This window comes from Rutidosis leptorrhynchoides, chromosome 10 (assembly GCF_046630445.1).
Source record: "Rutidosis leptorrhynchoides isolate AG116_Rl617_1_P2 chromosome 10, CSIRO_AGI_Rlap_v1, whole genome shotgun sequence".
In the NCBI taxonomy this organism is placed as follows: domain Eukaryota; kingdom Viridiplantae; phylum Streptophyta; class Magnoliopsida; order Asterales; family Asteraceae; genus Rutidosis; species Rutidosis leptorrhynchoides.
The window spans coordinates 344,043,579-344,115,667 of record NC_092342.1 but is presented as its reverse complement, the minus strand read 5'-3'; the positions used below and the strand labels follow the sequence as shown (position 1 = coordinate 344,115,667).

General features: G+C 31.8%; 3 protein-coding genes and 1 long non-coding RNA gene across 12 annotated transcripts; 2 read left to right on the top strand and 2 right to left on the bottom strand.

The window, feature by feature from the left end:
• The first annotated feature begins 31,943 nt into the window (after positions 1 to 31,943).
• On the top strand, positions 31,944 to 35,025 carry LOC139871442 (cytochrome P450 734A1-like). Its single transcript, XM_071859156.1, has 5 exons — positions 31,944 to 32,211; positions 33,035 to 33,258; positions 33,353 to 33,594; positions 33,879 to 34,269; positions 34,567 to 35,025. Exons 1-5 carry the CDS (start codon positions 31,944 to 31,946, stop codon positions 35,023 to 35,025), a joined length of 1,584 nt encoding a protein of 527 aa, XP_071715257.1.
• A 3,124-nt stretch (positions 35,026 to 38,149) lies between these two features.
• On the top strand, positions 38,150 to 41,166 carry LOC139872401 (uncharacterized). Of its 7 annotated transcripts, none has more exons than XR_011767026.1 (5): positions 38,150 to 38,436; positions 39,088 to 39,988; positions 40,112 to 40,202; positions 40,518 to 40,822; positions 40,920 to 41,166. It is a non-coding gene; the product is annotated as an uncharacterized lncRNA (long non-coding RNA). The 7 variants fall into 7 exon arrangements; XR_011767028.1 differs by having other exon boundaries at positions 39,088 to 39,566; positions 39,665 to 40,202; positions 40,920 to 41,165; XR_011767027.1 differs by having other exon boundaries at positions 39,088 to 39,792; positions 40,920 to 41,165.
• Positions 41,167 to 44,600: 3,434 nt separating this feature from the next.
• Positions 44,601 to 48,747, bottom strand: LOC139872586 (protein arginine N-methyltransferase PRMT10-like). 3 transcript variants are annotated; one of them, XM_071860497.1, is made up of 8 exons: positions 48,444 to 48,747; positions 47,555 to 47,747; positions 47,103 to 47,208; positions 46,797 to 46,986; positions 46,527 to 46,712; positions 45,520 to 45,603; positions 45,227 to 45,438; positions 44,601 to 44,738 (listed from the first exon to the last, which is right to left on the bottom strand). In XM_071860497.1, exons 1-7 carry the CDS (start codon positions 48,654 to 48,656, stop codon positions 45,262 to 45,264), a joined length of 1,149 nt encoding a protein of 382 aa, XP_071716598.1. In that variant the 5' UTR covers positions 48,657 to 48,747; the 3' UTR covers positions 44,601 to 44,738; positions 45,227 to 45,261. The 3 variants fall into 3 exon arrangements, with proteins under 3 accessions (XP_071716598.1, XP_071716599.1, XP_071716597.1); XM_071860498.1 differs by lacking the exon at positions 44,601 to 44,738 and adding an exon at positions 44,863 to 44,948; XM_071860496.1 differs by lacking the exon at positions 44,601 to 44,738 and having other exon boundaries at positions 45,024 to 45,438.
• A 4,219-nt stretch (positions 48,748 to 52,966) lies between these two features.
• Positions 52,967 to 57,367, bottom strand: LOC139871752 (uncharacterized). The gene is made up of 8 exons (XM_071859484.1): positions 57,129 to 57,367; positions 56,688 to 56,848; positions 56,508 to 56,560; positions 55,450 to 55,561; positions 54,464 to 54,504; positions 54,073 to 54,360; positions 53,901 to 53,978; positions 52,967 to 53,316 (listed from the first exon to the last, which is right to left on the bottom strand). Exons 1-8 carry the CDS (start codon positions 57,297 to 57,299, stop codon positions 53,177 to 53,179), a joined length of 1,044 nt encoding a protein of 347 aa, XP_071715585.1. The 5' UTR covers positions 57,300 to 57,367; the 3' UTR covers positions 52,967 to 53,176.
• Between the last annotated feature and the right edge of the window lie 14,722 nt (positions 57,368 to 72,089).

Here is a 72,089-nt window from a genome sequence, read left to right as displayed (position 1 = left end):
AATGTTAAGCAATCGTTTTTCAAGTAAACACGGTCGAAGTTCAGACTCACTAATGCATCCTAACGAACTCGATAAGACACACTAATGCAAATTTCTGGTTCTCTAAGACCAACGCTCGGATACCAACTGAAATGTCCCGTTCATTTCGATTATAAACGTTCCATATTAATTGATTTCGTTGCGAGGTTTTAACCTCTATATGAGACGTTTTTCAAAGACTGCATTCAATTTTAAAACAAACCATAATCTTTATTTTATCGATAAAGGTTTAAAAATATTACGACGATTATCAAATAATGATAATCTAAAATATAGCATTTTCACACGACTATTACATAATGGTTTACAATAATATTACACATCAACTTAAGTCTTCGAATGCGGTTTTTAAACAATATTATACAAGCATGCTGACTCCAACTCTTGTCCATACATTAGCATGCAATAGCGGAAGCTCTTAATAATCACCTGAGAATAAACATGCTTAAAACGTCAACAAAAATGTTGGTGAGTTATAGGTTTAACCTATATATTTATCAAATTGTAACAATAGACCACAACATTTCATTTTTTTCCATAAATATACATCTCATATCAGGCATTTCACAAACTGCATAGAGATAAAATTCATTCATATGTTGAACACCTGGTAACTGACCTTAACAAGATGCATATAGAATATCCCCATCATTTCGGGACTCTCATCGGATATGATAAATCGAAGTACTAAAGCATCCGTAACTCGGATGAGGCTTGTTGGGCCAAATAGATCTATCTTTAGGATTCGCGTCAATTAGGGGCCATTTCCCTAATTCTTAGGCTACCAAGCTAAAAAGGGGCATATTCGGTTCGATAATCCAACATAGAAAGTATTTTCGATTACTTGTATCTATTTTGTAAAATATTTATAAAACTGCATGTATTCTCATCCCAAAAATAATAGATTTTTAAAAGTGGGACTATAACTCACTTTCACAGATTTTTCCTTCGTTGGAAAAGACTTGGCCACTGGTCGATTCACGAACCTATAACAAATATGTACATATATATCAAAGTATGATTGAAATATATTCGCAACATTTTTTATTACATTTTTATGATTTAAGTTTGTTAAGTTAACAGTCCTCGTTAGTAACCTACAACTAGTTGTCCACAGTTAGATGTACAGAAATAAATCAATATATATTATCTCGAATCAATCCACGACCCAATGTATACAAATCTCAGGCTAGATCACAACTTAAAGTATATATATTATTTTGGAATCAACCTCAACCCTGTATAGCTAACTCAATCATTACTGCACATAGAGTGTCTATGGTTGTTCCGAAATATATATATATATATATATATATATATATATATATATATATATATATATATATATATATATATATATATATATATATATATATATATATGGGTTGATATGATATGTCAAAACATTGTATACGTGTCTATGGTATCCCAAGATTACATAATATGTATAATATAAATTAGTTAGGATATGTTTAGTCTAGATTTGTTACAAAATTTTCGTAGCTAAAACTAGCAAATTTATCCAATTTTATTTTACCCGTCATTTCTTCGTTTCAAATCCGTTTTGAGTGATTCAAGTTGCTATGGTTTCATAATGAACTGAAATTTATGAAGCTAAACAGAAAAAGTATAAGTTTATAGTCGGAAATACAGGTTACAAGTCATTCTTTAAAGAGGTAGTCATTTCCGTCGAAAGAACGACATCTTGATGACCATTTTGAAAAACGTACTTCCACTTTGAGTTTAACCATGATTTTTGGATATAGTTTTATGTTCATAAGAAAAATCATTTTCCCAGAAGAACAACTTTTAAATCAAAGTTTATCATAGTTTTTAATTATCAAACCCAAAACAGCCCGCGGTGTTACTACAACGGCGTATGTCCGGATATACGGTGTTTTTTCGTGTTTCCAGTTTTAAATCATTAAGTTAGCATATCATATAGATATAGAACATGTGTTTAGTTGATTTTAAAAGTTAATTTAGAAGGATTAACTTTGTTTGCGAACAAGTTTAGAATTAACTAAACTATGTTCTAGTGATTACAAGTTTAAATCTTCGAATATGATAGTTATATATATATATATATATATATATATATATATATATATATATATATATATATATATATATATATATATATATATATATATATATATATATATATATATATATATATATATGAATCGAATGATGTTATGAACATCATTACTACCTCAAGTGTAGTAGGTAAACCTACTGGAAATGATGAAAAATAAACTTGAGCTTCAAAGGATCTTCGATGGCTTGGAAGTTCTTGAAGTAGAATCATGACACGAAAACAAGTTCAAGTAAGATTACTACTTGAATTAAGATAGTTATGTTTATAGAAATTGAACCAAAGCTTGAATATGATTCTTACCTTTGATTTAAAATGAAAACCTACTGAGATTAACAAAAGTTTCTTGATCTTGGATGATTACTTGGAATGGATTTGAAAGCTTGGAAGTAATCTAGCAAGTTTGAAAGATTTATTGAAGTGTTCTTCAATGGTTGTTTTTATGATGATTAAAGCTTGTAATTGAAGATAAAAGATGGTGAAAATTCTTGGAGATGATCAAGTATGATGTTAGGAGTATTTTGAGAGAGAATTTGGAGTGTAAGTATGAGAAAATGGAATGGAAAAATGAGGTGAAATCATAAAAACGTTTTTACTAATTATAAAGAAAGAAAAGATTCTTAAGTTTGTTTTCTTGCTAAATAATTCATGTTAGTTGACAAATGGTTGGTTCCACATGTTCCTTAATCATTTAAGGCTACTAAGGAGCAGATTTTTATGTGTATATACCAATAGTGTGTACATCTAGGAGCTGGGTATTGTACGAGTACGAATACGGTTGCATATGAGTAGAATTATTGATGAAAATGAATGAGGATGTAATTGTAAGCATTTTTGTTAAGTAGAAGTACTTTGATATGTGTCTTGAAGTCTTTCAAAAGTGTACTAATACATCTAAATACACTACATGTATATACATTTTAACTGAGTCGTTAAGTCATCGTTAGTCGTTACATGTAAGTGTTGTTTTGAAACCTTAAGTTAACGATCTTGTTAAATGTAATTAATTCATTGTTATTATACTTAAATGAGATGTTAAATCGTTATGTTAACATGATAACATGGTGTATGAATATATCTTAACATCATATATATATATATATATTTTAAAATACTATTACAACGATAATCGTTACATATATATATTGTTTCGAAATCCTTAAGTTAGTAGTCTCATCTTACTTGTATAGTTCATTGTTAATATACTCAATGATATACTTAATTATCATTTTATCATGTTAAATATAGTATATCATTATCTTCATACAATACATATGTATTTAGTAAGACGTTGTTATAACGATAATCGTTATATATATCGTTTCGAGCTTCATAATTCAATATTCTCATTTTTTTTATGTATATCACACATTGTTAATATACTTAGTGAGATACTTACTTATCATAATCTCATGTTAACCATATATATGTCCATATATATATCATCATGTCGTTTTTACAAGTTTTAACGTTCGTGACTCGCCGGTCAACTTGGGTGGTCAATTGTCTACATGAAACTCATTTCAAATAATCAAGTCTTAACAAGTTTGATTGCTTAACATGTTGGAAACATTTAATCATGCAAATATAGTTTTCATTTAATATATAATCGTGGAATAATCATGAAAAAGTTCGGGTCACTACATCTGTGTGGTGTAACATTGTTGATACAGGAAGGTACATTGACTCGCTTGGGCTCTCCTTCAGAAGTTCCTTTTCCAAAGTAATAGGAGATGGTGCTGCTACTTCGTTTTGGGAAGACGTTTAGGTCGGCAACATGTCACTGAAGAACAGATTCACTAGGCTGGCCCATCTTGAGGTGGACATAAAGGCAACGGTAAAAGACAGACTCTCATGGGACGGTTTTAAATGTGAAGGTATATGGTGTTGGTCGCGGACACCAGTGGGACGGGCTAGGGAGAACTGGACGAGCTGTTGGATCTCTTAAAATCAGTGGTTATGCACCCTCAGGCTACGGATACGTGGAGTTGGTCGGGATGTAGTAACGGTAAATTCACCACTAAAACTCTCACTGATGTGATCAATGGGAAGACTTTCAATGCAGGTCAAAGTGTACAAGAAACACTTCAAAATAAATGGGTTCCAAAAAAGGTGGAGGTTTTCGTTTGGCGAGCTTTGAGGAGGCGGTTTCCGGTGTTGTTGGAATTAGATAAGCGTGGGATTGATCTCCACTCGGTAAGATGCCCGCTATGTGATGATAGCATTGAATCGGTGGACCATGCGATTTGTTCTTGTCGAAAAGTGCTCGAGGTATGGCAAAAAGTGTTCGAATGGTGGGGATTTGTAGGAACAACGAGTGCAAATTTGGATGAGCTTCTTAAAGGTAACGTGTGGCAAATAAATTCGGAGGTGGGGAAAAATATTTGGCAAGCGGTAATATGGACGTGTGCGTATCTCATTTGGAGAAATCGAAACCAAAAGGTGTTTAAAAATACGAGTTGGAACGTTCCGGTAGCTTTGAGTGAGATACAAGTGAAGAGCTTCGAATGGATATCGAAGAGGTGCAAAATAAAATTCATCGATTGGCCTAGTTGGTTGCATAGTCCGCATAATTTTTTAGTATGATGTAAAAAATAATCTCTGTTAGGTTGCTATCTAGGCAGCCAACAAAGTGTCTATCCTCGTGTATTTTTGTATGTGTGAAATATTGTTTGAGGATATGCTCCTAGTGAGCTGCTGTGCATTGTAATTTTTCTGTTTAATAACTTGCTGCCTTTCAATTTATTTTTTTTTTTTTTTTTTTTTTTTTTTAAGTTTTGTAACCTTCATTATGGTTTTCAGTTGATGCTTTTGTATGTATGTTTGTCTTGAAATAACATAATAAATTGTGAGTTGCGTATTTTTTATTAAACTCTCTTTTTGACGTAGCTTATTTTGCCGTTTAATAGAATTAGTTATTCTGTTGATTTGCTTTTAGCTTATAATACATATATACATATTACATATATAAATATAAATATAAATATAAATATAAATATAAATATAAATACGGAGTAAATATAAATATAATGAATACATACGTACAGATGCGTCCCGTCGATTTCAATTTTTCATATGAGTCATGTTCAATTAATAAAAAATATGACTTTTGTATAGAATAGTTTTAAATATATGTAAGAATAAGTTCACTAAATACAAAAAAAATTAGGCTATGTAACAGCATCAATCATAACAATATTTTTCTCAAGTACTACATATTGTTGAATTATAAGTCTCTTTGAATTATGGACATGTGCAATTGCACGTGTTGTATGCGCTCAAATCTGTCCATGTATAGGGAGTAATATTTATTATATATATAAATTTATAATTAAATTAAAATGTTTCTATTTCTATCTTAAATGGAACTCGGTAAAAATGAAAACAGAGGGCTCTAACACTTTTAACTAACCAAAAAAGAGATGGTGGGCAGCTTTCCTTTACAAACAAAGTGCCAAAACGATGTGTCCTCCTTCCAACTGTTTAACAGCTTTACTCTTACACTATTCTATTTTTTATTATATTTATTATCAGACCAATAGTGTCACTTGTTGTGCAGTGAATTGGCAAATTCAAATCAGTAAAATAATACGGTACTTCGTATGTTTTTTTTTTTTTTTGTTTTTTTTTTTTGCGAAAAACAAAAATAAATATAAATTCAAACTATAGTAATGATTAATTATACGCAATTATAATTATATAGTAATTCTTACGTAATCTCTTTGTCGCTAATTACTTGTTCACTATTCTATTTTGAAAGATTTCAAATTATATATACAATTCTATAATAGATAAGAAAGATAAGATAAAATATCTTTATACTCTTACTTTATACATGTACGGCAAAAAAAAATAGATAAAAAGTAATGAGTATTAATTAGAGCATAGGATAATTAAACTAACGCATTGTAACAACCAAATTAATTAAAAACTACAAACTAATAATAATAATAATAATAATCTAATGAGTCAATCTTACAAACATCGAAGCGAATAAAAAAAAGGCGAAACGAAAATCACCTAATGAATAGCCAACCACTCGTGCTCTTATACCAGGACGAAAGCTCCATCGTAGAAACGTCAAAGAACAAATTCAAGGCGAGAAGTTGTGATGTGGTCCAGCGGTTGGTGGTATGCCCCCTTTAGGGGAGGTCAGGAGTTCGACCCCCGTTGACTACATATTTAAAACACAATTTCATCTCTGCCATGAAGTATCCGCCCATGACACATTTCCCATATCGGTTTGGGGGGTAAAGGGGAGGGGGGTTTTACTTAGCCGTGCCCTTGGATCGGTTTCAAGGTTTCCTCCCAGACAGCGATGGGGCGGGGTTATTATCGCTGCATCGGCATAGTCGAAACGGGAGATGATCGCAACGGGTGATTTAGTCCCCCTCGGGTGATCCCAATCGCTATTAAAAAAAAGGCGAAAATACGTAAACTTTCAATAAAACAACTCAACCCATACATTGTCTGATAAAAAACACAGGTAATGGACCTTTGCAAGAGACCACCTACAACCATCCAACCGACCTAACGACTTCTCAAACTACTCGTTGATATTCAATGTCTTCGACCAAGAACCTCCAAATCACTTAAATCTAAAGTAACTCGTAGAATTAGAAACCTACAATTCTACCAAAGCCCATAAACATCCATCCTCCGATGGAACTGTATAAAAATCGTCATTAACATATCAACTATCATCTGAAAATCAAAGAACACCCCCTATCAAAAAATAATTTGAATTGATAAAAAAAAGTATTATAACTATAATTACAATTACAGGATAAAAATTGGATTAGCTAATATTCCAAAATAGTATATCAAATCACACAAGTACATATAAAAGTGTACATTCCGCCACAGATATAAAGAGAATCTTCCCTCAACCATTCACGTTATTTTTAACTATTACTCCCTAGTTATATGGAGCATTTATATATTTATTACTCGTATTTATTATTTATTATAATTATATATTTTATATTTATTTATTATAAGAGAAATTACGGAGTAATTATTTTTCTTATAATTTACAAATAAAAATAAATGTTCATCCTTATAAGCAAAAGACTTAGGGTGTGTTTAGGTGACGAGCTTGTTGGAGCTTATGTGAGCTTATAGGAGTTCAAGCTTATTATTTTAATAAGCTCCAAGTCATAAGCTTCGTTTGGTAGAAAAAAAAAGTAGAGCTTATGAAAATCACAAGCTCTGAAAAAATAAGCTACTTTTAGTAGCATATGAAAAAAAAGTAAAGCTTATGAACTGGAAAATAAGCTCCAGCTAGTTTGCCAAACACTTATAAAAAATAATAAGCTCCAGCTACCAGCTTAAAAAATAAGCTTCAGCTCCAGCTCTATCTCATAAGCTCCAGCTCCAGCTCCAGCTACTTTCATCCAAACACACCCTTAAAAAGTTTTGTTGATTTGATAATTTCACTTCATGATTTAATTCGTTTACATCAAAATTTACGGAGTACTAGGTAAATAAATTTGAAAATTTACAATATACTTAGTGTCAGTATCATATAATTTCATATACAAAATTCATAAATATTTGAAATTTATATTATATCATGTTAATTGTTTCTCCCTTGTTTCATACTTATTGAGAATTGAGATTGAGATTGAGATTGAGATGTTCAATATTCTCTTATTTTGATTTTTTAGAGTATAAAGAAGATTTAGGAAAATAATTGTGGGAGGAATGAAGGGCACATAGCCCAAACATGTCTTGGGAGTATTAAGACAAAATTAGAGGGCAGTTACCCTTATGTGGGGTAGTCTTTGTTTGAGGGCAACCAAGCATATATCCCTACACTCCTTATTCTAGTTTCCATGTGAAAAAGATGAATCTAACATCTCCAACCTCTTGCACCAACCACTCCCTTAACATCCTTTAAATTTTGATTAAGTTACCTAATTAGATAATTAATGAAGAGCATTGAAAGACATTATATTGATTGTGATTAAATGTGTTGGATTGTATCTCTAATAAGTCAACATACCATTTAAAAATCTCAAAGTTTGAACACAAGGCTCTCAAATTATATTACTGTATATAGTCTATTATACAATCCCGAATGATGAAACAAATCTCATCGAAGACGATGAGTAAGAATATAAACGGATAAAGTATTTCATGTGCAGACTACATGAAACACATGAAAGGGCTAGTATTTTACCTCAAACGTATGTTGCCTAATCGGGTTAGATGTATGTTGCCTGATTGGGTTATTCTGTGAAAAACTTTCCTACACTTTCTTGAACTCCGATTATATGTTGCTAGTAAAATTTAAAATGAGACATCTTGTAAGGGTAACACTAACAACACCAATTACGATGAGTAAAAAGAGTTTGTATTAAATCACACTTAGCTCCCCTTCGATTTCTAACTAATGACAAAACTACTAAAATGACATTATCTAATCTAAAGTTGTGTTGAGTTACCAATAGAATTAACGAGCGGAAATGTGTCTGTGTACTGTCACAAGAATGAATTTTGCTCTTAACCTTAAACCAATTTTAATATTTTAAAATTATAATAGCCAAATTACAATAGTAGATGCTGACATCAACCCTGTACAATTTGTATAATATAGTAATGATGTATGGCATATTTTATCACTGTAAGTCTAATTATAAAAAGCAGGTATTAGAGGTTATAAATACCTCTTCTCACCCTCATTTGTTATTTTACCTACTAATTTACTTTTATATGTTCAAAATTAAGATTGTTGTGGAAATTGGAATGCTCTTCACTTTGTGAGTTCACTTTGTAATTACTTTTAACATTATATACAATTTGGCTCTCAAGTTCAATCTCTATTATATCTTGATCTAGACATGAATTAGGGAATTACATGTTTGTTTTGTTGTTATATATTCAACACATAAAACGAAGAATACTTAATATATATTGTATGACTTATTTGAAATAGATATCATATACCGGGATACAAAAGGACTATCACAACATGAGGCACGATGGCAGAAAACAAGCATAACCAAGACGACCCGAGACGCTAACTAAACCGAGCCTTGTCGAAGACTAAACAATACAAAGAAAACAAAAACATAAATCAGAACTAGAACTAAACCAAACAAAGAACAAGCAAAATCCTAATCAAGAGCCAAACTCTTTGGTGTTGGTGATACGTTACAATTGATGTATGTCCAACAATAAATAACCGTCTAGAATATAACTTAATTGACTATAACAATGGGGCGTTATAAAACACGCGTTAAACATATTAATATAAGACATATAGAAATATATCCGTATTAAATATATCCGTCTAACTGTTGGAAAAAATAGTCTCACTAATTCCCAACACACGCCCAATGAAGATAGTAAAGAAATAAGAACAATCCAAAACACAAGAATATAACGTGAAAACTCCAAAACAGGAGAAAAATCATGGGGCCCTCAAAGAGAGAAATTCATTATATCACAAATTGTTACAATGACATAGACGACTCTCTTAAGCCAACTACACTCTCCAAAATATTTTCAACTAATACAACTCTCAAACAAGAGTAACAAAGAAAAAAATAATCAAATACTTAAAGTGTATTGATTGGTGCAAGTTAAAATGAAGACTTAGCCCTCCTTTTATAACCAAGAATTTCACCTTCGAATTCTTCTTTCCACCTATGTGGGATGACATCCAAATTCATCAATGTGACACATAGCAGTCATATACATTCTTCTAATCAAAACTATAACCATCACTAACACTTCATATTCAAAACTTAATAATAATAAAACAAACCAGCTTTGTTGTATCTAGTTTTTTTTTTAGATATACTCCAAAAATACGGAGTACTTGTTAATATGACAAAGCATACATCATTAACATCATAACATGCCATATGGAAACAAATATATGTTGAACTATAACACCCGCCATTTTTTAAAACATACGGCAAAAGACTAGTTATTAAAGCACATCCATAATTACATAACTACATAAATCCACGCCATCAGATTTAAGCCTTAATTATTAAAATACCCGTATTACTTAAAACATCTGAACATTTATTACAAAATTTGACATCAGAATTAAGTATGTCAAACATGTCTTCACTGTTGGGCTCCCGTAATCTAGCAAGCAACATACCTAATGTGGGGGATTAACACGAAGGTAAGTGATTGGAATCTATCTAACAGACTAAGCATAAACATCAATCATGCAACAACCACATAAATATGCTAACGTCCTGAAGTAGCATACAAACAACAACGACAATATGAGGATCGTCGGCTTGTACGAGCCTACAAGCACTAGCTGATCAGGTTATGGTCTACCGATAGTCCTTCCTGCTGAATCCACTACATAACTCTACAGAAGCAACGTATGTAGAGACCCGTCCTAATACATCCGGACGAAGTCCATATCGATTATAAACGATTCACAACAGTTGATTACATCGCGAGGTACTTGACCTCTATATGATACATTTTACAAACATTGCATTCGTTTTTGAAAAGACAATCTTTCATTACATCGAAAGTTGACAACATGCATACCATTTCGTAATATATCTTACTATAATTGACTTAATAATAATCTTGATGAACTTAACAACTCAAATGCAACGTCTTTTGAAATATGTCATGAATGACTCCAAGTAAAATCTCTAAGATGAGCAAATGCACAGCGAAAGATTTCTTTCGTACCTGAGAATAAACATGCTTTAAAGTGTCAACCAAAAGGTTGGTGAGTTCATTAGTTTAACATAAATCATCATTTCATAATTTTAATAGACCACAAGATTTCATATTTCCATTACTCATAAACATACGTCCCATGCATAGAGACAAAAATATCATTCATATGGATTGAACACCTGGTAACCGACATTCACAATATGTATATAAGAATATCCCCATCATTCCGGGATCCTCCATCGGACATGATATAAATTTCGAAGTACTAAAGCATCCGGTACTTTGGATGGGGCTTGTTGGGCCCGATAGATCTATCTTTAGAGTTCGCGTCAATTAGGGTGTCTGTTCCCAAATTCTTAGATTACCAGACTTAATAAAAAGGGGCATATTCAATTTCGATAATTCAACCATAGAATGTAGTTTCACGTACTTGTGTCTATTTCGTAAAACAGTTATAAAAACAGCGCATGTATTCTCAGTCCTAAAAATATATATTGCAAAAGCATTTAAAAAGGGATTAATGAAACTCACGCATATAAATATTGTAAAACAGTTAATAAAGTATTTGCATGTATTCTCAGCCCAAAAACGTAAAGAGTAAAAGGGAGCAAATGAAACTCACGCATATAAATATTGTAAAACAGTTAATAAAGCATTTGCATGTATTCTCAGCCCAAAATGTATATAAAAAGGGAATAATGAAACTCACCATACTGTATTTTGTAGTAAAAATACATATGACGACATTGAACAATGCAGGGTTGGCCTTGGATTCACGAACCTATATTGTTTGTATATTTATTAATACACATATTTGTAATCGAATAAGTTTGTATATTTTTATTAGTGATGTACTTGATATATTTAATAATTCGTAAGTTTTATTAATTATTTATATATTTTCATATTATATAAATATATATAATTATTAATATAGTTAAGTTATGTAATTTAATTATAAATTTTATATCTACACCCTTTATTTTAATACTTATATCTTTAACAACGTCATTTAAAAACTTTTATTTCCATAAATAATATTAGCTTGATAATAATGATATAAATAGTACTGGATAATAATAATATTAATAGTTTTAATGATAACAAAATAATAATGTTTGTAAAAAGAATAATAATGATAATAGTTTTTAATAATAACAATACTATTAATGATAATCATACTAATATTAATAATGATAATATCAATAATATTTTTATTGATAATAATAATATTCCTAATAATTATGAAATGATACTTATGATAATATTAGTAATAATACTTATACTAAAGTTTCAAAGTTGTGTTATACGTACATATATAATCCATGAACATAAATAAATTTCATACTTATCCTAATATCATTTATTGTCAATACTGATGATTTTCTCTATTAATATCATACATATCGTTCTCATAATCCTAATTTCTTCAAAATTTCTAATATTACAATTACTAGCATTTACATATATTTACTTTAGTTTTATTCATTGTCTTTTGTAATCAATAATTTATAATAATAATAATAGTAATAATATTAATGATAATAGTAATAATAATAAGTTAATGATATTAATGTTAATAATATTTTATCTTTGCATCAACACATAATTATAAGTTTATTCATCTTTATAAACATATTTATATTAATAATCTATGTATATGTATAATCATAATTTTATCTAATAATTATTCTAACTTATTCATTATCATAATAATAATCCTAAATACAAAAATAATAATAATAACAATAACAATAACAATAATAATAATAATAATTATAATTATAATTATAAAATTAGAGACTACCTTTAATAAAATGAGTCCCAAAAAAAATAACATTCCATGCTTGGACTCGAACCCGCGACCACTCCTTAACCCGTAAACACGCTTAACCAAATGAGCTGGTTTGTTTTTCTGTTATTTACCAGATTCAATTAATTATAAACGGTATCCTTTTCTGTTTCCTATTTTTTTCTTCTTCTAAAAAAAACAAATCGACCAGACTGATATGAAAACGAATTTGATTTGAATCTAGAGTTGTAAATGAAACAGGAACAATAAGAGATCGATCGAGTTAATTAAAACAAAAAAAAAATCAAAAGAGCAGCAGCAGCTTCGCTGACTGTTCTTCAAGGTTTTAAAAAAAAAAATTATTGATTATGGATTTGAGGAATTTTCAGGCCTTGATTATAACATGACTTAGGCTTGAATTCATTCATATGATCTTTATAAATTATCAATTTTAACAGAAACCTCAAAACGAAATCAAATTTGGGGATGAACACGTATCTTTGACTTTTTAGAAAATACCTTTGACCCGTGAATTCGTTCTTGTTTTGAGGAATTAAAACTTGAAACTTTGAAGATAGTTTTGGTAAGATAATCCTAACAAGACTGCATTTTTAATTTTTAAAATTGAAATCGAATTCGAATTTTGACCCTGCGAACTCAAGAACAGAGAACAGAACTTTCTTCCTTAATTTTTTTTTTTTTTTAAATTGATAAATTGAGAGCTGTAAAAGGTATTGGAAAATGATAGTTGAAACTGTAAGGTGGGATGGATTACTTATCAATTGCATTTAGTCGATTACAATACAATTTGTAGTCATCAATAATTATACAGAAAGTAGAATAAATAAATAAAATATATAAAGTTGATTGTGAGTGCTAGTTGAATCTTGGAGTGTTCTGTTGATTGAATTGGTAAATGGTACGAATTCTAAAAAGCAGAAATAGTTCGACAATTACAGAAAACGGATTTTGGTTCCTAGTTCTTGTATATGGTTTTCTTTTAATATTGATAAATAAATAATTAAATAGATTAATATTATTAATAATAACTTTATAAATCATAATGATAATAATTAGTAATAACATTAACAATTATGATAATAATACTAGTAATCATTAGCAATATTATTGACAAATTGTATTATTTATATGTTATTATTAATAATTACTTTAATAATAATGGTAATTATATTTATAAAAGAAATAATATTAATAATAATAATAATATTATAATATTATATTTATAATAATAATAACACCAAAATAATACAAGTAATGATGATATAATAAAAATGATAATAATTAATAATAATCATCATAGTACTATACTAATTACTAACGATAATAATATTATTAGTAATATAACAATTTATATATATATCAAGTTTCATATTAGTAGGTTATATTTATAATTACTAGTTTTTGATATTAATATTGAAAGTAATATTACTATAATAACTATTTTTTTTTAACTTATACATATCATTATGAATTATTATTTATGTTATATTTACTAATTATATAATATATTCATTTGAGTGTTACTATTGTGTAATTAATATCTTTTGAAATCATAAAATTAATATATATATATATATATATATATATATATATATATATATATATATATATATAAACATTTTAAATACACGTTGTATGTTATTTATATATCTAACAATCAATATTTCATTTCACGTTCTTTAAAATAATTAAGCCCTTTTATATCGAAAAATGTTTTCATACGTTTGAAATTAAATCCATTGATTATTATGAATTTTAGTCTTCCACTAACCTTTGTCTAATTCTCGTTATTTGACACTTTGTCCTCATATGTATAACACTTTACTAATGAGTCCAAATATTGTTTAAAAGGATCTATTTCTCAAATCAACGTGGACCTCGTAACAGAGATCCGTATTCTTATCATAATGTATTAGATAAGTCAATCATTTGATTTTATCTTTTAAATTCCATCGGAAAAAAAAAATATTGAAACAATTACATTCATGTAAAGTATTATGCATTTAATATTTTGTTAATGTCTTTAATTACAACTTATATATCATATGATTATATATATGTATATCAAGTTAAATATAATGGTTCGTGAATCGTTGGAAATAGTCGAGGGGTAATTGAATACATGAACGTCGTTTCAAAATTTTCTAGACTCAACATTACATATTTTGCTTATCGTATCGAAATCATATAAAGATTAAGTTTAAATTTAGTCGGCAATTCCCGGGTCGTCACAGTACCTACCCGTTAAAGAAATTTCGTCTCGAAATTTGAGTGAGGTGGTCATGGCTAACAATAAAAATGTTTTCATGACGAATATGAGTTGATAACATGAGTTTTATCATCATTGAGTAATATGGATAAAATAATTCGATTATTCGAAGAATACCAATGAAGCTATCACCAAAGAGTGAAATAGGAAAGGAAAGATTCATCTTAACCTTTGACGTAGTCACGGTTGATTTTAGAAGATAAGGTGCGTCTTAGCTTTTGACATTGTCTTGCTTGAATTCCGGAATTCAAGGGATTTTAAGAAAATTTTCGAAATCTGAAAGATTTGATTCTTCGGCGAATAAGGGAATTAAGATCTCTATAATTAAATACGATGATCTGCCTCGATTACTCTGTCTGATATTTCCATTATAAATTTACCTTTTCCATTCCCTTAGTTTCCACCACTTCTATACCTTCTTTCTCAGTTCATATATCCAAAAGGTTATAATAATGCTTAATCCGGTTCTGATCCTTGTCCTCATCCTTATTATCGCAACAATTATTCTTCTTTTCCAACTTCCACCAGAGGAATCTGCTTACTTCTACTTTGCCCTTGGGGTTATAGTACTTATAATTCTCCCGTGTCTTTATGTTGCGATAAACATTGATATACATGGTTTGTAATTTAGGTGTTGTTATCAGGCTTTATACCTTTCCTTATATTTCAATGTCCCTATATCTGTTTTCTATAATCATTGTCATTCACAGTTAATACTCCTTCCTCTTTGCTGCGATTTATACTCCAATTTCTATTTCTTTTGGAGCTTTGTCCCTTCGTTTCTTCTTTTTACGATTGGACACCTCTTGTAATGGTCCAGAATTCGTAAGTATGGAGTTTCGAATAAATAATATGTTCTAAACCAGAAAGAACGTAATAACACGATTTGATTTGTCAAATTACCAGAGTCACTGAGAATAGAACTATCAAGAATATACTTTCTTGATATGTTCAGAAGTTAAGCACAATGAAAGAATTATGTAACATGGCACGTGATGACATTAGGATCTGTGAATCATCACGTCCCATTAGAAACTCAGCATGACTTACTGTAATATAATCACGTTGATCAAGTGTCATTATATTATACTAACCCATGCATCAGTTCCCAACATTACTTCAATAACATTCATATTTTTAAGCTCGAAAGTTTACAGAATATAGAAACTAACAGTTTCTATATGATGTAATACTGATAGCACAAAGAGATTAATGATTTCAGATAAGAATAGTTATAAAAATATCTTCAGAAATATGGAGGATATTTATAATGAAAGATACGATAATATCTTTGAATATCTAAGATCAGAGGATGATGGAGACTATTGTCCGCAAGGGTTTAGGGTAAGGAGCAAGATATTCGCTAAAGACTTCAGCAGGCATTGAATCATTTAGATTCTTTGAAGTCAAACTTATTCTTTGTGATTTGTCCACGGCTTCCTTCATAGTTTCGCATAATATGCTTTTCGGTACTAAATTTTCTATTGAATGTTTCCAATATAATGATACACAGGAAGCACGAAGAGGTATATAGTTTCGAACCAGAATATTTATGAAAATATCCTCAGAAATATCGAAGATATTGATGAGGATATTTTGGAATTTCTAAGTTCGATGGTTGATGGAGAAAGGTTTTTCGCAAGATTTTAACATGACTTCGGAGCAAGATATTCTCTAAAGATTTCAACGGATCCAGAATTATCTGGATTCTTTGAGTATAGGGTATGGTCCTTGTATTTGTCCTTGGTCTCCTTCATGGTTAACTCAATCTGTTTTTCAATACCCAATCTTCTATCGAGAGTTCTCAACACTCCTTTCTTTATCATCAAACTTTTGGTCGTTTAGACCATCTACCATTTTTTTTTGTTTCCTCTGCATTTAATGCTATGATATCTGAATCATCGGTTATTAATCCGAGGTGGTTTCAGGAAAATTGTGTTTTTAGATGATTAAACGCTGACGATAATATGGTGTAATATAAAAGGTTCCCCGGTAACAATAAAAGAACATACATATAATTCAAGGTGATAATAAGGTTGTTTCGAACGAAAAGTCGAAGTTGATTTGCTGAAGCTGTGACAAAATTTGCTACCTTGAAAAAGGGATCGCAAAGTTATTTTGCTAATAAATGTCAAAGGATCTGACGCGGCTACGTGTTAAACTTTTACTCAGTTACCGAGGGTTTTCTCAGGTGCATAACTATATGCATAAATCTTTCCTTCCGTAGATGAAGTGCGGTTGATTCATCCTATCGATTGAGGTGTTTTCAAGAATCATAAAAGGTTTGAACGTGAATCATAATCGTCAAGATACAAATGAGGTTTAAGATGAAATCAAGTGGCAAACTTGAAGAATTGTTTAGTTTCATATGTTATAATCAGTATTTTAATTCATTTTAATTGTCCAATGTTGGCAGTCCACAGTCGACAGTCCAATAATTCATATAAATTTTAATATATAATATTCGAATTAATTAATACGTGTCGTGACCCGTATACGTCTCAGACTCGATCACAACTCAAACTATATATATTATTTGAGAATCAACCTCAACCCTGTATAGAGAACTCGATCATTACTGCATATAGAGTGTCTATGGTGATTCCAAATAATATATATAGATGCGTCGATATGATATGTCAAAACCTTGTATACGTGTCTCGATATTTAAAGTACGTAAAATAAATAACAGAAATTAAATGACGATAAATAAAGTGCGTAAAGTAAATAACAGAAATTAAATAACGATAAATAAAATTGCGAGAATGTAAATTGCGATAAATAAATTGCGATAAAATAAAATGTGATACAGAATTAACAGTTAGCTAGGAACAGTTAGCTAGGATCTTGTTAACGTGGTTTCTTAACAAAATTTTATATTGTTAATTAATCTGTTTCTAATCAATTTTTATTGTGTCCATTATCTCTTCATTATGCCACTTGTTAGATTTTGATAGGTCAAAATCCAAATATGAAATTGAATTTGAATGAAAATAGTTATTCTTTGGTGAACAGATACGTATATCGGTGGTTGTAAATAGGATAGTGAATAACTGCTGAATCAGATTCGAAGAATATACAGTGTAACTTATTAATGCGAAATTTAAATATTCCTCGAGTATTACCTACCCGTTAAAATATTTTCACCATTAACAGTTTGTACAATAAAAATTTTAATTACAATCTTTATGAAAACATATATACATATATATTTTCTTCAGACGTAATTATGGATTTAATGAGTCAATGTGATATTAAACTCATTTGGTTTACCATTAGAACTAGAATACATAATCTCTAAAACATTTAGAGATTACTTAATCGTCATAAAGAAAGAAGATAATCGATGTAGAACGATACGTAGAACGATGATTATACTCGAGGTACGTAATGAGATGTTGAGGCATGGATTGTTGATGGTACTGGTGCTGTTACTGATGGTACTGTTGGTGCTGATGATGTTGCTGAAGCTGGTACATTTTGCACCATATTCTCCGAATTGATTATTCGAGCGCGAAGTTCGTTGACCTATTACTCCAGGATGATTGTCGGTCGGAACGATCGGATGAATAAGGTTCAGAATTGTGGATAGAATATGATCTTGTCGAGTTACCCTGGAAATGAGACTGAAAATGGTATCTCGAACAGGTTCGCTGGTAAACGCTTCAGGTTCATTGTCAAGAGGTGAATTCGGTTGGTGGAAGGGATTGCCTTCTGCGCGTTTCCATTAATTAAGTCAACTACGAACCCATCAGATGAATTGATAATGGCTGATTGGTTGATTCATGCCGATGACGCTGTTTTCGGAGCTTAGGTGAACATCTATATCGGAATAGCTGTCGGAATAACTATCGGAATAGCTATCGAAATCTGAGGGACTCGAACTGGTTGCAAGATTCATCTCGTACGATCAGATGAAGGATTTTCGATAAGAAATAGATTATAGGATGTTGATTAGTACCCTGCAATATATAATTTACATATGCATATATAATACTAAAATCTCATAAGTTATGGAGGAATCTACGGAAGTTGTCAGGCAAAGTTACAGTAACAGATACACTAAGATATGAAGTAGCAGATACGCTAAGATATGAATTTTGTCTATACACTATTCATGCAGTCAATGCAGTAAAACGTGCCTAGACTAAGAATGATAAGCAAGTGATTCTCTAAGAATGATAAGCAGGTAATTTTTGACACAAAATGATAAGCAAAACTTTTGACATATAGACACGGTCGAAGTCCAGACTCACTAATGCATCCTAACGACTTATCAGTTAGACACACTAATGCAGACATGGTTCGCTAAGACCACCGCTCTGATACCAACTGTAGAGACCCGTCCTAATCCATCCGGACGAAGTCCATATCAATTATAAACGATTCACAACAGTTGATTACATCGCGAGGTACTTGACCTCTATATGATACATTTTACAAACATTGCATTCGTTTTTGAAAAGACAATCTTTCATTACATCGAAAGTTGACAACATGCATACCATTTCGTAATATATCTTACTATAATTAACTTAATAATAATCTTGATGGACTTAACAACTCGAATGCAACGTCTTTTGAAATATGTCATGAATGACTCCAAGTAATATCTCTAAGATGAGCAAATGCACAGCGGAAGATTTCTTTCGTACCTGAGAATAAACATGCTTTAAAGTGTCAACCAAAAGGTTGGTGAGTTCATTAGTTTAACATAAATCATCATTTCATAATTTTAATAGACCACAAGATTTCATATTTCCATTACTCATAAACATACATCCCATGCATAGAGACAAAAATATCATTCATATGGATTGAACACCTGGTAACCGACATTCACAATATGTATATAAGAATATCCCCATCATTCCGGGATCCTCCATCAGACATGATATAAATTTCGAAGTACTAAAGCATCCGGTACTTTGGATGGGGCTTGTTGGGCCCGATAGATCTATCTTTAGAGTTCGCGTCAATTAGGGTGTCTGTTTCCAAATTCTTAGATTACCAGACTTAATAAAAAGGGGCATATTCGATTTCGATAATTCAACCATAGAATGTAGTTTCACGTACTTGTGTCTATTTCGTAAAACAGTTATAAAAACAGTGCATGTATTCTCAGTCCCAAAAATATATATTGCAAAAGCATTTAAAAAGGGATTAATGAAACTCACGCATATAAATATTGTAAAACAGTTAATAAAGTATTTGTATGTATTCTCAGCCCAAAAACGTAAAGAGTAAAAGGGAGCAAATGAAACTCACGCATATAAATATTGTAAAACAGTTAATAAAGCATTTGCATGTATTCTCAGCCCAAAATGTATATAAAAAGGGAATAATGAAACTCACCATACTGTATTTTGTAGTAAAAATACATATGACAACATTGAACAATGCAGGGTTGGCCTTGGATTCACTAACCTATATTGTTTGTATATTTATTAATATACATATTTGTAATCGAATAAGTTTGTATATTATTATTAGTGATGTACTTGATATATTTAATAATTCGTAAGTTTTATTAATTATTTATATATTTTCATATTATATAAATGTATATAATTATTAATATAGTTAAGTTATGTAATTTAATTATAAATTTTATATCTACACCCTTTATTTTAATACTTATATCTTTAACAACGTCATTTAAAAACTTTTATTTCCATAAATAATATTAGCTTGATAATTATGATATAAATAGTACTGGATAATAATAATATTAATAGTTTTAATGATAACAAAATAATAATGTTTGTAAAAAGAATAATAATGATAATAGTTTTTAATAATAACAATACTATTAATGATAATCATACTAATATTAATAATGATAATATCAATAATATTTTTGTTGATAATAATAATATTCCTAATAATTATGAAATGATACTTATGATAATATTAGTAATAATACTTATACTAAAGTTTCAAAGTTGTGTTATACGTACATATATAATCCATGAACATAAATAAATTTCATACTTATCCTAATATCATTTATTGTCAATACTGATGATTTTCTCTATTAATATCATACATATCGTTCTCATAATCCTAATTTCTTCAAAATTTCTAATATTACAATTACTAGCATTTACATATATTTACTTTAGTTTTATTCATTGTCTTTTGTAATCAATAATTTATAATAATAATAATAATAATAATAATATTAATGATAATAGTAATAATAATAAGTTAATGATATTAATGTTAATAATATTTTATCTTTGCATCAACACATAATTATAAGTTTACTCATCTTTATAAACATATTTATATTAATAATCTATGTATATGTATAATCATAATTTTATCTAATAATTATTCTAACTTATTCATTATCATAATAATAATCCTAAATACAACAATAATAATAATAACAATAACAACAACAATAATAATAATTATAATTATAATTATAAAATTACAGACTACCTTTAATAAAATGAGTCCCAAAAAAAAATAACAGTCCATGCTTGGACTCGAACCCGCGACCACTCCTTAACCTGTAAACACGCTTAACCAACTGAGCTGGTTTGTTTATCTGTTATTTACCAGATTCAATTAATTATAAACGGTATCCTTTTCTGTTTCCTATTTTTTTCTTCTTCTAAAAAAAAACAAATCGACCAGACTGATATGAAAACGAATTTGATTTGAATCTAGAGTTGTAAATGAAACAGGAACAATAAGAGATCGATCGAGTTAATTAAAACAAAAAAAAATCAAAAGAGCAGCAGCAGCTTCGCTGACTGTTCTTCAAGGTTTTAAAAAAAAAAAATTATTGATTATGGATTTGAGAAATTTTCAGGCCTTGATTATAACATGACTTAGGCTTGAATTCATTCATATGATCTTTATAAATTATCAATTTTAACAGAAACCTCAAAACGAAATCAAATTTGGGGATGAACACGTATCTTTGACTTTTTAGAAAATACCTTTGACCCGTGAATTCGTTCTTGTTTTGAGGAATTAAAACTTGAAACTTTGAAGATAGTTTTGGTAAGATAATCCTAACAAGACTGCATTTTTAATTTTTAAAATTGAAATCGAATTCGAATTTTGACCCTGCGAACTCAAGAACAGAGAACAGAACTTTCTTCCTTTATTTTTTTTTTTTTTAAAAATTGATAAATTGAGAGCTGTAAAAGGTATTGGAAAATGATAGTTGAAACTGTAAGGTGGGATGGATTACTTATCAATTGCATTTAGTCGATTACAATACAATTTGTAGTCATCAATAATTATACAGAAAGTAGAATAAATAAATAAAATATATAAAGTTGATTGTGAGTGCTAGTTGAATTTTGGAGTGTCTTGTTGATTGAATTGGTAAATGGTACGAATTCTAAAAAGCAGAAATAGTTCGACAATTACAGAAAACAGATTTTGGTTCCTAGTTCTTGTATATGGTTTTCTTTTAATATTGATAAATAAATAATTAAATAGATTAATATTATTAATAATAACTTTATAAATCATAATGATAATAATTAGTAATAACATTAACAATTATGATAATAATACTAGTAATCATTAGCAATATTATTGACAAATTGTATTATTTATATGTTATTATTAATAATTACTTTAATAATAATGGTAATTATATTTATAAAAGAAATAATATTAATAATAATAATAATAATAATATTATAATATAATATTTATAATAATAATAACACCAAAATAATACAAGTAATGATGATATAATAAAAATGATAATAATTAATAATAATCATCATAGTACTATACTAATTACTAACGATAATAATATTATTAGTAATATAACAATTTATATATATATCAAGTTTCATATTAGTAGGTTATATTTATAATTACTAGTTTTTGATATTAATATTGAAAGTAATATTACTATAATAACTATTTTTTTTTAACTTATACATATTATTATGAATTATTATTTATGTTATATTTACTAATTATATAATATATTCATTTGAGAGTTACTATTGTGTAATTAATATCTTTTGAAATCATAAAATTAATATATATATATATATATATATATATATATATATATATATATATATATATATATATATATATATATAAACACATTTTAAATACACGTTGTATGTTATTTATATATCTAACAATCAATATTTCATTTCACGTTCTTTAAAATAATTAAGTCCTTTTATATCGAAAAACGTTTTCATACGTTTGAAATTAAATCCATTGATTATTATGAATTTTAGTCTTCCACTAACCTTTGTCTAATTCTCGTTATTTGACACTTTGTCCTCATATGTATAACACTTTACTAATGAGTCCAAATATTGTTTAAAAGGATCTATTTCTCAAATCAACGTGGACCTCGTAACAGAGACCCGTATTCTTATCATAATGTATTAGATAATTCAATCATTTGATTTTATTTTTTAAATTACATCGGAAAAAAAAATATATTGAAACAATTACATTCATGTAAAGTATTATGCATTTAATATTTTGTTAATGTCTTTAATTACAACTTATATATCATATGATTATATATATGTATATCAAGTTAAATATAATGGTTCGTGAATCGTTGGAAATAGTCGAGGGGTAATTGAATACATGAACGTCGTTTCAAAATTTCCTAGACTCAACATTACATATTTTGCTTATCGTATCGAAATCATATAAAGATTAAGTTTAAATTTAGTCGGCAATTCCCGGGTCGTCACAACGTATGCGTCCTTTTGTGCTATACTGCCTAGACAGCAGGACCTGGACCCAACCTCCTCAGGCTCGGATGACCTCATACGGACCTCAACCTGCTTATGGTTGGTTGAGAATCCCCAACCTCTTCAGGCCCGACTGATGTCAAACGTAGTGCGCACATACAATCATATAACAACAAGCATAAAAACCTAAACATGACAATCATCCAACAATGCATGAAAATCATCTAACAATGCATGTCATTAATAAAAAGCATGATAATCAGAGTAAACGACAGTAGCATGGCTCGTTACTTAAATACTATTCGGAGATAGATCCACTCACCGAATGCCAGCTGTGAAGACCCGTCCTAATCCATCCGGACGAAGTCCATATCGATTATAAACGATTCCCAACAGTTGATTACATCGCGAGGTACTTGACCTCTATATGATACATTTTACAAACATTGCATTCGTTTTTGAAAAGACAATCTTTCATTACATCGAAAGTTGACAACATGCATACCATTTTGTAATATATCTTACTATAATTGACTTAATAATAATCTTGATGAACTTAACAACTCGAATGCAACGTCTTTTGAAATATGTCATGAATGACTCCAAGTAATATCTCTAAGATGAGCAAATGCACAGCGGAAGATTTCTTTCGTACCTGAGAATAAACATGCTTTAAAGTGTCAACCAAAAGGTTGGTGAGTTCATTAGTTTATCATAACAATCATTTCCATTATTTTAATAGACCACAAGATTTCATATTTCCACTTCTCATAAACATACGTCCCATGCATAGAGACAAAAATATCATTCATATGGATTGAACACCTGGTAACCGACATTCACAATATGTATATAAGAATATCCCCATCATTCCGGGATCCTCCTTCGGACATGATATAAATTTCGAAGTACTAAAGCATCCGGTACTTTGGATGGGGCTTGTTGGGCCCGATAGATCTATCTTTAGGATTCGCGTCAATTAGGGTGTCTGTTCCCTAATTCTTAGATTACCAGACTAAAAAGGGGCATATTCGGTTTAATAATCCAGCCATAGAATGTAGTTTTAAGTACTTGTGTCTATTTCGTAAAATAGTTATAAAAGCAGTGCATGTATTCTCAGTCCCAAAAATATATATTGCAATAGCATTTAAAAAGAGAGCAAATGAAACTCACAGTAATGTATTTTGTAGTAAAAATACATATGATGATATTGAACAACTGAACAATGCAGGGTTGGCCTCGGATTCAAGAACCAATTTCATTCATATATATATATATATATATATATATATATATATATATATATATATATATATATATATATATATATATATATATATTAAAACATATACTTGTAGTCGAACAATTATATATATTATTATTAGTGATAAAACTGTTATTTTAATAAATTACGTGTTCCATTAATAACTTAAATATATTTATTTTATATATCTTGAATAATTAATTAATATAATAATAATAAAGTTAGATTATATGTAATAGATATGGTTTTATATAATTATTAGTTATTTTAATAATAATGATGATACTAGTAGTAATAAAAATGATAATAATAATAATACTAATTATTATTAATGGTAGTGTTAGTAATAATATTGATGATAATGATAATAATAGTAAATAACTTATTAAAATCATAATTATATCTATAGTAAATTTTATACATATTACTTAATATTGTCTATAGGAAAATGTTATATTATAATTACTTGATGATTATAATATCACAAGTTTTGTTCAAAAAAATTTATGTGTTTCATATATATAAATATGTTTATTCATGTATATATATATATATATATATATATATATATATATATATATATATATATATATATATATATTAAACATTAGTTATATTTATAACTCACGTCTTATAAATATATTTACCATTTTACTAATGTTTCGTTAATTCATATTTGATTATATATATATATTTATACACAATTCTCATTTATAGTCGTAATATATTTTGTACCTTAATATATACCTAATTTATATGTAATATTTGCACCTTAAGGTTATAATAGTCGTTATATATTAAGAGTAAGTTCATATTAATACTTATATTAAAATTTAACCTTATGAGTTTTCTATATATCTATTTATATGTACATGTTACATATAACTAAATATTTTTAATCATCGCAATTCTAATCTTCAAGTTATCTCCTCATAGTATTTCATATTATATTATAAACTTTATTTACTAATCATATTACTTATCAATGTACATACATGTATTCATACCCAATTCTTTATATTTATCTTTTATTTACAATCCTATTCATTCTATAAATTCATTTTTATATTTTAAATTAATGTTACTTATCATATAACATAATATGTTATCATTAATTCTTACAATAATAATAATAACAATTAGTATCAACCATAATAATAATAATAATAATAATAATAATAATAATAATAATAATAATAATAATAATAATAATAATAATAATAATAATAATAATAATAATAATAATAATAATAATAATAATAATAAAAGTAATAATTATAAAAGTAATAATTCTACCTAATAAGGAGTGGAAACTCATCGGCTCAAATAGATCGAGACACCAGAGGAAGAAGAAAAAAACGCAGAGGAAAAACAACACCCAGGTTTAGGGTATATTCGATTCATCACAGATCAATCCATCAAACAACAATCATCGATGTACGGTAGTCCTTGATTCATCATCTTCAATCGTCATCATCAATCTTCAGCAACCATCGCAGGATTTGGTTTTCTGTTTCAATCGAGAAGTCCAAATCAAGGATCTATGTACGTAATTCGATTTATCTATAATTAATTCGCATACTAAGGTTCTTACTAGTCCAATTGAGTTGTGTAAACTGAAATTACATATATAGTTACAATTTTTATGTATTTGTTGACTTATAGCAGTTATTGTATCTTAGGAATTAAATTTGGTTTGATGATTGTTCGAATATTTACATGGAGTAGTAGCAGTAACTTACAGTAGGTTTTATTTGTGGTGTTTCTCCTGGCTGTTCGTTATTAGCAACAAGATGACTACACAGACACTTGTTTTCATTTTAATTAGGTTTGGGGTTGGTTTGGTTCTGTACAGATTTGGAATTAGGAATCGGAGTAACAGGTTAAATCGGAGCAACAGGTTTAATTGTATGGTATTTAGTTATAAACTGAAGAGAAAACAAGAAGTAGTTGCAGGTTTTGTTAAATCGTTTATTTCGAATAGTAAGTCAGAAAACAGAAACAGTTAGTTAATCATTGGTTCGGTGGTGTTTTGGCTGGGGTTGATCGAGCAATAAGCAGAAGTAGAAGAGGAATAGCTATGCATAAGACTTATTTGGGTCGTGGGTTACCATCAAAAGATAAACAGGTATAAGCAGAGACAACACAATACTTTGGTAGCAGTAGAAGGGTTTGATGCTAGTTGTAAATGAAAGATGGTTCCGAGCAGTAGTTTGAGTCTTGACCAAATCAAGTGGTTTGGTTTTGGTGATGTCTTGGTGATGGTTTTTGTGATGTTTGAAACAGAGAACACGTTTTAGAAGTATGAGTGACAAGTGGTGGTTTACATATGGAAATCGATTAGAAATAGTAATAGAAACACATTAGGATTATTGAGAGTCCTTAACATGTTTTGGGTGGCGTTCAAATAACAGGGAATCTGCTGTTGCAGGTGGTGATAATGTTAGAAAAAGAAAATCACGAGGGTGATGATGTATGGTTGTTTTCGAAGAAATATAAACGCGAGAGTGTGGTGATGGTTCATGGTTTTGAAATGGATTACATGGGATTTCAAGGTGGAGGTTATGGTAGTGGAAGTGGCGGATGAGGTGCTCCGGTGGTGATGGAATTGTCGAAGCAAGAAGGAAAATAGAAGGCAAGTGATGGGTTTTGTGGTTTTTCTTCCAAAATCTCATGTGTATATATGTTTGTATGTATAAATGATGATGGTTAGATATATCCATCTAACTGTCTATATATATTTATATTTATATAATTACATATATAGTTTATAATAATAATAATGTAATAATAGTAATAGTATTTCATTTTGATTGAAATGGAAATGATACAGATTCGATGGATTGTAACATTACTTTATCTATATTTTATAATATGTAAACATAATGGAATGGAGTTGTTAGGAACCTTGATTTAGACATAAAACAACATTAAAGTGGTGATGATATAATTGAGATTGAAAGAGTTGAAAAAGAGAGGGAGATGTGATCCGTGTTTGCATATATGTGTGCTATGTACATATATATGTAGGAAGTATATGAATTAGATAGAATGATGGTCCAATGTAAGGATATAATTCCTCAATTTATAAAATGATTCATAATTAGTTCACGAAGTATAACAACTATCAATCATAATTCAATCTAGAATAGTACATTCAATTTATAATTCAATCAATATTAGTAATCTTAAATATAATAATGATTATAATATAATAAAAGAAATTAAACGTGTGATTAGTTAGCCGTTACCAATTACGGATTGAATTTTAACTTGTTGAAATACCCAACGAATGATGAACACGTACTACAATCGTTTACTAAATGAATTCAAAACCATTTATATTCGAATTACATTATACTTATTATGTTATAATAATAATTTAATTATTTCGTAGATTATGATTAGTTTAAATCATCAATTCATGTAACACTTTATTTAATATTTCTAATTATTATTTATATACCTATATATACATATATATACATATTTATTTACAATCAATAGTTCGTGAATCGTCTAGAACAGTCAAAGGTCATTTGAATTCATGTAAACAGATCAAAAATTTTGAGACTAAACATTACAGACTTTGCTTAACATGTCGAAATCATATAAAGATTAAGTTTAAATTTGATCGGAAACTTCTGGGTCGTCACACCAGCAACAACTCAGACACCTATCTACTGAGTATTTCTTTGTTCTTATCACCTGAGAACAACATAAACAAAGTCAATACATTGTTCTAATCAAAATTAGACACACAGGTAGCATAACGGCTAAGAAATGACACTAAAACTGCAAAACACATAACCAAACTCCGTCGATACACATCCGTACGGATAAGACCCCATCCGTACGGATCCAGGAAATTTACATCAGTATGGTTTCAACTCCATTCTTATGGATACATGACTTATCCGTACGGATCCAAGTCTCATCCGTACGGGTCTAACAAATCTGCACCCGTACGATTGCAAACCAATCCGTACGGTTGCAGGCTCATCCGTACGGATCCAATCAGCATCCGTACAAATCCAATCAGCATCCGTACGGATGCAGTTCATCTGAAGCAGTAACATTTTCTTGACGGTTTCGAGCTAAAATAGCCAAATCTCGTTCTAGGACTTTTTTTGACCTCAAAATCGAACGTAAATCAGACACAGAACATTTAGGGACTTAAACCCACTTATTATATAACAAACGGCTTCAAATTCTTAAGATTTGACACATATTCACCTTTTTACAATACTTAACTCAAAATCCCAAAATCTCATATTTAAGAGACGAAAATGGACAATCTATACCTTGTTTGAATCTTAAAAACCACAAGCAACTGATTTCCAGCTTGAATCAAACACACAAACAAGATTTGAGATTCTAGGGTTTGAGATGTGAAGAAGGTTAGGTACGGGGTAATTAGTTAATTTGGGGGAAAAAGAAAATGAGCAGCTTACTACTCATATAAGGGTGTTAATTACAATACCCCATATCACACGGATATTTACAGTTTTCAGATATCTTATATATTTCATTAGGCGACTCTAACTGAGTCCAAATAAAATAAAATAAAACATTTTGTGAACCTTGTCACAAACTGATCTTAACTAAACCGTCAACTAATCATAAATTATAAACATATAATTAAATTAAATGCATATATAATTACAAATATAAACCTAAGAGCAAAAAAGTCATCTTACGTCCAGCTCAAGTTTCTGTCTGTTACATACAATGCTATGCGAATTTTAGGAGACCCATAATGTCGTGGTTTCGGAGATACACCGGTTATAGTAAGTACCATTGGAGCATTATGAAAATCTACATAAATAAACATAGTGAAGTATCGACAATGAGAATACTTTAGTCACATGTTACTATAAATAAAACCCCGAGAAACATCCAACCGATAGAGGGTAGTATTTTGAAGCAGGTCGTATTGATGACCAAGAATCCAAAAGCAGGAAGCACATTCAGGAAGGTAAGTTATAGTCTGGAATAAGGAATAAGGATGTGCTTAGGCATCGTACTTAGACTAAGTTCTATAGTCTTTTTGATCTAATATAATAAAGCAAATTTATAAATACTTATCGTAATTGTATCTTTCAAAAACCAGTTTTAAAAAAGAAAAAGAAAAAAGAAAAGACGAAAAGACTGTGAAATTAACAAGCACATTAGTACCCACTAAGTGACATTTGAATGTCCAGTCCTTTTCACCCTTAGGTTTATAGAAAGGCTTTACTTAGGACAAGGTATCGCCATATCACGTTTTAACCATGATGTTATATTGGATCACCGCTGTAGTATTAAGAACAGTTGGACTTATATAGGCTGGTAACTCATTTAGACAGCTCACGACAGGAATAGTACCTGACTAGCAAGTTCCTAAAAAATCGAAGAAGGGCCGTTTTTATCCTTACCTTATGGTCGTGGGTAGACGTCGATGGTAATATTTCAGACCGTCCAATCAGAATCCTCAAACCTAAATCTCTAGTGACATATTAAAAAAGTAGTAGGAATACGGAGCATAGTCTAATATTTAAATTAAGTGATTGTTTACAAAATCTCTTTAATAACTTTGTCTAAGATAACCACCGAAGCTTGACTTGAGTGGTATGGGGTGAGATTGAACTTGGGGTACTGTCAACCCAGGTTCGATTCTCATCTCAAACAGAGAGTTTCCAACCTTTGATGGTACTGCCAACATCAATGCGATTTGGGAAGGTCTCTGAGAGGTTTTTTCCAACCTTCGATGGTATTGCCAACATCACCGCGAATTGCGTTTACTCCTAACGCGTGTGTGTGTGACAAATGAGAGTATACGATGTCGATATCGGTGTTAAAAAAAAACCTGTCTAAAATATATATCAATTTAACTTTATAATATTCAATAATCAAATAATAAAACCTATATTTGAAATTATTTGATTAAAAAGTAAAGAAATAATATTATAAAAATTCAAATTTTTATTTTTATGGCATAAATAAAAGAAAGGAAAAAAAGTATTCATAATGAGTTTAAGGTAAAACGTGTTTGTTACATTAAGAGGGGAAGATCATACGAAGCAGCTTACTTCTCACTATCCCAGGAAAAGATACACTAATTTACAAAAATAGTATCTGTACTTTCATTAGTTACACTTTTAGTGCTTACGTAGAGAATCTCTTAACATTTTGGTCCATTTCTCCATTATTTGTTTGTGTATAAAAAGAAAATAATACATAAAAAGCGATTTCTTCCAATTAAGAAATGTCATATTATATGGTATCAAGTTATAATAATTAATAATTTCATTTTATTTATGAGGTCTTTTTATAGTACAGCAAGTTGCTAAAACGTCACCAATTTGAGTCTCTTATTCTCCCACGTACGTATAACTATCATCATCCAATTTTAAATTAACTTGATATTATTAAAAAATTTACAATATTTACTTGTCTCATAGACTCATATATGTATAAAATAGAATCAGAACAGCTTGAGGCCAAGTGGTCAACTAATGTTGTAAGGAATATATGTAGATATTGATGAGTGTAGGCTTATTTCTAACATACTTTTTCATTTATTCATCAAATATTTTTTTTTTTTTTATAACTATTAAAAATGTGAATTAAAAGCTTATACATTACAGAATGTGAATTAACTGTTATATATTTTTGACAAATATATAAATAAAATATATAATCGATATATCAATAGCCATTTAATTAGTTAAATAAATTTGTCTATATTTTTCATAAAAAAAATGATACTCCGTAAGATATAAGACTTGTATACGTGGTACGTACATATCCTATGAAAGTCAATTGATGAAATAGTGCATTTAACATTTGCATGTGATAAAAGCCTCATTGGCCAACTTTCTGTTAAGAAAGAGAACAGTGACCGGGGAGTGTAACAAAAATGTCAAGAAAAGTTTCATTTATCAAATTTCAAAAGTAAGAGGACTAAAAGTATAAACGTTAGAATACATAAGGGACTGTTTCTGTAACTGGCTCAAACTTTAAATGACAAAAGCTGCATAAAAGGCCCTCAAAAGACAAACATTTTAGAAAGAGAAGAAACTAGAGATCAAATGAAAGGAGAAATGATTGTGTCATTATTGTTATTAGTATCATTAGTGGCGGTTTTGAAGGTTTTTATGGTGTTATGGTGGAAACCTAAAAAGATTGAAGAACATTTTAAGAAACAAGGCATAAAAGGACCTCCATATTGCTTCTTAATTGGCAATGCTAAGGAGATTGTTAATTTAATGATGGAAGCTTCTTCAAAACCTATGCCTTTTTCACATAATATACTTCCTAGAGTCCTTTCTTTCTACCATCAATGGAAGAAAATATATGGTATGTTCACAATCTCTCTTTTATTCATAAAATCTTTTTAGTATTCTAATCCAAATAATGAACCGAAAATAAGGTAAAATTTTAAGCGTGTATGATCGGGTTTAAAACTACTTTTTGCCGTTGACTAAGATCGAAAGCGAGATCCAAATCACAATCCAAACATGGATTCTTGGTGGTTTAGATTATGTCCATGTTATAAACAATATTGGATCATATTGAGGATGTCTTTGGTCTAAAGAAGTTAAGGGTTTACAAGACTTTTTTTTGTATAGATTTCATATAATTATGATATATTTAATTTTGACATGCCGTTTTAATATTTCTTGCTTTTTCTATGGTTACTTAGGTTAAATGGTAATTCTATATAGTACATGGCTGTCTAAGTAAAATCACATGAATCATTGAATCATTGTGAATTATATGGTTAAATTTAAACCAATGTCCAATAATATTAAGGGTTTTGGATATGATACATACATATTACTATGAAAAATTTACCTTGTTTCATACATTATGCACTATTCATTACCATGAGTATCACTATCATTTGCGGTTGTCATCATTTATGAAGATAAAAAGTTTATTTTGGAATTTAATGCTAGAGGTATATTTGTTTCTTTGTTCTCTATGTGTCTTTATATGTTTCTTTATGTTTTTTTACCTCAACTTAATGCTTACCATTTCTAGTTCCTACTTAGGTCCACTATTGTAACAGTTGATCTAACCTTTCATATTAGACCATTTCTTGATTTTTTTTTTTTTTCTTCACATTTTCATTATGTTATTGAATCTGATATTGATTTTGTTAACAAAATTTTTTTAGGTGCCACATTTCTTATATGGTTTGGACCCATGGCTCGTCTCACCATAGCTGATCCCGATCTCATTAGAGAAGTATTATGTTCTAAATCCGAATTGTACGAGAAAAATGAAGCTCATCCACTTATCAAACAACTAGAAGGTGATGGTCTTTTAAGTCTCAAAGGTGAAAAATGGGCTCTTCATAGAAAAATCATCACTCCCACATTTCACATGGACAATCTCAAAGTACAATTTTCTACTCCTCAAATCCCTAATTTTGATTATTCTAATATATAAGAAATCATAATTAATATTAATTTATTTTTAATTGTCCTTGAAGTTATTGGTACCCGTAGCAACGAGTAGCGTGTTAAAAATGCTAGACAAATGGTTAGGCATGTCGGATTCAGGTGAAGTGGAAATCGAAGTATCTCAATGGTACCAAAACCTAACCCAAGAGACAATGACTAGGACCGCGTTTGGTAACAACTACGAAGATGGAAAACATATTTTTCAACTTCAAACTCGACAATTCGTCTTAACTTCCGAAGCGTTTCAAAAAATTTCCTTTCCGGGCTATAGGTATACATCACATATATGAACACTCTCATATGAACAAATATGATCATATGTTTTAGTATTGCCTAATATTATTACCTATTTCTTGGTGAAAACGTGCTTGAAAAAGGTCAAAGTTTATCAAAATCCATATGTAAGTATGTAACATGCATGGTTTGAGGAAATATAATAATTATACTTGGTATAATAATGCTAAATTTATACTCCGTATAAAAAGTTTACCATGCATATTACTAATTGTTAGAAGTTAAGTTATTATGTAATTATACATTTTGGGATTTGTTTAGGTTTCTACCAACAACAAGGAATAGAGAATGTTGGAAATTACAAAAAGAAATCAAGAAAAATTTGATGAAAGTAATTGAAAAAAGGAGAGAAAATTGGGATGACGAGAAAATAAAAAATGGGCCCAAAGATTTACTTGGGCTTATGATTGAAGCGGCGAGTAATCGGAATGAATTGTTGAATTTCTCACCGGCGATTACGGCACGTGACATTGCCGAAGAGTGTAAAAGTTTTTTCTTTGCCGGAGAACAAACTACATCTAACCTGCTGACGTGGGCTACTGTTTTGCTAGCGATGCATCCACAGTGGCAGGTGATAGCACGTGACGAAGTGATTAATGTATGCGGACCACGTGACATCCCCACAAAAGATTGTGTTTCCAAGCTTAAAATGGTAAATAAATCTCTCTTTCAATATCTCATATATCATGTTTTGTTCCCATATCAAATCAAAATAATAATAACTTGTAGACTTGCATAAGAAATTTAATCTTGAATTTCTATTTTTAAAACCAAAAAAGTTATGAAATTTGGATGAAACACATAAAATATATTTATAAAAATGTAGTTTTTGAACAAGCTTTCTGATGTTATATTTAGGTTAACATAAAATTTATGAGCTTAGGTCGTTAGAGGGTAAGTTAAAATTTCGTTCTGTTTAAGAAGTTTAATAGATGTTATTTTGGTATAGTTGACGATGATAATCAACGAGGCCTTGAGGCTATACCCTCCTATTGTGGCATCAATTAGGCGAGCAAAAGTCGACGTGGAACTAGGAGGCTATAAAATCCCCCGTGGTACCGAGCTTCTAATTCCAATCTTAGCCGTTCATCATGATCAAACTATATGGGGAAATGATGTTAACGAGTTTAACCCAAATCGGTTCTCAGATGGAGTTGCTCATGCGGCTAAACATCCTTTAGCCTTCATTCCTTTCGGGCTTGGTGTTCGTACGTGCATAGGACAAAATCTTGCAATTTTACAAGCGAAATTGACTCTTGCATTGATATTACAAAGATTCTGTTTCGAATTGTCTCCTAAGTATCAACATGCACCAACTGTACTTATGCTACTTTATCCGCAATATGGTGCCCCGATTATCTTCAAAGTTTTAGAGTCGGATCCTACCACAACATTAGCAACAAATTGAAGAAAGAAAAAAAAGGCACCACATCAAATGATAAATAATAAAAGATTAGGGACTAGAGACTAAATTATGTCTATTTTTATTTCCGCCCATTTAGTTTGATATGGTATATATAATGACCCCTGAAGTGCAAAAATGTCATGTAATTGCCACAAGTGTAATTATTTAGTTAGAAATATTTATTCTCATTTCATATGTACGTGATGTAAATCTTGTTTAACCTCAATTTTGTAAGTACCGGTTCATACTTTATTTGACTAAATTTCTTTGTTATTTGTTTTTCATTAAATGTTTATTTATTTTTTTGAAAATACAGAAAATCATATAACTAAGCTAATTTCATCTAAAAATAAATGACCAGACAAGAATAAAACTGATAACGGCGAAGCTCGAAATTAAAAACCTAATAATCGATTAAACAAAATTGACATCCGCTATCCAAAACCGAGCCAAAATAAACAACAAGAACACTAACAAACATATACTATCAATACAGAGCAATACTTAAACTTGAACGTTAACTACATGTTATAGAGGCAGGTTCAAACGAGAACCACAAAAGGGCGAGAACTGCGAGAACTGCGAGAACTTCTTAATTATATGATTTATGTGTATTTATATTCAACAAATTACATATAACTGTTGTCTGGTATTCATATCATTGGCAAATAAATGTACACAACCACAAATTACATGTTCAATTGTGAATTATATGAAATGTTCGCATGTTCACAAACACATCTGCACATGTGAACGAGAAATTATATATTTGATTATATAGTTAAAATATAGGTTTTTTAAACCCATTTTTTGTTTAATCTTATTCTCCGTCAACAGTTATATGTGATTCAATCTACTTACATGTGAAAATCGTTGTAATTTTAATGGTTCTTGCCATTTTTCTGGTTCTCGTTTGAATTTTTGACCATGTTTATATAGTTAGCATTCCACTATATTTTTGGAATATGAAAAAAAGAAGCTAAGTTATTGTTGCAAAAATTTGTACTATTTAAAATTAAATTTAAAATAAACATCATAAAAGAACTAATACGTAACTAAACAAAAACGTGTTGGATGATTATAGGGTCGTAAAATTTATAGGATGGTAAGTAAGATCGTTGATTAATGAAGATATGTAATGTAATTATGTACCGCATTAAATATATACTATGTTAAGATATTGTCTCTTATTATTCTAACATTCGTTTGATCATTTTTTGATATTTGATATATTCCGTAGTCCGTACCATTTGTATGGCTCGATATATGTAAATATTTGTATTATATTAGAGACGCTTATCTCTTAATTCATGCCAGCTAAAAAGCAATTCACATTTTTAAATGCATGTTATTCGATACATATAATATCAACACGTAAAGTTGGACGCGGTTGTCACGACTAGCAGTAATCCAATATTATAATCTCATATGTTTAGTGGTCACTTTTATAACTTCTTTTGTTCAAAATAAAATAAACATTACTTTATAAATACAAATATATATTTTAAATAATGTAACATAGGCTTAGATAAAATAAACAATTTGTTTAACCTTGTCACTTTTGTCTCAAACATGCTTTTCAATATAAAACTTCGGAGATGTCTCCCACATTGTACTAGACAACAAATTTAACATTCTGAAACCCCATTCGACAAAGTTTGCAAGTACAAAAGTTATTGCAATTTTTAAGGAAGTTGTCTTAAGCTTTTATAATTATTTATATTATATGTTTTTATAATATGATACTATATCATTATTATTTAGAGTAAAAATAAGTTTATTCATACACTTTTTTCCTTTTAATATTCAGCCATATGGGTTAGAATATTAAATCATTTAATTTTGTTCTGAAACAGAGTATTCTAATCCAAAAGAAACTATATATGAAAGCTAATTACAAGAAGACAAGCAACTAAATCAGTATGGTTGTAGATCCCTAGTTTTGCCAGTTCATTAGGGATTCAAGGTTGCCAGTTCATACACATTCAAAGTTGCTAACAAGAAAATTAAATTTTTAGTATGAAGTGTCATATGATGACTAACAAAAATAATATATATTTAAAAAAAAAAAAAAAAAAAAAAAAAAAACATGTTGATGTTCATTAAAAAAACTAGAAATGTGTATGGCTTTTTCATCAACATGCTGGTCCTTGTACAAATTAAATGACATTTTTCCAGAAAATGACATTTTTTAAGATATGGACATACAACGTGCTCTTGTGACGAAAACAATATTGTTTGCTTCTCTTCTCTTCCTACATTATTTTATTTGACCACAAAAGGCATGTGAGCAATGCGCACAGCTGTCTCCGAAACATGTGGAGAGTGTGCAGTCAAACAGGGCTCCAAATTTTTAAAAAGGTCCCAAATTTTGAAAATGTCTGTATAATAATTCATTATTTATATAACGTCAAACAATATTATTGAGATACAAGTTTTAATTTGTAATTAGTTAGTTCGCAAATCATTAATTTAAAAAATTAGTTTATATGTATTGAAAGATTTAATGTTTTTGGAGCCCATTTTTATCTATCAATCAGAACCTTTAAAATTAACGTGACGGCAGTGAGCCAATGAGAGTAATAGCACGACGGCGAATATTGTGGGTTAAAAAAGAATGTGTTCACGTACCTGTTTCAGACTGACAGAATCGTAATTCGGGGATGGAGACTATATATGGCCCTCAATTAAATTAGAAGAAAGCTAGATTAAAGATTGTTATGTCAATGTATAGACCGTCACATGTACTAATATTAATACCTGAAACCTATATAAACGCCCCTTTCTATGATGTGATCAAACGCTAAACAGGACACACGATTAATTGGAAAGCCATGTTTTAGCCAATGTTGGTTAATTTTGCACCGAGTCACTACAAAAAAATGTTACGTTTCTAACGCTTATTTTTTTTGACATTTTCTATAAGTGTTAAGAAATTTTCCACTTTCTAACGCTTTTGCAAGTTGAAAATTTGTTCACAAATAAATGGAATATTTTTAACACGGAGAAGTGTTAAAGAATTGTTGACAGTTGAACATGTCAAAAAGGAAATTATTTATGACAAACAAAAGCGTCAAAAATAACACATATTACTTGACAATCAAAGGCGTCAAAAAGTTACTAGTTTAACAATGAAAAGCGTCAAAGATACTCTGTATTTCACAATTTCACAATCAAAAGCGCAGATCCATTTCAGACTTGCATAAAAGAATACGTTTGAGCAGATCCTAAAACATAAATCCAATTTGACGCACAAATAAGTATTCGCCCCCTCCGATTGATTGTTCATAACCAGAGTACAGATCTACTACAATTAATCACACACATAATATCTTCATGGATCCTCTTTCCACGCTTAATTGTTCGTGTCACCAGATTGTTACACCGATTGATTTCAAAATTCATATCTCACAGGTGAGTTAGGTTTTCATTACTTCGTTATATCAATCAATTATTAGGGTTTCGTCAATTTATCTATCAATTAGCTGAGTTAGGGTTTCATCTTGTTTCTCAATTAGCTAAGGTTTTGTAATTTGTACATTTGATTTTGTGTAATGTAATTTGAGGTTTTGTAACGTTTGCTCATCATTGTAGATAAGAGAGCTGATAAGGCGAATTTTTATAGCTATTGTTCAATTTTTGATCAATTTGAATTATGTAAAATGATCTTGTGTTTGTTTAGGTAGTTAATTTGAGTCTGTGTTTGCATCATCTAGGTAACTGTATGTTCAATTATGCGAATGAGCTTGTGTTTGTTTATCTAGGATATGATTGTGCTAAGTTTAATGCAAACAGTCTTTCTTGAAAGCCATAATGAACATAGATAGATAGGAACTCTTTTCATAAGAGCTCATGTGAACTTGAAGTAAGATAGGAATTCAATTGGTTTCTTTTTGCTAAATTTTATAGTATTACTTGATGCTTAATAAGAATAATATGTCATGAGTTGGACTCATTAATAAGTATATAGCTTGAAATCATGTACTTAGATGTTAGTAGATCTTTCCTACGTAGTTCGAATAAAGAATTTTTGACATGGTTGTATTTGTTTTTTTGATTTTGCAGCTAACTCGGGACTGTTTGACAGAATTCTTGTGATCAATTTCTCAAGTCTTCAAAATACACCTAGGTTGATTACTTATTCATAAAGGTTATTGTGTTTCATTAGGTGCATTACATATATGGTTAATAATGTTATTCTCTATTAATAAAATACGCTACAAATATTTTCAGTGATGTTTATCGTTGATGGCTTTTTGCTAATGATGTTATTATATATAATATATTTCAGGTACCTTCGTTAATGGACTAAATGTATATAATTTCACATATATCAATTGTATACTTGTTCTTGTATTAGGTCAAGGGAAAGGATATAATCGAGTTAATTGCATCTGGACAGAGTTAGCTTCCATTCCATCAGGTGGTGGTAGTGTTGTGGTTGATGCTGCGACTAGTGGTGGCGGTGCTTCACTTGCAACTGCTGGTGCTGAGTCGAAGAAAGAAGAGAAATAAGAGTCCAACTAAGTTCTTCTATATGTCAAGTATTTAAGTTATTTGAAGAGAAAGGTTGCATATTTACCTTCTCGTCATGTTAAGTTAGTAACAATTATGACATTATGTTTGTGATTGTTTTTTGCAGGATATCAAGTTCAGTTTCTTTGATTAAGAGTAAGGGTCTTTTGTCTATAAAACTGATACCTTTAAAAGAAGTATCCTCAGTGTACTTCGTTACCACATGACCTAAAGAAAAAGGCAATATACTATAAGGTATTAACTTTTCTTATGCTTTTGCTTCTTCTAATAACTTTGTACCAATACCCAAACACAATAAATTGGACCAGACAACTACAAGTTCATGATGTTAATCATTTGTTAATAGCTATCAGGACTCCTAGCCAATATGTTACTTATGTGTAGTTGTTTCGTTCTCGCATCTGAACCATTTGCAAGTGTCCAACCATGGGTAACAAAAGTTTAACTCGTTATTTGTAACTCATGGCCATATGTTTTTTTTTTCCTTACACAAATCGTAGGTTTTATTGATTGTTTCATTCTTATAATTTAGTTTGGTTTTGACTTTTGATAGCTCAAAGATTGGGATGGCAAGGAGTTTATTTCAAGTAATTGGGAACTTGTGTCAAGTAATTTAGTTTGATATAGACAACTCAAAGATTGAGGTAAGGTTTTGAATTGACTTTGTCTTAATCTACCCTTATTTTTTGTTGCTCTTTCCTTTATTATAGTTGGAGTTTGATTATTTTTTGTGCTATGTATCATGTAACGCTTATTATATTTACTCGTTTATTGTTATTAGTTTGATGAATTGATTATGTTTTTCTTTAAATGATGTAAAGTTTTGATCTTTTTTTCATTTGATCGAGTATCCACAGAGTACTCACCGACTAAATAGTATATTATTTAGTCGGTGAGTACTCCGTGGATACTCGATCAAAACACGGTTCGAGATTTACTTGCATTATCGGTCAAAACAGGGATCACCCGGAAATCAGTCAAAGTGAAACTTGGTCAGCAACCTTGATTTAGTCCCTCTGATATGATAAATGATTATAATCTTGGTAGCATCAGTTAGTTATGCAACTGCTGACTAGAGGACTATGCATGTATACACATAGAATTTCATTTTCTAACTTCCTTAATTTTATAGACCTAGTTATCTCTTTGGCCTTTTAAGTATATTTTTAATCGCTAACTATCTTTGTTCACTCGATATTGTATGTTTTTCAGCCCGAGTATGGTGTATTGCATGAGAATGGTCCACACTAATTGTATGCAAAAGGTGAGCAAAAGTCAACTACAATTGTATTTGTTTAATTATTTGGTTTTCCGGTTCATACTTGATTGTATATGATTTAATATATTTTTATTTGTTGCAGGTAGTCCAGTTTGACAGTATAAAGTGAGAGTATATGTAGTTTAATTAGTTGATACTTTTGTGGAGAAGATTCTAAGATTGTTGAGTTGCTTGTTCTTGGGTTGTGTTTGTGATCTAGCATCAGTGGAGGAATTGGGTTAATTTTGCTCTCTTAGTTAAAATGTGTTGTTTTATTCTCTATGCTACTCTTGTAATGAATTTTGCAATATGAAATAGATTATATTTTTTGTGAAAATTTGTTATAGATAAAGTTACTGTAGGTGGTTTAATTTGTACACGTGCATGTATGTATTTTTGCATTCTGTAGCTTGCATGTCGGTTCCTGTAGGTAATTAGCTTATAAGTGTTAAAAACTAGTTATATTTTTAACAATGATAAGCATTGAAAAGTAAGTATCTTTAAACATTGATAAGTGTCAAAAATAGTTATTTCTTAACACTTGTAAATGCCATAAAGTGAAGGTATTTGTTAACAATTGTAAGTGTCATAAAGTGAAGGTATTTGTTAACACTTGGTAAGTGTTATAAAATTAAGGTATTTCTTAACACTTGTAAGTGTCATAAAGAAGTTATTTCTTAACATTTATACGTGTAAAAATAGAATGTGTTTGATAACACAAACAAGTGTTAAAAATTGAAAAAGTTTTCTAACACCAATATTTTTCACACCAACGTTAAGTGTTAAAAATTATAATTAGTGCACTTTTAAGCGTGGAAAAATGATCTTAAAATCGTTAGAAATTGCCAACTTTTTTGTAGTGAGTTATCATAATCTAGCCAGTGATATTTTTGGTGATTAACTGTACACCAACTTAGCAAAATTTTCTTTTTTTTTTAGGTCCGATAGCACGAGTCTCATACTTTCAATGAGTCTGGGCCGACACCAGTCCTGGCCTGAGCCCAATATATCTGTTTTATGGCTATGTCCCTAAAATACATTGCTACGATTGTGTCAATTAATGTACATATGAAATCTTGATATTTGTAAATTAATGTACGTCTTGTACTCTTGTATGAGTTAAATTGAAAGTGTTTTTAAAATGTAAATACATACACAAAGTGCCAATCACATTTTCGGTTTTATTTTTTGTTTGAAAAGCCACATGTTTGATTTTATGACTTCGAATAGTAGCATAGCATCCGTACAATTGGTCTGTTTAAGGTTAAAAGTTGCCCAACATCTATTTGATTATGTTTACTGCATACAAAGAATAGTTCCACCTTATAGAGCATTCCAATATAAAAGTTTCGTCATGATATCATTGTAATATTGTATATAACATCTATTAGTAGCATAGGCATCCGCTTTGCAACAGATATCTATCGTCCTTACTCCTTGGACGAAACAAATAATGAAAGCAGTGCTTCAATATCATCACGAATATAACTGTTTCCTAATTTATATATCATGACTTGACACTCGTCTTTTATCCTAAACCGCAGTCCTCAGAATCTATACCTAAGGCTAAGACACATCAACGCAAGACTTTAATAAATTATTTAAATGGAGCACACACGAATAACATTCTTTATAATCCACATATTCATATAATTGACGTAAAACGTCGTGTTAACATATCAGGTGTCCTTCATTGTTTGAACATGTAAACATCTCACAGTTAGTGTTTGACAGATTCTGATTATTAACATTAACAGAATCATCAGACAACTAAATTTAGTAATTGACTAAAATGACATCATATCATTTTTATTGCAGTAGATTTATTTTATAAATTATTTATATCCAAAACTAATTGTTATAGAACCTTTAAACATATAGAATCCAAAAGTTAAAAACTGATCATTGTAACTTCAATTCACTATATCCTATCCATTTCGAGATAATTGCACAAAAATGATTCGGTGTCGCAAGCATGTATAAGAATTAACAAACACTGGGTTTTACATTTGCAATGATTTGACGGTAATATTAACGATGTCCGATTAACATCAAATGTCGTTACAAATACAGCAATATAAACTTCGATTAAAGAGCAAATGAACAATAAGATGAAGCTGATTAACTCAAATCAACAATAAACATAATTTAAAGAATTGACGAATTAAATATTTCTTTAACAAACACTCGACGTTGTACATAAGCTATGCGGTGGAAGGGAATTAGCCTAAATCGACCTTTTTTTTTTTGAAAAAGAAAAAAAATCAGTACAAAGAGATTAGTCTTGTATATGAATCTACTAAAGACGAAATTGTGTATATCATAGCTTACCGCATTATGGGCTAGAGGCTCTCTGTTGTTATAGGTAATTCTTGAATTAGATTTAATACGTTTACCTAATTTTTTGTCATTTTTTCTTTTATACAGAGGCGGAGGGACATGTAACTCAGTGGGTGCAATTGACACCACTGAGATTGGGTTTTTAGTGTAATGTTTTTGGTTTTTTATGTGTGATACCAGCACTTTGTTACTATGACACCATTGACCAGCCATTTAATTTATCCTTTTTAGGGGTCCATTAAGAAATTAGCTAGATGATGAGTAATACAGTCTAGTCTCTATTAGTGCCAACAATATTAACTGTGTTAACACGTTAACTTAGAACGTCAAAACATTAATAAAATATAATTACACAACTTCGTTTCATAATAATAAACCCATTGAATACCAAATATATATATTGATAGTTCAAAAATATATATTCCCTCCGTCCCAAAAAAAAACTGTCCGCTTTAATTTCTCGTTAGATTTAAGATATAATAATGAATTATTTAATTCGCTCTTCATTTAATGTAGTTAAAGAGTAACTAATAATTTAATTCCATATTTTGTTAAATTTTCAATATTAAAAGAAAACATAACTGGAACTTTAATGATGTTTAATGTTGATTTAGAGTAAGGAACGATAATTTTGAAACAAGTTGTTTCTGGCGAGCCTTTAGCTTACTGGTATACACTAAACAGCGCCATCACAATAACTTTTAGAGAGCTCAATTTCTTTATATCCTACGGAGTAGTAGGCACTTTTACTTACATGTATGTAACGAAAAATATTTATTTTAACATCGCCAGTGAACTTAAGTTGTCACTTTATAAGTTTATATCCTACGCAGTAGTAGTCACTTTTTTGACACCACTGGTCAGAAATTCTGGCTTCGCCACTGCTTTTATAGATATAAAAGTTAGATTATTATTGTTAAAAAAATTTCAAAGCAACAACCCTAAGGCTAATATTAATATGGTTAAATAAGATATACGTAGCGTTTACATTTAACTTACGGTTATTTATTATTACAAGTTTTTAATGTACACGATTGTCGTTAGAAAAATCCATAGTGGTTTGCGTTTTAATATCCTCACGATAAGTTTCAAGAAAAACGATAAAAAAACGGTCACATAATAAATAAACTAAGTCACATATAGCTTCTCCGAATAACTAAAACAAATATTTCTTTTATTCGTTTACAAATTTGTATTTATATCATAGGATTACAGATTGAAGATGCAAAGTATTTTAAAGAAAATTAATGTGACCTGATGTGTTCTAACCCCGTAAGGGTAATAAAGTATGTCATAAATCGTGTCGCATTGTAATACTACTTTTCTTTGACTACGACAATCGAATGAGAAAAGAACCAAAGAATGAAACCGCAAAGAAACAAAACAACGGGTATTAAGTGAATAGCGTTCTCTCTAGGCGACTTATAGTGTTCCCTTTTCGTGCCATCAGGAGATATTGGATCATAAACTGGCAAATCACCGTCAGATTGTTGAGACGATTTCCTTGGCGGCGATACGTTGAGAAAAAACTCGTCAGAGCGGAACATTGTTGCTGACGATGATCTATACATTTTCAAGAAGACTACAGAAACCAAAAGTATGGGTACACTTTAGGACTAATGCTTCAAGATTTTATAGAAGAGTTATACAATTGTACTTTTAGCATAGATTCACCTTTGCTTTAGCATAAAGAGTGCGCTTAAGGGGTTGACTTGATAACTAAAGACAAAAATATGGAAAATGAAGCCATGTTCAAGCAGCTTCAAGTTTAATCAAAGGCATATGCATATGGCTGTATACAATACATCTACATACTTGTATAAAAACTTGAATGGTGTAAACTAAAAAAACAGCAAAAAATTGCAGTAAAAACTCTATTAGAAGAAAAAACAAAATTTTAAGATCTGAAACAAAATTAGGTTTTTACATTAAGCAAAAAATAATACGTAGTAATAAAATAATAATTATAATTAACGATAATGATAGTAATAATAATAAGAGACTCGAAACCATACAACATACATTACATGAAAAAGTTCCAAGCAGGTTTTAAATAATGTCATAACGTACCGTAGAATAGTGTATATTCGTTGGTATGTTTGGCGTCATTCTATATAGAACTTATTTCTGACAGGTGCCAACATCTTGCCAGATGACAACTTAATTTGATAACCAAGATCAACATTCATCAAACGGTGATTTTCATCTGAACGGCTCATTGAAAAATTAAGGAGAACTTCGTCCTTTTCGTTGACACGGACAGGAGGATGCAACAGAAAGACCTGCATATATTGCATATAAAATATAAATAAAAATCTGGAAAAAAAAAATATGAAAAAGTTTTAGTAAATGTTGGTTATTACCTGTTGGCCCCAATGGGTGCCATCATCCACGCTGGGAGCTGTTGTCAACTCGACTTCACACTCAGCAGGATTCTCCTTCCTTCCCTATAATAACAACACAAAACATAGACATCTCAGTTGGGTATAGGTAGCAAAACGGGTGGGTCGGGCAAGTTGGGTGATGATTAAAACAAGTATATTATTTGAGTGTACCCACGAATGGGTTAGGTGACACATAAAAACATCTTTAACCGTAAAGAATGTTACTGTAACAATTAGAAAGATTATATTATTAGCAAATAGATGGGGTCGGGCCGTGCTTTGGTGTATCTGTACCCAAACAGGTTTATGATATCTATACTCATACCCGGCCCAATAATCAGTGTTACCCAACGATTTTTAGTGTTTATCTGCAGCGGTTTCGTTTATACCCGTTTATGTAACTTAGGCCAAACAAAAAAGCGTGTATAAAAATTGGTATAACATTAATGTGGAAGTTATTAATCTTATACACAAGCAATTTTATTAAACTGATGATATATTATATAAAAACATGATCTAAAAAATAATAATTAGGCAGGTATGGATACTGCGTAAAAGGGTATGGATATGGATACTGGCAAACGAGTATGGATACGAATACCGGTAAACGGGTATGGATATGGTTACATACAAACCCATCACCACACCAAAATACACCAAATACGGAAATCACATCCAAGCCCACCAACCTGCATCCAAACCTGCCCCAAGTATTCCGGGTTTGATTTTCCCCATCAGTATCGAGTGTTAATTGCCATTCCTACACCCTAACCTTTTAAAATAATGGTATTTAAAGGGGTATTTTGTTACGCATTTGATTTTCAACTCATTTGACATGTTTACCTGTTAGTTTACTCCACTAGGTATATAGGCTTACCTATTCGAACGACCCATTAATAAGTATACACGTCAAGATTGACACGTCTACAGTTTAGCTAGGCACCAAGACTAGTTAACACATGATGATTCGGAAAAAATCAACTCACATTAAAATGAACATCAAACCAGCCACCAAATCCACATAGCCTCGTGTCCTCTTTTGTGATTGTTGAAGAAACTGTAGCTTCAATTTTGAGAATATCTTCAACAGTAACCGTTAAACAATCAATCTCTTTTAAAATGGCTGCAGTTCCTACAACTTGATTTGGATGCAAATTGTTCCACAAGGAATTCTACACAAATATACAAAAATTATATAACTCTGTTTAATTATAAGAAAAAATAAAAATCAAATATTAATTAACATATATCCTAACCTGCAAGTAGTACTTTTTCTGCTCTTCGGAAAAGGGTTTGGTCAAAACACTCATATCAACACCATAATAAGTGTTAGTTTCCTTCACAAAACCATGCCAATCATCCATACATCCTTCATAATCACTCATTTTATGATCTGCTAATCCTGATCTGATAGGCGCCAACCACATACGAGCATGGCTTGGATACCTATAAAACACACAATAAATTTAAAGAGTCAATGTCAAACCTATAACGGTTTCTCGAATAAGAATATACAGTAACATATATAATTTTTTGATTTGGAAACTTATTCAATTACTTACATAACTCCAGTTGGTTTCAGCCATCGATCACGAGCACATATTACAGAATCAAACATAGATTCACGCAGAAGAAAGTATCCCATCCACTCAGAGATTATTACATCAACTGTTCATTCGTTTCAGTATGAGATGGAACAAAACATAAGTCAACAAAAGAGGAATTCAAGCAGGTGTATAAACAACATTTACAGCAATGGCAAAATGGCCGGATCAAGCAGGTTGACTAACAGATGGGTCAAAACGGGTTGGAATGACCCAAACACATTGTTTACTTCCTTTTACATTTATCTTCATAATCATATTCATATAGTGATCATATAAGATTAAAATTACAACTCATTTGAGTCATTTTCTTTCTAGTTGAGTTTTCTGACGGTTTCATTTTGACCTCACATAACGTAATAAATGGGTCAATATTATCACCTCTAGGTATATAAGTATATAACACTAACCTTTCTCAGGCAATGTTATATCTTCTATTGAACCCTCGATCACTTCAACCACATCATGAAGGTTATTCGCTCTAACAAGCTGGCGTGCATGTTCAGCCATTTTAGTAGCTTCAACAGCATATACCTTCTTTGCACCAGCTTGAGCGCACCAAATTGCTAATATACCACTCCCTGTTCCTACATCCAACACAGTCTGTTCCACCGACTCAACATTTTAGTTCCACTTCCATAATTTCCATCTTATTCTCATCCAATTTTTTTTACAATAACACAACAATTCAAACTCACAAAGGTTTGATTTTTTAGCACCTTACTCTAATACCATTAAGCACTACAACTTAAAACTAAATTTTTTTAAAATAATATAAGCAAATTAGTACTCCATTTATTTAAATGCATCCATGGCAGAATTGCAGTACTGATTCCATTGAGTAAGCTTATTTTTATAGCTTTTGTGCTTATTAAAATCAAGAACAAAACAATTAGCAACTTGAGCTTATGAGGTGCAATATACAATAAGTATAAAATTATATAAGCTTATAAAACTTTAGAACCGAGCTAATAGGTTTAACCTGGAGTAGCACATTAAAATATGTAAACCCTAAAACTCACTATTATGTTATTAACTTGTAAAACGCATAAATCAACTATCAAGAATCACACTTTTTGTATAAAAATGTCACTTTTTATATATATATAAAAAAAAGTAATAAAAATTAAGCTTCCGTAATAACCCAACAGGTGAAATTGAACACAAAGTACATTAATTTAATAAATACAGCATTAGAAAAAAAAAGAACCGAAAAAATTATAATGAAACAATTAAATAACTAAAAATATAATTAATAAAAAAATTAAAAAGTAAAGAAAGATAAAAAAAGAAACATACTTTGCCAATGAAGTGATGTTTGTTTTTGAAAACAGAGTTGTAATAAGCGTCCATACGAACACGGTCAGAAAGCATCTCCTTTTGGTGGTAAAGAAAGGCGTAAGTGCAGAAATAATTAGCGAAATCGACACCTTTGTCGACGGTGGCGTTACCATTGCTGGTCGATGTTGCCTTGTCGGCGGCGGCTGATGTTCCGTTTGCGGTCGTTCCCATTTTTTATTATGCTTATTTATTTATTTATTTGGATTGTTAAAGATAAAAAAGATTGATTGAATTGTAAGGGTTTATGTGTTTGTGTTAGTTATGGAGGGAGATAGAAGAAAACAGCGATTGGAAGACCGGTGAAAGAGGGAAGATATAAATCTTGAATTAGGGCACAAGGAGCTTGTGGGCCCTACTCACTTTTATTTACATTATCATTCTATATTTAGTACGGAGTACAATTTTTTAAATAAAAAAAACTCAACTAATTAAGACCATTCTTATCGAAGCGTTATGGGACAAATTTTGGCTCCATCACGCCCCCATCACGCTACTATGGGACGTGATGGAAGAGAAAAAGTGTTGGCGTTATGCTTGCATCACGGAAGACAAATGGGAGGTGATGGGGATTTTACCCAATCACAATTTAATAAATCCTTTTATAATTTAATTAAATCAATAAAAATAATAAAATAACTCCATCACACAACCATCACCCCATACCACTACAAACTCCATCACGCCATCACCTTTGCCAAATCACCACTATACCCCATAAAAACACTCATCACACCCTATCACGTCCATCACCACTGTGAATGGTCTAAATGCTTTTGACATAGGAGAACTCTTCAACTTTTAACATTGCGAGTTTGAGTAGCGTTATGAACAAAATGGATGTGTGTATATGCTTTTTCAAAAAATAAGGCTTACATAAAATTGAGGCGATCCTTAATAGACTAAAGAAATTACCTAAAATCGTCACCAAACTTTCTAAAGTCTAAACCATTGCTAAAAAAACACATGAACAAACATCTCGAAAAAGGAAAAATCACCCAAACCGGCAACAACAACATCTGACGGTAGCCAAACTCCTTGAAGAGAATTGAGGACCTAAGGTACAACAAAAGCCGAAAGAAACACTGTTGATCTTCACTAAAGGATACTGGGGTTAATAAAGACTTAACGATCGAGATAAAGTGAAAGAACAAACGGAAGAAGTGACGAACGAGAAGTGAATAGAACGGGTAGATAAAAAAAAAAAAAAAAAAAGGGAGAGATGTGAGGAGTGAGAGATATGGACAAACAAAAACTATAGTAATAAACACACTAATTGCATAGACCACTGTCACCCGAAAAATAACTACGACCACACACACGAGGCAAAATCCGGAACGAGCAACAACCCATTCCTACATGTACGACCGAAAATGACTAATATGTGAGGTCACTAAGGGTGCGTTTGTTTACCTCTTAACTGAATGGTTCACCGATGAATGCTGAACATTCAACATGCAACGCGTTTGTTTCTCACCTCTGAATGACATATGATGCTGAATGGTTCAGCATTCAGTGTTGAATCATTCAGAGTTGAAACACTCTCTTAACCATTAAGCACATAAAATTAATGTAATATCCTCTTCAAGTCATATCCAGAATACATAACAAACAATTATATTGATTTTCTTATTCGTGTAACATGTTAATAAGGTAATTTTACTCATTTAATATCGTTCATTCAAAATGATTATCGGACTTCTTATTTCATTCAGAACCAAGTTCATCAGAGACTCTGAATCATTCATATTATTAACCATTCAACGCTAAATTATTTAGTTTTATCAAACACACCATAAGCCGGAACATCAGATAACATTAATAAATCAACACCCAACCAAGTCACGACCACCAAACCCAAATAACTACATAACCAACCATAAAGTATAATACACAACCACCATACTCGCGGCATGTGTGGCTTGACGACAGAGAGAAAGATGAGGCGGAAACTCAACCAACTGACAAAAAATCAAAAAAAAAAATTCCTCTACGAAAATCGATTTAACTAGTGTGTGTTCATTTATCACACATAACATTCTGAAATTTTGTTAAATATTACGGAGTAATATCTTTAGATATTACGGAGTTATATTAAAAATTGACATTAACACTCGTTAATTAAACATAATGTTTAGTTCTTTTATACATACATTTATTACAAATTTGATATATATAAAAACTTTAAGTTTATTAAATACATTATAAATTTTGCAATACGTATACGTTGATGAAACTTCTTTATGCGTATTGATATAAGAATCATCATACGTACAAATTCTTACCAATTTATCTATGAAAAAGTTAAATTTTCACCGTTGCATTCGATAAATTCATTGTAATTATGCATTTACTATTTATACAATATTAGCTGCTTTGTTTGCAAGTGCATGGCTTTTCCTGGCAACCACACGAGCATTTCCTAGGAGGTGATCAATCCTAATACTACTTATGTTCTCACGGGATCTGATGTGTTTGTAGTCTCAAAATGCGTTGTGTTTGGTAAGAATGTGATACCTTATCATTATGATAAATCACATGTCTACGGTGGATGTGAAATTCGCTAATGTAATGTGTTTGGTAAGAATGTGATACCTTATAATTATGATAAATCTCATGTCTACAACGGATGTGAAATTCGCTAATGTGTTACATGACCACATCATATGAAATACACTTTGAATGTTAGATTTAAAGTCTCACTCTACACGACTAACTATATAGTCCCCGATAATCTAACCAACCAAACCTAAAACCTTTCTCACATAAATAAATCAATATTATTGCTTGCCTTTCAGAAAAAATAAATCAATATTATAATCAACATCAGTTCATAGATAAATCCTTGCTAGTTCATGCTTATGCATACGAAAATCAATTTAATAACTAGTGACATTCTACACGACAGCATTCCTTTATCTTAAGACTATATAACGTTTAGAATATAAATATAATAGGACTACCACATCGGCTTAATTTATCGAGGCGAGGATTAGAAATACATGTGATGTGTTTCTTGTAACAATAATGTTGAAAGTAACTCCCATATTTTTTTTTATCTATGCACTCTTGCGCGAGAGCCAAGAGGTATGGCGTGCCATTTTTATTTGGATCGATAGGCCGCTTCAGATGTTCTCTTAATGGCAGGAGGTATTGAGCCAGATTGAATCCGGCTTTGCTTCTTCAGACTCGAAAGACCGATTGTTGTCAATAATGGCTACGACTCATTGGATGATTTGGCGTTTTCGGAATTATTCTTTATTCAATGATAAGTCCGTGAAGAAATGTAATCTTGTAGATTCGATTAAGTATTTTTCGTTTGTTTGGCTTCGCTTTCGGGCTAAACTATTTTTAAATTGGAGCACTTGGCTTTTATGTCCCTTGTAAGAGTGCTCTCATCGCTTCTACCTTCCTTCCAGCCCAGCCCTTCGCCCACCTGGGCTCCGATGGCAGCGCTACGCCCAGCCATCCACCCAGGTTGCCGCCCTGCATTTCGTCCCTCGTTTCGTGTTTCTATGAAATATTTGTGGACCGGAGGCAGTGTATAAGGGATTAGTACTTTTTGCTTTTGAACTTGTACATTTAATTAATAGTGGGTCCCAATTTATGTGAGGAAGTATGTCGTTATTAGTAATCCTGGATTAGTCCTCGGAAGAAAGTGTTGATGTGGCGGCTAGTCCTGGGGAGGAAGTATGTCTTGGGAACACTCTAATGCTCTTCTAGTTCCTTGCTAGAGAGCCGCTTGTTTATGTTTAATGAATTTTGCAGTTCCAATATAAATAAATAATAAATAATAGGGCTAGCATTTTGTGAGAAGGTACAATATCATGTTTAATTACACATGTGACCCCCTTTTATCTAACAAAAAAACTGCAAAACTTGGATAACGGGTCAAGGTCAAGAATGACTATGTTAGAAAACGGGTATGAAAACAGATAATCAGATTGGTTCCTGAATCGTGCTCACAAGCCTCGGAATAACACGAAATTCTAATTGGAATAAGACAAGAACGATTTTGTTTCCAATCAAGAAGAAATCAAAATCACGAATTAGAGAATCTGTGTGTTTTTGTATGTGTTTCTGAATGCAAAAAAATTTTGTTGGAAAAAAACCAAAAAAATGTCTATTTTCAACAGTTAAATGAAGAGTCATAACTCTCCAGTTTTGACGGGAAAATTAGTTGGAAGACACCTTTTCATTAAAACGAATGATGACTTTTCGGTTGAGGTTTCGGGGCGCTGCCCCTTGGACCCCGCCACTCCGCCAGGGGCGCTGCCCCTTGGATCCCGCAAGGGGGCCCCCTTGACCCCCGCATTTTGCGCGGCAATTAGTAGCCAATTTTTACGAGCGTGTACTCCACACTCTCCGAACCCGTTGTTAAGTATAGCTAGCTAACTCTTGCATTCAATTAAATCCCAAATCACTAAAATGAATGTTGGATGACACTAAAATCACCAAAACTTTTTAATCCAAGAGATGTAGTAGAATGATTGTACTCCGTATGATACACCATACTTGCATGAACAACAGACATGATCAGAAAGAGAAAAAAAAAATAGAACAACAACAATCGTTCCTCGTTTCGTGTTTACGAGCATGTTCATCTGGTAACTTGTACAACCATCGTTAGTATGATAATCACAAAGGATAACATATACACTCAGTTACAACTGCACACCAAAACTACAAGCATATTACCTTGAGATCCCTTTAATAAAAGCTATTTCAACATTTTGACTACTCGCATTTGAAAGCCGGACTTTTTGATCAGCCTCGTCACTTTCTGATGCATCTTGACTACTCCCATTTGACCCAGAATCACTCCCAACATCATCTATATATTTATCAGAAACACAAGTTTATAACACCGCCTAAAAATGATATTTCAATCTATAACTATTTAATTGCTTATTTTCTTTCTCACAACGGCTTTAACGAATGTCTTAATGTAAAAGACTAGATTTTGAAAAAGTTTAAGGAAAATCACCTTTAGACCCGAAAAGTTTTTTATTTGGAAAAGGTCTCTAATTAAACCTCGAATGGTGGAAGTAAAGGCGTGCATAAAAACAACAACGAGTTGGCGCAGTAGTGGTAACTTCCCATATGGACCAGCATGGGAGGTCAGGAGTTCAACTCCCATTCGCTGCAAAAATTCTCGTGTTGTTACCCGCCCATTCCATGGGCTTCGGAGGTTGCGGACGTCTTGCGTTCGAACCTCACCAGCGGGGTTTTCACCTCACGCGATGCCCATACGGATTCCTCCTGAGGGGCAGTAGGACTGTAATAGACTAATAGTTCGACCAAGGAAATGATCGGGTGAGTGCGTTCCGACAACGCATTCGTGCCCCGTCAGTGACTCCTAACCGCCTTTCAAAAAAAAGGTGTACATAGAAAATTGAAGAAACACAAGACACGTACCATATGTATGATACTCTGGCATCTGTTTAACAGTAGTTGCATCAAGACTATCAGGAAGCAGACAACTGAAGAAGGAACCTGAAATAGTCATCCAAAATCAGTAGTAACTAAGTCATACATAATCGACACAACTTTCTTTAATTCAAACAATACAGAATGTTGTTTTTCGTACCTAGCTTTGCTAACCGATTAATCCATCCGGGAATTCGTCTGCCGGTTAACCTCTGACAGATATCGTCAGTAAAATGATTGCAATTTTTGGAAATTAGGTGATACGTGTCCCCATGGTAATTCGAAGCCATGGTCTCGATAAATTCTCTAAATTCTGAAGCCGACATATTTAAATGCCCGAGAGAAATTGAACATCTGTAGATGAAACCGGGACAACTTCTTGGTTCGACTTCAAATACTCCACTAATCGAATAATTGTGCGCGCCAAATGCGTATTCCATGCCATACACTACAATGAAATAATTGAAAGAATAACATATTCAACCATCATATGCAAATACAAAACCAGCAAAAAATCAAAGAATTGAAAAATATGATCAAATTATTATCACCTTCAATACCAGTATGGAAAACACCGATTCCAAACCAAATGCTGTAAGCATTAATAGGAGTTAGATCATATATATTCAAAAATATCTCTCTATCAACATATGCATCATGTAAACCAGCAGTTGCACAATTTAATGACAACGAACTATCCACCATTTTCAAATTTAGTTATTTTAACAATACAAAATGAGAGATAAAATTCTTCTTATCAATATCAATATTTGTAAAAAGATACGTATAGCAAAACTGGGCACGAGAAAGAAAAAACCCCTTTATTGTAGGATTGTGATGATGTTATTTCTAGGTTGCATAATATTTGCAACCAGAAACACACACACACAAACACAAATCAAAAGGGGGTTCTCTCTTTCCGGCCACCGGAATAAAAAAGATTGAAACTCTCTCTCTTTTTATCTTTCAACTAATTCGTTGGTGTTAATTTCCCGCGTTAACTCACACTTTTGTGGGGTTATTATCAAAAGTAAAAAATTTGGATCTTTAATTTGAGGGATTTTATCATATTTATCCCTCCTAAACCCATGAATTACATATTTTCCCAAAATACAATTTTTCAATTCACAAAGTATAAGGATTTTAATGCATATTTGGAGACATATGTAATTTTGTAAGTTTATGAGGGGGAAATATGAAATTGCCACGAATAAATATGGAGTCAATTATCTAATGGTTCTCATTATTAATTATTAATTAAATCTAAAATACTAAAGATAAAACTGTACGTTCAAAGCAACCATTGAAATCTCTATCTCTATATCTCTATATGTTATAAATAAATACTTATAATAGACATATGCCCAACTGCCCAAGGTTATCAAAATCCCTGCAAAATATTGAGTCAAAGAACCTACACCCATAATTCTGTTTTCACAAATGCAACAAATTTCTCCCTATTCAGTTAACCTTATACAAACGAAAAAAGTCATTCTTTTGTCACAAACAACATATATAAAAGACCAACGAGCCATACCAGTTGCCTTTGAAGCTGGGCCCATATATGAGAGAGTCTTGCCACGTATTGACGCGGGTTCGATCATCGTTCCTCGTTATATATGGAGTTAAAGTGTCCCTGCCAATATACACTTTTGACAAAACAACATACCCCTCCGTCCCAAATCTATTGTCCTGTTTTGACTTTAGAGGTCTTTTTCTTCCAACTTTGACTTTAAATATTTTTGTTTGTAATATATTATTCGATGAAATTTATATCAGTGGATTGGTTTTTTAATATATTTTTAACGGTATAACGTTCATCAAGTATTATTTAACGCATAAAAATAATTTAAAGTAAAAGCTGGAAGAAAAGACCTCTAAAGTTAAAACTAGACAATAGATTTGAGACGGAAGGAATATATAAAAGCAATTGACACGAAATTAATCAAGCTTTAGTTCGAGTTTCACATTCGAGCACAAATATAAGCTAAACTTAGATCGATCTTTGGTCATGTTTTTGAACCTTAGGTACTGATATGCACAAGGTCAAGGTTTTGATTTTAGGTGATTTGAATAAATCTTCTGTACAAGTTCTTTTGAGCTAATAAAACTTTGACCTAGCAATCATAGTTGAGATGAATATGTTCAAGCAATTCAAACCCTTAAAACCTTTGGTGAAACGAAAAGAACATTTATCCAACTAATTACGAATACAAACAATTTATAACTAGATAGCCAAAACTCAATGTAGCCGCAATACTTCTAACAATACATGAGTGTACGTGACTCTTACTTGAGTTATCAAAAGATACAAGTAGAGTATTTAAGTATACATATATACAAATATAATAGCGGCAATATCTAAATGCACTGTTACAAAAATAAATGTCAACAAAGAGAACCTTTAAGCAGCCCAACTGGTTTGATTTGAGTAAAACAGATTCCAACGAACAAGCTAATAAACCACTCTTAAATAAATCAACCTGCAATAAATTTTATGCTTCTATTCATCACCATGTTCCAAAGTTTTAATCTTGAAGCTAGTCATTCTAGGTTCATATGTATGGAACAAGATCTGAATCGTTTAGAAAGTACCTTTAGCTTGTTGAACAAATCCACTCCCAAGACAATTAAGACACCGTTGAATCCTACAACATAAATTACACTTATCGTCAACCATTTGACTCTCAAAAAGTCAAATGCAAAAGAAACTATAGACACGATTTCCATTAACATTTTTTTTTTTTTAAGTTTATAGTGATAAAACTAAATTACCTATGTCCATCACAAGTAGGGCAGAGACATGGGTTTATATACACAGGATCATACAATGGAGACCACTCTATTGTAGCATTCCCTTTACATAGTTTACACATATAAAACCCATTCCCTCTACATACATCACATGATCTTGCATTCTTTGATCCAAATTTGTCCTGCACTCACATTACAAAATCAAACACAGAGCCAAAAAAAAAAAGAAAAACCCAAATTTTAATGTAAAATTTGAATCTTTGTTCTATATTTCCAAATTTGGTATTGCAACAATACCATAAAATGAAAACAACTACAAAGCAAAAAGCACAAATGCTGCAAATGCATCACCCCAAGAATAAAAATTGAATCTTTAGTCTTAATTTTCGGAATTTAATCACTAAAATAAATAATTTAATATAATGAATCAAGAAATAAAGGTTGTTGGGTATTGGTGCTTACCTTTTTATGCAGTGTAAATAATGTAACTGCAGTAGATGAAAGCACGGTGACTGAAAAAATACCACCTATGGTTACAGCTGCACCTTTGACTAATGTACGCAACAGGGTGAAATTGCCACCACCATCACCATCTGCGGCACCGGCAGAACCACCGTCGCCGGTGGAAATCATCTGACGTTAAATTTCCCAACTGGGGTTTTATCCTTTCATGCCATATTTGATATTTTTTTTCTTTTTAGGGTTTTACAATTAGAAATACGCGTTGTTATATTTACTTTCATCTTTTTGTATGATAAATTTCGTGGGCCAGACTTGCAAATTTGTTCTGTGTTATTTGAACGTAGCCCAATTGATATTAGTTTGAGTTCACTACATTCTTGTTTATGTATAGCCCAACTTTTTCAGCCCACAGTCTAATAAATAGAATTATATTATATTATTATATTATATTATATTATTATACCTACATACTAAAACACGCGCCAGATTTCGTCGTTTCAGTTCTACCGGGTTGTCGTTTTGAGTTTGCGCTCACACTACAAACGGTCCCTCAAATTCGGCTCAATTTACACAACGGCCCCTCAACTTTACACCTTTTCAGGGTGAAAAACGTAAATATATAATTTTATTAAAATAAAAGAACTAACTACACTCGAATTTTTACCGGGCCCTATCTTCTCGCTCGGTGCGAGAAGTTAGTCCGTAAACAGTCCCTCAAGTTCGGCTCGATTTACAAAACGGCCCCTCAAGTTTACACTTTTTCAGGGGTAGAAAGCGTAAATATATAATTTTATTAAAATAAAAGAAACTAATTCCACTCGAATTTTTAACGGGTCATATCTTCTCGCTCGGTGAGAGTTAAATTTTTCCGAGACCACCGTTCAATTCTAAAAAATCAGGCGAACCCAACGGGAATAACTATACGCGTTAACTTATGAAGTTTACACTTTACCGCGAGTTAAATTATGAAGTTCACAAAAAAATTGTAAAGAAACTAATTCCACCCTAATTTTTACCGTGCGTAGTTAGTCCCGTTGTGTTCGCTTGATTTTTTCTAGTTGAACGGTGATTTCGGAAAAAATTTAACTCGCACCTAGCTAGAAGATATGGCCCGGTAAAAATTCGGGTGGAAGTGGTTTCTTTTATTTTAATAAAATTATATACTTACGCTTTCTATCCCCGAAAAAGTATAAAGTTCATGGACCATTGTGTAAATTTAGCCGAATTTGAGGGGTTGTTTGTAGTGTGAACGCAAACTCAAAACGACAATCCGAAATAACTGAAACGACGACATTCGTTGGTCCCTCAACTTCGGCTCAATTTACACAACGGCTCCTCAACTTTACACCTTTTCAGGGGTGAAAAACTCAAATATATAATTTTATTAAAATAAAAGAAACTAACTCCGCTCGAATTTTTACCGGGCCCCATTTTCTCGCTCGGTGCGAGTTAAAATTTTTTTGAGACCACCGTTCAACTCGAAAAAATCTAATGAACACAACGGGACTAACTCCGCGCGTAACGAACATCGTTAAAAAAACTAGATAACGGGCCCTATATTCTCGCTCGGTGCGAGTTAAATTTTTCCGATACTACCGTTTAACTCGAAATAATTTTACGAACACAACGCGACTAACTATACGCGAAAAGGAAATCGTTAAAAAAACACTAAATATTTCGGGCTATATTACATACATATATACATATACGTCCAACAAACAACCCAACTTACTAGATATATTAGGTACCAAACAACATATATTGAAATTCGACCGCGCATCGAATACAACCGCAACAACGCGTGGTCAAATTTTTTTCTAGTTTTATACAAAAGTAAAATTTTGAAATTATTTTATTTTTCCATAAAATAAAATATAAAGTTTATGGATCATAGATAAAGATAACGTATTAATATTAGACATTATTATCATTATTGATGATTATGATTTTATTGATATGATATTATTTGAGAATTGAGAAAGAAAAATACTCACACACCACAACACATATGCACATACACATATTTGTCCATCTAGTTTTATCACTATTTATTTGAATTTAAATTTTGAAATTATCAAGAGATCCTTTAAAATGGAACAATCCCAAAAGGATATATAAACTTGCGGTTTTTATTAATAAAATGTTTTGAAAAATGGATTACAATTTACAAACAAATAATTTAGAATACATACGTTCAAGACTATATTACTATTATTATTTATTATTTATTATACTATTTAATTATATTGGGTAAAAGGTATTCAATAACTATTTAATTTAATTTAATTTTATTTTTTGGCAAAAAATGATAATTTTATAACTAAGACTTTATCTCCGAAAAAGATAAAGAATAACAACATACGTTCAAATAACTATTTAATTATATTGTATAACATCTAGAATATCAAAGTTTGTTTTTTAAATTAATAAAATGCTGCAGGATTTCTTGACCTATAAAAAAATGTTACTTTTTGACATTATGGGTGATTAACCAATTAACCATTGTGGAACCTCAATCGCACAGTCTATTAAAAAGTTAGAGAATAACTTTCTTATAAATATATGCAGCTGTTTTAAGTGTAAACCATGTGCAACCATTTTCATATTCAAAATGATTCTAAAGCATGTTTTTTTTTTTTTTGAAAAGCAAGCACTATAATATAAACCAAACCAAGAGTACATAATTACAAGAGTTCAAGCAGCATATAGAGCAACCGAAATATACAGATAAAGGCTCCAAACTGCAAGAAAACACAATTATTTACATACAACTCAAAAAGAAGGTCAAATCGAAGCATTATCCAACCCCCGTTCTTGTATTTGAACTCGCTACATAGAACGCCGGATTAAGAATCCACTGATGCCAATCCAAGGAAAGCTTCTTATTACGCTTAGAAATCCAACCAAAGCTCGTGTTTTGTACCTCGGAAAGAATACTTGCAGGATTCCACTCTTTATTATTAAAGACTTTGGCATTCCGAGACTTCCATAAGGTGTAGCAGCATACCCATTTCACAGCTTCCCATAATGACTTACCATATTTAGAGAACTATGTGAAGATCGAATCTACGACAAGAGGTTCAAAATTGCGTAGATTACCCTCTGGGATATTCCACCAACGAAAGAAGCACTTCCAAAATTCCATCACTTTCTTACATTTTACCAATAGATGTTCCACTGTTTCGATTTCTTCTATGCACATCGGGCATAGTATAGAATCCAAATCAATACCACGCTTATCAAGTTCTGAACGTACCGGTAGCCTCTTTAGCTTAGCTCTCCATACGAAAATTTCAACCTTTTGAGGAATGGATTTGTTTCGAGTTGTTTCGACAGCTTGATTGCCTGCTCGCAGCCTTTTCTCATCTATCATTAATGCCAACTGTTTGGTGGTGAAGGCTCCATCAGATCCCAAACTCCAACTCCATTTGTCGTGCGAATTTGCCTGTAACCGTACTGATGATAGTAGATTAGCCAGCTCCCTTATGTCACTTAGTGATCTGCCACGAGGTTCTCTGGTCCATTGCCACGAAATCAAGCCACTCTCCATTATTTGCTGTAACCTATCTTTAACCGTAGCATCTTTGTCGCTTTCCAATGCAAACAATCTGTTAAATGTTTCCTTGAGAGGCAGACTTCCAAGCCATATATCTGACCAAAATTTGATAGAGCTCCCATCTCCGATATCCTTTACAAACGAGGAGGAGAATGCAACTTCCATGGCATCAATCGATTTACCTGCTTTAATTATGTTGGTCCAAGTTGAACCGCCACTAGGAAAACGCAAATTGTTAGTATCCACCAACCCCCACCCGGCCCATAAATACTAGTAATCACTTTGACCCAAAGAGCATTGTGGTTCGTTTTGAACCGCCACCACCATTTACCCATCAACGCCAAATTTTTTGAGATAAGAGAACCAATATTTAACCCTCCCGACCCATAGGGTAAAAGAACCCTATCCCATTTAACCCATGAAAGTTTTCTCCCAACCCCCGACCCGCCCCAAAAGAAATTGCACCTTATGGATTCGAGTAGCTTGATCACACTAGCCGGAGCACGGAACAAGGAAAATAAGTATAATGGCAAGCTACTAAGCACCGATTTCACAAGAGTTAATCGACCTCCAAATGAAATTGCTCTTGCTTTCCATTCCGACAGTCTCTTCCTAAATTTATCTATAACCGGAGTCCAGGCACAAGCTTTATTTGTCTTAACACCTAGTGGGATACCAAGGTAAGATAAAGGAAATGTACTGGATGAACATTTAAAATGAGCAGCCATCAAATCCAATTCTGTTTTAGAGACCCCGATTCCATAAAGTTTACTTTTTCCAAGATTGACTTTGAGCCCCGATAACTCTTCAAAACATCCGAGAAGTTTCATTACATTGGACACGTTACTTCGACTCCATTCTCCGAAAAAAATCATATCATCTGCATATTGAAGGTGGGATATTAAAACTTTGTCCTTACATACACCAACACCTTTCAATACTCCATTCTCCACGGCTTTTTGAGTAAGAATATTAAGCCCCTCGGCGGAGATGATAAAGAGGAAAGGAGATAAAGGATCTCCCTGTCTTACCCCTCTTTCCGGCTTGAATTCGCAAGTTGGAGAACCATTTACAAGTACTGAGATTGATGCCGAGGAGAGGCATGCCATAACCCATTTGATCCACTTTCTACCAAATCCTAAGCTTTTCATTGTCTCCTCAATAAAGTCCCACTTGAGATAATCGAATGCTTTTTCAAAATCTACCTTGAATAAAAAACCTCTTCTTTTTTCTCTTTTCAATTCATCGATTACCTCATTTGCAATGAGCACTCCATCCAAGATAAACCTATTTTTCATGAACGCACTCTGTTCAATACCAATCACTTTATGGATAACCTTGGCTAGCCTCCTGGACAGAACTTTTGAAACCACTTTGTACATACTACTTATGAGGCTTATCGGTCTATACTCACTCAGATTAATTGGGTTGTTATTTTTCGGAATTAATGTAATAAATGATGCGTTACAACCCCTTGAAAATTCCATGTGATTCCAAAACCAATCGAAGACTTTCATCATATCATCTTTGATAAGCCACCAAAACTTCTTATAAAATTTCATGTTAAACCCATCCAGACCCGGGGCTTTAGAGCTACCACAACTTGATATCGCATCCCAAATCTCATCTTCACTAAATTTATCTTCGAGAAGTCTGTTATCTTCGCTTGTTACCCTCCCAACATTAAAGTCCATGTAACATTCTTCATTTGAATTATTACACTTAAAGATATTGGAGTAATAGCGAAATACCTCTTCTTTAATTTTTTGCGGCTCCTCAGACCAAGTACCATCTATCGAGATACCTCTAATATAGTTTTTGTTACCTCTCCTTTTGATGAAGTTGCGAAAGAACTTGGAGTTTTCATCGCCCTCAAGTGTCCATTTGACCCTCAACTTCTGTTTCCACATATTAGTTTGAATCTTTTCCTTTTTCAACCATTGTTTTTTCTCCTCAAGCCATAATGTTCTCTCCTCGTCAGATAGCACTCTCGATTCTGCTATTTTTTCCCAGTTTGATACAGCCTTCGAGTGGTTTAATATTTACTCGCCCAGATTGTTTAATACCGAACTGTGCTTTTTCAGCTCAAGCTTGACATTCTTCAGTTTATTTCTCATAACACAGTCCGGACGAGAGCCCGATACAGGAATATTCCATGCATTTACCACAACATCAACTGCCCCATCTAGTAGCAGCCACTCGTTAAACACACGCGTGGGTTTTGGTCCAAAGTCCATTACCCCGTTACTAAGGATAATTGGGCAATGATCAGAGAGGTGTTTATCTAGTGTGGTAGCCGATAAGTTTGGCCATAATTTCCAGAATTGTTCAGACACCAAAAATCTATCCAGCTTACTAAATTTAATACCATTATCACATATGCGGGTGAACTTCTTACCACCGAGAGGGACTTCGATTAAGCAAGAATTATTTATGAATTGATTGAACATATCTGACCAGGTCTTGTTGAAATCTGAATTGTGACGTTCAAATTGACTCCTAACCTCATTAAAGTCGCCACAAAGAAGCCACGGCATATCCCTGAAATTCAACAACTTTTCAAGACTATCCCAAAATCTAATCTTTTTAGCCGTGGAATGAGGTCCGTATACATTAACCACCGCAACCTCAGAATCGACTCCTTGTACATGTCCTTTGATAGCGAGAAAAAATTCTCCCTCTATAGCTTGGTTGACCTTGAATATGGAAGAATCCCAAACCATTATCATCCCGCCTGAGAACCCCTGAGCATTCTTTTGAATAAAATTAAAGTCACCAGACCCCCAAATACCTTCGAACCAAATTTCATCTAGCTTACTACACTTAGTTTCCTGAAGACATAAGACAAGTGGCTTCTCCGTTCGACACAGACTACGTAACCAATTGACTTTACCATCTTGACCCACCCCACGAATATTTAGAGACAACACAATCATTAAAATTAAAGAAACGATTCGACTTCAGGCCCCTAATGTTTGGCCTTCCAGCGGACACCAATTTTGCCTCCCAACTCCTTAATACCAATACTGATGGATGAATCATTTACCTTAGAAGAGTCTTTAGAGATTGTGTTTTTACTGAGATTTTTGACCAACGGAGGCCGACTACATTTGGATTTTGTCTTCAACTGACTTCCTTTATTAGCACTTCTTGCTAAGTGCTTAATATGGAGAAATTTGGAAGATCCTGACCACTTTTTACTGTGATTAATTCTCTTTAGGTTGGTTGAAGATGATTGAATGCTCTTTGAGTTTGCAGGCGAATCGCTGGCGATACGCTTGAATTTGGGCATGTTAGAGCTATCTGATTTTAATCCAGGATTACTAAGAGGCTTGGAGAGCATTGGTGCAATTTGAGGATCAGAGCCGAGGGCATCAGCGTTGAGTGGGTCAATTTCAGTGAATTGAGGGGGTATCTCAGGTTGGGTTTCATCAATGGTAAAGGTATCAAGAATAGGTGACGCAATTTGGGTTTGTTTAGAGACATGACGTGGGGTATTCTGGGAATTAGGGTTGTCCGAGCTATTAACGGGATTTGAAGGGATTGGGGGAGATGAATTGTACAGGTTACGGTTGGGTGAAGAAGAAGAAGGGGGTTTGTTGAGCAACGAAGGTTTTTGGTTTAAGGGGGAGTGGGTTTGGACAGGATCAACAGGCTGAGTTGGGGATATGGGTTTATTTGTGGGTTTAGGAGAATGAGTTTTGGGTTGCTGAGGTAAAACTGGTTCATTAAAAATATTTAGCCCAAAGGATGGGGAGCCCATGTCCATGTTGTTTTGTCTATTATGCATGGTGTGATTTGGCCCAGTATTAGGAATAGGCCCAATATCAGATTTAGGGTTACTTGGGACAAATTCCTGGGACTTATCAGTGTAACCGTTATCAAGTACACCCACATTCTTGGAAATAGGTGTACCATCATTAATGTCAGAGAACAACTGTCCGACATTAATGTCAGAAAACATGCGTTGTGTTCCCACGCGCTTCGAGTTTCCCAACCCCAAACAGCTGTCCATCTTCCCATCTGATTGTAGACCGTTCATCTTGACGTCGGGAATATTGCCGGAATCATCATCGGCAGCCACCTGGTTACCCCCTGAGAAAATACGAATCACATCCTCATCATCATTGAGATGCTCGGAATTCGAGTCTCCACCGACACTATCATCTGAATCAATCCTATTTTCATTGTTTACATTATGAATTACATTCATGAAGGATTCACCATCAGATAAATCTTCATCTGGGTTTAACTCTTCATTCCATTTATCCGGCGAGATTTCCTCCATCTCAGCATCCACAATGTCATTTAAGTTTTCGGAAACAAAAACCGGAACCTCTTTAGATCCAACAATGAGGTGGACATGACCACTGACTAGATCCGATTCCCACGTATGAATGAGAACTTTGCCAATTATTATACTTTGATTTCCCTCGATTTCACAGTTACTAGTGTCGAGGGGTTTACCCCACCAATTGGCAATATCCTTGAACGTGCGAACATTCCAAACTGATACAGGAACTCCAATAACACTAATCCATGTAAACCTACCTGGGGACCTGTGGTTCCGATCCCAGACCCTTACATTATACATATATGTATGAAGAAAGTGTTTCTTGTCATTGACGATTTGAGCAGCCACATTAGGTTTTTCAAAGGTAAGCATCATGTCATAGCCTCCAAGATACTTAAAGTTGAAACCTTCCTGTAACCCTTCCGATGCACAAATATCCCCAAATTGTTCGATGTACTCCAGTTTTTTAACACATCCGACCAAAGCACGATCAAGAAGATTGCTATTTACCTGGTCAGTAGAAGCATGGACCACCCTTTTATCTTTTTCTTCCTTAGCTCTTCTTTTGTCTTCAATGATTTCCCTAGCATCTACCACTTTTCTATAACTGCGGCCATCAACATAGGATCTCTTGAACACTCTAGGTTGATTTTGGACCTTTTGTAGGTTATCATTCAAACCACTCTTTTGATGCTGGTTGTTGTTTCGATCCCAAGCAATGAACGCCTTCAGGTCTAAACCACCAGCATTCAAAGAACTCAATTTTCTTGCGAAGCTTTCCATATCTACATCTTTGATTCCTTCATACCTTACAAAACCGATCATTGATAAGTTGAGAGAGAGAGAATGGTGAGAGAGAGAGAGAGAGAGAGAGAGAAAGTGAGAGACCACATCGGAACTTCACCTAAAGGGAACGTGGAAGCTTCACACACTGATGGAATTCAGATAGGGGAAAGAGGTTTTGATGGCAGCAAAAAGCACCAGCACAAGGGATCGTCTAGCAACAACATTAAATCTTTCTTCTTCTTCAACTTTCCAGAGAAGTGGAACATCACGGACCTCTGGAAACTCTTTAAAAACTATGGGGCGCTAAAGCATGTTTACAAAGTTTACTTGAGACATTGACGTAGATAATCTAAAACCAAAAAAAGGAAATAATGCTAAATACGATTTACCTATACTTTCCTTGCCTTTCCCAAAAAAAAAAAATACCTCTACTTTCAGTCTTCTAAGTTCTAATTAACATATACCAATAACTTGAACATTAATTATAGTGAAATGGTCACTTAACAGCTCAGTTAGAACGTATATATTTAAGTTAAAATTAATACTCGTTCTTTTTCGAATAATTAGAACAGAGAAAATTATTTATTTATTTTTACATATTATGGTTAATATCTATAATCTATAAGGTTAATTATTTGACAGATATTTTTATTTTATCTATCTATTATTCTATTATTTTTTAATTTTTTTAAAAAGCAGACTTTTATTTCTTCGCAAATATATATACATTGATTTACATATACATCTCAAGGTAGTTGTCGATCCAGTCTCTAACCCTACTACAAATTACATTGACTCATGAATTGTAAAAATAGAAAGGGTGCAAAGATTGCAGCCGTAATCATCTCGCGAGTGTAGAGGGCTAGTCGCAAAGTTTATACAAAGATTGATGTCGGATTATGAAGCCACATATGCCAATCGATCTTTGTAGATTTACATCGTTTAGAAATCCATTCGTAGCTTTTGATTTGAATCTCACTTAAAGCAATCGGAGTAGTCCAACTTGTGAGTTTAAACACCTATTGATTCCGATTCCTCCAAATAAGATACATGCACACCCACTTGACCACTTGCCAAACCTTCGCACCAACTCCGGAGTTCGCATCATTGTTGTTGTAGATGTCTTCAAAATTTTGATGATGAACATTATTTTTATCCCACCACGAGTACACCTTCTCTCAAATAATTTTTGCATGTTTACATGAGAGTAAAGAGTGTTCAACTGATTCCAATCCATCATCATATAGCGGGCAACGGACGGAATGAAGGTCAATACCCCTCTTGTCGAGTTCCAAAAGCACGGGTAGCCTTTTCCGTTTTGCCTGCCATATGAAGATTTCTACTTTCTTCGGGATGAAATTATTTCTCAAAGTTTCACTATTTGTCGACGCATTAGTTTGAAACATTTTCGAGAAGATTAGTCCAGTGAGCAATTTGGTATTATAAACACCGTTACCACTTAACGTCCATCTCCACGATGAAAGGACCCGTCCTAATCCATCCGAACGAATACATTACATTTGGTTATATCGCGAGGTACTTGACCTCTATATGATACATTTTACAAACATTGCATTCGTTTTTAAAAGACAAACTTTCATTACATCGAAAGTTGACGGCATGCATACCATTTCATAATATATCCAACTATAATTGACTTAGTAATAGTCTTGATGAACTCGACGACTCGAATGTCTAACGACCCGTTCTAATCCATCTGGACGAATACATTTCATTTGGTTACATCGTGAGGTACTTGACCTCTATATGATACATTTTCAAACATTGCATTCGTTTTTAAAAGACAAACTTTCATTTACATTGAAAGTTGACGACATGCATACCATTTCATAATATATCCAACTATGATTGACTTAATAATAATCTTGATGAACTCAACGACTCGAATGCAACGTCTTTTGAAATATGTCATGAATGACTCCAAGTAATATCCTTAAAATAAGCAAATGCACAGCGGAAGATTTCTTTCATACATGAGAATAAACATACTTTAAAGTGTCAACCAAAAGGTTGGTGAGTTCATTAGTTTAACATAAATAATCATTTTCATAATTTTAATAGACCACAAGATTTCATATTTCCATTTCTCATAAACATCATGCATAAAAATCATTCATATGGATTGAACACCTGGTAACCGACATTAACAAGATGCATATAGAATATCCCCATCATTCTGGGACACCCATCGGACATGATAATTTCGAAGTACTAAAGCATTCCAAATTCCAGAATGGGGCTTGTTGGTCCCGATAGATCTATCTTTAGGATTCGCGTCAATTAGGGGGTCTGTTCCCTAATTCTTAGGCTACCAAGCTAAAAGGGGCATATTCGGCTTCGATCATTCAACCATATAATGTAGTTTCGATTACTTGTGTCTATTTCGTAAAACATTTATAAAAGCAGCGCATGTATTCTCAGTCCCAAAAATATATATTGCAAGAGCATTTAAAAAGGGAGCAAATGAAACTCACCATACTGTATTTTGTAGTAAAAATACATAGGACGACATTGAACAAGTATAGGGTTGGCTTTGGATTCATGAACCTATATTAATTGTATTTCTATTAAAACATACTACTATAATATAAATTTCCAAATTTCATTTATTAGTTATATAATTTTTATGTGTTTGTAGTTATATAAATTTTTATACTAAATTTTATTTATTACATATACTTTATTTATATGTATTATATCTTAAGTTAGATGTTATATATATATATATATCTATGCTGTATATATACATTTAAAATACCTAATATTTATTCATTCAATCATATTAATATATATATATATATATATATATATATATATATATATATATATATATATATATATATATATATATATATATATATATATATAATATATGTTTAGCATTATATTAAAAGTCGATAGTTTGTTATATGTAAGTATTTATATAAATAATGTTCATAATAATAATACCAACCTAACTGGGATTTAAATAACTTTAGTAAAAATGTTAATTTTTGATATAAAGATAGTTTTAATAAAAATAGTAATAATAGTAGTAATACTAATACTTATATTAATAATAATAATAATAATAATAATAATAATAATAATAATAATAATAATAATACTTAAATGATAAAAAAAAATAAAAATACTAATGATAATAATATTTCTAATTCTTATAAATATAAATATGATATTAGTGCTACTATTAATTACAAGACTAACAATAACAATATTAATAATAATCATCATAATAATAATGATAATGATAATAACAAGAGTGGTAGTAAAAACTACCTCCAAGGAGTAGGCTAAAATAATAAACTGCCCGCGACAGGACTCCAACCCGCAACCTATCATTCTTCAAAAACACTCCTAACCACTGCTCCGCTAGTATCTTTCTTGAATTAACTCCCATATTTAATATATAATTCGATAGGCCTGCTGGGAATGAGTTGGGCCGGGCGCTACAGTGTGGCCCAGAATAATCATTATCCAATTCTTTAATTTGGCCCAAGTTGTGTTTGATGCGTACCCATTCACGAAACAGAAACAGAAGAAATCGATGTTCATCATCATCATTCAATCATCATGACCGTATGATCATCATCATCCTACATCTTGTCTATTCATCATCATCATCATCAATGAAACATCATCACTTCATCGTGTATATATAATCATCATGATTATCATTTCCCGTATCATCTTCCTTTACCATCATGCTCGTGCTTCATCCAAACACCATCATCTTCATCATAGGACATCATACCCATCATCATCATCGTAATCATATCATCATGCGTATCATTATCAATAATCATCATCATTGATATTGCTCAATAACATCATATATATCTATCGCAATATCACTAAAAACGCTCTAGAATCGAAGATAATGAAGTTGATCTACAAGTGATAAGTCAAGATGCGCAAATTTGTATCGGAAGAATGATTTGCAAAGAGTTTTGATGATTTATGACATTGGTTGATCCCGATACGAGTTAGGGTCAAGATAGCACTCTAAAATGATAAAACAAAGCTTCCGATATGTTAGACTTAGTACAAATGAAAGGAGATTAAAAAGAAAACGAAACAGTCAAAATCAGCAAATTGGGACGCCGTCCAGGGCATGGGGACGCCGTCCTGCCCTTTGATATGGGACGCCGTCTTGGTTGTTTGGGACGCCGTCCTGGCTTGTTTAGTGGGACGCCGTCCTGCCTTTTGGGACGACGTCCCGTAGTAGGTTTGGGCCGACTTTTCTGCTTTTTACCTACTTTCTCCACTTTAAAACTTCAGTTTTTGGGACTGTTTCATATCATTACGAACCAGAGAGTCTAGAGACGATTTTTAAAGAGCAAATTGGAGAACTCCAAGCTCTTGGAAGAGGCTAAAACATCAAGGAATCAAAGGTCAAATCCTTCTTCATCCAAGAACTCTTGTTCTTGTAGGTTATTTCCTTGTTTCTCAGCAATGATTTCAGTTAATAATTTGATTGTATTGTTGTCTGTTACCATGATTATTGGCTAGTTTCTATAATGTTTGTCTAGATTAATAACCAAGGTATTGGATGTAATCTTATTGATTGAATGTATTATGCATGATAGATTGAAGCTTGAATTAAGAATCATGCTTATTGTTGTTAAAATCATTTGTATCTAGTTAATTGATATGTTGTTGATAAAGAGAACTCTTGTTGATGTATCATATTGATTTACAATCAACTTGTCTTAGATTGATTGTTTGCTAAACCGGACCAAGGGGGTAAACTAGATTAAAAAGGTTAAACAAAATAGGAATGAATTGTGTAGGGCGAACGCAAAGACAATTGTTATTCAAGTCTTTGATCTTGTTGATCAACTAGTCACAAACGAAAAGGTCTAAGTAATAGGGAACCCTCACTTAGTAATTCTAGTTTGAATACTTGCTAAAGAGAACTCTTGGCGAGTCGATTTAGGTGATTAGCATGCTTATAGTTATTTGATTACAAATACAAGAACCATAGTGAAAAGGGAACCCTTGATCTTGTTATTGTATTTGCGTGTTTATCCGAGAGAACTCTTAGTGAACCTATTAGATAACTACACACATAATTATTCAATCAGGACTTAATATCTAAACTTACATCCAATACCGAGGGTAAAATATCTAGATAAACATTTCATCTCTTTGATTTAATTCAAAACTATCTTACTTGCTTTATTTGCATTTATTATCATTTCATAAACTTAAAAGACAAAAATATTGTTTTTACATTTAACCTTCTTTGATTTGGCTAAATCGTTAAATAGCCACCAAAACATAAAACTTGTACTTTTAACTTTAATTTACTTAGTTAATCATAATATAGTTTCTAATTCTAGTTTGACTGATATAACTGTCCTTGGAACGATACACGGAACTAAACCAGTTACTATACTACTACACGATCGGGTACACTGCCCGTTAGTGTGTAGCAATCTTTAAAACCGATGTTTTCCATACGATAAATTATATACACGATTTCTTTACATCAAGTTTTTGGCGCCGCTGCCGGGGAGAGTTTTGTGTCAAAATAGGATTATTAACTAAATTTGTGATTAAGTAGTTTCTTAATTATTTTAAATTATTAATAGTCTTTGATTTTAATTTTATAGAATCGGTATGTGTGATAGTTTTTGTTAGTTGTGTGATTGACAGATTATAGGTTGCATATGCCACATACCCGAAGTTCAGAATCTCCATTACTTACACCGTTTACAGAACCTGATAGAAAGCTTGGTAAAATTCCAAAAGAAGTACTTGAAATTTTTGAATCTTCATCAAAGCAAGAAACTTTTGATTCAGAATCAAGTACAACCAAGCCTCGATATTCAGACTTTGGTAAACCAGTTCAACCACCAAATTTTGAAATGGAAGGAGAAAGACCGTTGGTACCAAGACAATCAATGGCAGCAAGGATGAAAGCAACTCGAACCGGACAAGGTAGTGCTATTACTCCGCCTACTGGTGAGGTAACTTTTGAAATTAAAGGACCTATTCTTCAAATGATTAATAACAAGTGTCAATTTAGTGGTGGTCCTAATGAAGATGCAAACGAACATATTCGTCTCTTTGAAGAGATATGTCTTCTTTTCAAACTTAAACCAGAAACTGACCAGGCCATATTTTTAAGACTTTTCCCATGGACACTCCAAGGGGAAGCCCGAAGTTGGTTAGATTCACTGGCCGAGGCTACGATAGGAACGTGGGATGGTATGTTGGAAAAATTTCTTAAGAAATATTTTCCAGCTTCTAAGTCCGCGAGACTCCAACACGAAATTACCCAATTCTATCAAAAGCC

Bases quoted from the DNA above. Each gene is read 5' to 3' on its own strand.
- LOC139871442 (XM_071859156.1), top strand. From the start codon at position 31,944: ATGAAAGGAGAAATGATTGTGTCATTATTGTTATTAGTATCATTAGTG. The intron at 32,212-33,034 runs GTATGTTCACAA...AAATTTTTTTAG, and splicing joins TCAATGGAAGAAAATATATG to GTGCCACATTTCTTATATGG. The intron at 33,259-33,352 runs GTACAATTTTCT...TTGTCCTTGAAG, and splicing joins TTCACATGGACAATCTCAAA to TTATTGGTACCCGTAGCAAC.
- LOC139872586 (XM_071860497.1), bottom strand. From the start codon at position 48,656: ATGGGAACGACCGCAAACGGAACATCAGCCGCCGCCGACAAGGCAACA. The intron at 46,987-47,102 runs GTAAGTAATTGA...TGTGTTTTATAG, and splicing joins CTGAAACCAACTGGAGTTAT to GTATCCAAGCCATGCTCGTA. The intron at 45,604-46,526 runs GTGAGTTGATTT...TTGTTATTATAG, and splicing joins GGTTTGATGTTCATTTTAAT to GGAAGGAAGGAGAATCCTGC.
- LOC139871752 (XM_071859484.1), bottom strand. From the start codon at position 57,299: ATGATTTCCACCGGCGACGGTGGTTCTGCCGGTGCCGCAGATGGTGAT. The intron at 55,562-56,507 runs GTACTTTCTAAA...TTTTGTCAAAAG, and splicing joins ATTTGTTCAACAAGCTAAAG to TGTATATTGGCAGGGACACT. The intron at 54,361-54,463 runs GTGATAATAATT...ATTTCATTGTAG, and splicing joins TTTCCATACTGGTATTGAAG to TGTATGGCATGGAATACGCA.